At 36.7% G+C, this 72,089-nt stretch overlaps 1 protein-coding gene across 1 annotated transcript; it reads left to right on the forward strand.

The window, feature by feature from the left end:
- Positions 1 to 14,955: 14,955 nt before the first annotated feature.
- On the forward strand, positions 14,956 to 38,687 carry DAOA (D-amino acid oxidase activator; the record flags this gene model as incomplete). The annotated part of the gene is given in 5 exon segments (XM_012506914.1): positions 14,956 to 14,990; positions 15,711 to 15,799; positions 21,141 to 21,288; positions 38,520 to 38,572; positions 38,575 to 38,687. Coding segments are annotated over 5 exon segments (438 nt in total), but the record flags the coding sequence as incomplete, so codon positions are not given.
- Positions 38,688 to 72,089: the final 33,402 nt, after the last annotated feature.

A 72,089-nucleotide genomic window follows, 5' to 3' on the forward strand; every position in this document is an offset into this window, starting at 1 on the left:
TGCATAGAAAAGATGAGTAGAGAAAACGGACCCTTTTTACCCACACACATACTGTGCAACAACAATCTCTGATGATTCACCCCCTCCAAACCAGAGGAAGTCAGAGAGTAGGTAGATAAAATATAGGCAGTTAAATTATTCCTATACTATTCTTAAGCAAACAAGGGATATGAAAAAGTGCTAATAGTCTGTTTTGTTGTTGTTGTTGTTGTTGTTTTGTGTGTTTTTTTTTTTTTTGAGACAGAGTTTCCCTCTTATCGCCCAGGCTGGAGTGCAGTGGCACAATCTTGGCTCACTGCAACCTGCGCCTCCTGGCCTCCTGAGTTCAAGTGATCCTCCTGCCTCAGTCCCCCAAGTAGCTGGGATTACAGACACTCACCACCACACCAGGCTAATTTTTGTATTTTTAGTAGAGATGGGGTTTCACCACATTGACCAGGCTGGTCTTGAACTCCCGACCTCAGGTGATCCACACTCCTCAGCCTCCTGAAGTGCTGGGATTATAGGCATGAGCCACCGCACCAGCCTTAATAGTCTGTTATTGTAACAGGCTCTGCAGTAGTCACTATCTCCTTTCATAGTTCCCTGGGAATCTTCCTCTGCCAGATGTTTTCTCCCTGTATCTGAACAGGGAACAGGTTGGGAAATGGGCTATCTCCATATGGGCCAGAAGAAGGAGGAGTAGTTGTAGACTGAAATAAGAAAGGAAAAATAAAGAGAAAGAGAGGAAGACAACCAAAATGATTCTTTTATTTATAAAAGTGGGCATAAACTTCAAATGAACAATCTTGTTAAATGATCATTCGATGAATCAATTCCAGCAATATATAAAGTATACACTGTGCATGTTTATATTAAAAACTCACATTCATAAACATAAAATTCTGGTATTTTTGCTTTGAGTAACTGGAAAAAAAAAGGAATTATGGAACAGTGGTTTAGTGTGTTTCCACAAACCGTAGTGTTAATGAAAGTTACATGGACTTTTTGCACTGGAATAATCTTCTCAATATTGGCATTGGTAAGGTACATCCTGGGGGCCTTGGGCCATTTCCAATTGTGTACTTACTTTGTCTGGCAGCTTAAAATTATAAAAATATCTAGAATTAGTTGCATCTTCAACAATGTTATAAGTTTTATCTAAAACAATTAAAAAATGTTTTAAATGGGACTGCATTTCGAGGAGGCGTCTGTCAGATGAAACAGGTTGCCGCCGCCATTTATGCAGGAAGAGGGATTCTTTCTTTCCTGTGCTCCACTCTGCGTCCTGTTGTCTCTCTAGGGTCTTCCAGAAGGCCACATTTATTCATTTATATTAGAGCTTGGCCACTGGGCTTTTGTATTTAAAACTGTTGGTATAGTGTTTAAAGCAGTTTTGTTAAAAATTCGTGCAGTCATACCTACTAAACAATGGATTCTTAGATGGATGTTTACTTGTATTATTGCAGCACAACACATTACCTTGTTGACTATAACTAATGTGTGTTAAATAAATAGACTGTAATTTCTTTTTAAATATTTTTATTGATAGCTCATCTAAAATTGCTTTGGTGTTAATACATGTGCTATGCAACATAGCAGATAATTATGAATATTCTTATTTGTTACTTTCTAAATGCACATGTATCCCTCAAAACTTGTATGCTCAATGATTCAGCAAAACTGTCCAATGATTCAGCAAAACCCAGTTCCGGGAATGGTAGCCACACACCTTTCCTGCTGGATCTTATTCCATCAGGTCCAATCCAGCCAGTCATAGATGATGATTCATTTTTACCTTTTCCTGTCAGTCTCTTTCAAACATGACTGTGAGTTCAGCAGGCAATTTACTTTGCCCTCTTAAACTCCAAAATCACAATCTGAATATCCACAGCTTATCTCTTAAGACAGCAGAATAATCTATAGCAATCACATGTCCCTCACAATATCTGATTGGATATACCATCTTGACAGCACTTGCTACTTGATTGAAACTTAAATGCTTATAATCACAGCCTCTTCATACTTTCACATTTAACCAGGATAATTTGAGATGTACCTTCCCAATGGTCAATGACATATTTTAATCAAATGACATAGACAAATAGATATATATAAACAGATCAGTATGGAACTATCCGTATTGATAAGAATATAAATTATAGGCACCTAAATACATTGCCTAATATTAATGCTTTTCTTTTATTTATTTTTCTTTTTTTTTTTTTTGACCCATTATTGGAAGCTTACTATGTCCTTCATCAGCATCACAATTGATATCATGGCGTACAACCTGGCTTGTCCTGTGAACGTTTTTGGTACACTGTGTTGTCCATTACTGGTGATTCCACCATTTTAAAGTCCAGCTCTTTCCTTGAATCTCAACCCAACCCAACTTCTTCCCTAGCTCATACACAAATTTCATTGCAATTTTATAGTCAGCTATGTTTAAGAAATAGAAAAATAGAATTAGAAAGAGTCACTGTACTCTTCCTAAAGGGGGCAACCTGCACATACCCTGACAAGCTCAACATGTCCAAATCATTTAATTATCATAATAGATGTGTTGGTCAAGATCCAAAACTTTTTAAGAACCAGTAAGGATGAAGAAAATACTTTCCTTTGCTGTGCAGCTTTGTAGTTTAATACAGCCCCATTTATCTATTTTCGTTTTTGTCATCTGTGCTTTTGAGGTCTTCCCCATAAAATGTTTGCCTAGAACAAAGTCCTGAAGTGTCTTCCCTGTTTTTTTCGAGTGGTTTTATAGCTTCAGGTCTTAGATTTAAGTCTTTAGTCCATCTTGAGTTGAATTGTGTGTACGGCGAGAGGTAGGGGTCCAGTTTCATTTTTCTGCATATGGAAATCCAATTTTCATGCACACATTTTTTAAAGAAGATATCCTTTCCCCAATGTATGTTCTTGGCATTTTTGTCAAAAATCAGCTAGCTGTAAATATGGGGGTTTATTTCTAGATTCTCTATTTTGTTCCATTGGTCTCTATGTGTCTTTTTATACCAACACCATGCTATTTTTGTTACTATAGCCTTGTATTTTGAAGTTAGGTAATGTGATGCCTAAAGCTTTGTCCTTTTTGCTCGGGATAGTTTTGGCTATTTGGGCTCTTTTTTGGTTCTATACAAACTTTAAGTTTTTTTTAATGTTTTTTTCTGTGAAAAAATAACATTGCTATTTCGATAGGGATTACACTGAATGTGTGGATTGCTTCGGATGAATCATATTAATCATATTAAGTCATTAATATGATCATTTTAATCATATTAAGTCTTTTCATCCATGAGCCTGGGATATGTTTCCATTTGTTTGTGTGTGCCCTTTTCAATTTCTTTTGTCAGTGTGTTTTAGTGTACCTTGTAGGTATATTTTACCTCCTTAGTTACATGTATTCCTAGGTTTTTTGTTGTTGTTGTTGTTGTTTTTTTTGGACGGAGTCTGTCTCTGTTGCCCAGGCTGTGGCGTGATCTCAGCTCACTGCAAGCTCCACCTCCCGGGTTCACACCATCCTCCTGCCTCAGCTTCCCTAGTAGCTGTGACTACAGGTGCCCGCCACCACTCTCGGCTAATTTTTTTTGTATTTTTAGTAGAGACGGGCTTTCACCATGTTAGCCAGGATGGTCTCAATCTCCTGACCTCCTGATCCGCCAGCCTGGTCCTCCCAAAGTGCTGGGATTACAGGCGTGAGCCACCGCACTGGGACGAGTATTTTTTTTTCTTTTTTTTTTTTTTTGGTAGCTATTTTGAAGAGAATCTCCAAACAACCTGTTGAATGGGAGAAAATATTTGCAAACTATTCATCTGACAGGTGACTAATATCCAGAAAATACAAGGGACTCAAACAGCTTAACTGTAAAAAAAAAAAAAAAAAAACTCACAAATCTCACAAATAATCCTATTAAAAAGTAGGCAAAGGACATGAGTGGACATGAGTAGACATTTCTCAAAAAAAGGCATACAAAAAACATAACCACCAAGTATATAAAAAAGATGCTCAACATCACTAATTACCAGGGAATTGTGAATCAAAACCACTATGTGATACCACCTTACCCCAGTAGAATGGCTATTACTAAAAAGACAAAAAAATGACAGATACTGGTGAGGGTACAGAGAAAAAAGAGCTTTTATACACTGTTGGTGGAAATGTGAATTAGTACAGCCATTATGAAAAAATACTATGGAGATTTCTGAACAAAATTAAAAATAGAAGTACCATATGATCCAGAAATTCGACTACCAGGTATTTATCCAAAGGAAAATAAATCAGTGTTCCAAAGGGAGATCAGCACTGGCATGCTGACTGTAGCACTATTCACCACTGCAAAGATATAGCATCAACCTGTGTCTCCATCAATTAACAAATAGATAAGCAAAATGGAATACTATTTGTGCACAAAAACATTGAAATTATGTCATTTGCAGCAACATAAGTGGAACTAGAGGTCACTATGTTAAGTGAAATAAGCTAGACACAGAAAGACAACCACCACATGTTGTCACTCATATGTGGGGACTAAAAATGTTGATCTCATGTAGGTAGACAGTAGTATGATAGATGCCAGAGGCTGGGAAGTGTGTATGGCTGACAGTGGGGAATGAAGAAAAGATGATCAATGGGTACAAACATAGAGTTAGTTGGAAGCTATAAGTTCTTTTTTTTTTTTCTTTGAGACAGAGTTTCGCTCTTGTCACCCAGGCTGGAGTGCAATGGCACAATCTGGGCTCACTACAACCTCCACCTCCCAGGTTCAAGCAATTCTCCTGCCTCAGCCTCCTGAGTAGTTAGGATTACAGGTGCCCACCACCACGCCCAGCTAATTTTTGTAGTTTTACAAATACAAACATTTCACCATGTTGGCCAGGCTGGTCTTGAGCGCCTGACCTCAGGTGACCTGCCCACCTCAGCCTCCCAAAGTGCTGGGATTACAGGTGTGAGCTACCACGCCTGGCTGGAAGGTATTTTAAGTTCTAATGTTCAACAGCAGAATAGAGTGACTATAGTTAACAGCAATGTATTGTATATTTCAAAGTAGTGAGAAGAGAGAATGTGAAATGTTCTTAAAACATAAAAATGCTAAATGCTGAAGGGGATATATATCCCCAAAACCCTGATGATAATTACACCTTCTATGCATGTAACAAAATACCACATGTACTCCATAAATATGTAAATTATTCTGTATCAATAAAAAAATGAAATGATGTAGATAAAAGAAAGAAAATAGGCTGGGCGTGGTGGCTCACGTTCCAGCACTTTGGGAAGCCAAGACGGGCAGATCACGAGGTCAAGAGATCAAGACCATCCTGGCTAACACAGTGAAACCCTATCTCTACTAAAAAAATTACAAAAAGCTAGCCGGGCGTGGTGGCACACGCCTGTAGTCCCAGCTACTCGGGAGGCTGAGGCAGGAGAATCACTTGAACCTAGGAGGCGGAGGTTGCCGTGAGCTGAGACTGTGCCACTGCACTCCAGCCTGGGTGACAGAGTGAGACTCCATCTCAAAAAAATAAAAGAAAGAAAGAAAGAAAGAAAGAAAATAAATGTATAAACTCGATGCTCAAAAAGTTGTGTAATCTCAGTTTCTTCATTTCAAATATTGTATTAAAATATTTTCACATACAAATATATTATTTACCACTTATCTCCTGAATTTGATACTTTAAACTCTCCAATTTTAGTCCTTTTTTTTCTTTTTTTTGAGATAAAGTCTCGCTCTTGTTCCCCAGGCTGGAGTGCAATGGCGCAATCTTGGCTCACTGCAACCTCTGCCTCCCAGGTTCAAGGGTTTCTCCTGCCTCAGCCTCCTGAGTAGCTGGGATTACAGGCACCTGCAATCATGCCTGGCTAATTTTTGTATTTTTAGTAGAGACGGGGGTTTCACCATGTTGGCCAGGCTGGTATTGAACTCCTGATCCACCCGCCTCGGCCTCCCAAAGTGCTGGGATTACAGACATGAGCCACTGTGCCCGGCCTCCAACCGTAGCGTTTAAAGACCTACTTGTAATATGCTTCCCAGCTGAATAACAGGGAAAGTTTAAAACAAATTCTTACCAGTAAATATTTTTCTAATATATAAAAATGGCATAACATTTCTTAACTAAAATATAAACGGATCCTATTCGAGCACAAAAGAGGAGAGCATATCATTCAGTATATTGATTAGATATTGCAGAGATTTTAGCAAAATTGAAGTTTATTAAAAATATATACAAAATATCAACTTGAAATACATTTAAATGAGGTGTACTTTCTCTTAGATACAAACGATGTTTCTTGCACCCCAAACAGCATTTACTCTGTTTTAGTGGTTATTGATTTCATCATCGGTGGTGGTCAGTTACATTACGACTATAGCTGAGTTATGGCAACTCATAAAATAACCATAATTGAAAGGCAATGAGCTTTCCAGATATTCAGTGAGATGCTTCCTCTTGGCAAAACAGAAAATATTTTCCGGGTTTGGCTGCACTATTCTTTGTGTTGAGGTATTGACTTTCTGATAATCCTAACTTGGCCTTGCTTACTAACAAGGAAAAGTATCATTTGCCATTTTAATGTAATGAGGTTAGGGGGAAGAAGAGAAAACTACTATTAAAAGCAGACCTCATCAGACTACAATAAAATATAAACTACTAAAAGTCTGACTATCTGATAACCAAAGGGGTAAAATAATCTTTTAACATTTTTACTTTGTTTACATAGACATGAAAGTGTTTTAAAACCATACTACCACGCAGAGCTGATGCTCATACACGTGCTGGAGTATGTTCTGATTCGTCAGTCTCCCATGATATTCGGTTGGTACTTATTCCTGTTCCAGGTGTTAAATGCCTGGAATAGCTTTCCTGCTTTGAAATATTTTTCGAAGTGTAAGAAACAAAACAACAAATAGGGTGTTGTTATCCCACTTCTTCCCCCCAGCTCCCCCTTCCTCACGCAGTTCATACCACATGCCACTCTCCTGGACTACTGGAAATGCCTGGGACCTTGCCTCCCCACCCCACCCTGGGCTCATCCCATCATCCCCCATGCTGCAACCTGAGAGAGAGTTGCAAGTTGCAAATCTCATCTTGTCACCACCACTCTCCACACTAAATCCCTCTAATGCTTCCCCCATTCTTTTTGGATAAATTCCATCTGGTTGCATTGTCACGTGGTTGGCTTCTTTAGCATCACTTCACACTGTTGTCACCTGCCTTCTACTCACTCAGGAACTTCCCTCCCTCGAAGAAGTTCTTCTCCCCCGGCTCCAGGGCTTTCCCACTGAGGGTTGTATCTCCCCCATATGCCCAGGTGGTCATCTCATCCCAAGATGTCTTTCAGCCCCATCAACAATTATTTGGAAAGGCTTCCTCGATCTCCCAATTTAAACCAGTTCTCTTGATGTAGGTGTCTTTCCTTCAGAATAATTATTTACATTTGAATCAAGTATATATTAATTAATGTAATTATTTCACTATTATCATTTTCCCACATAGGATTGTAAGCTCTATGCGAGCAGGGTTCTTGAAACCTGTAAGTAGTTTTGATCATCACCGTAAACTCAAAGCCTAGGACAGTGATTGCATAGGATAAATACTTAATAGGTTGTGTCAAATAACAAATGGTTGCCCTTCTGTAAGCAGAGTAACCTCTGCTTATAAGTTTTGTAACCTCTTAATTAATTATATTTTTCATTATAAGTGCTGACTCTTGTTACAAACACATTTTAAGTTGTGACATTGTTGGTTGATTTATTCAGTTAAATGTATTAATTCTGAAATTTATTTAAAAATCAGAAAAATGATGATAATATTTATAAATAACCAATGAGTCATAAAGACAGAGTGGTATCAAGGGAATATCCCTCCCTGCAAAAAAAACAAGCAAACAAATAAAGCCATATTTATCAGGTTTTCTATAAAGAGGTTTGTATTTAAATCTAATTTTAAATTATGATAATGATACATTTTGAAGTGTTAAACAGAAATCCCAATATAGGTGGTATTTTCAATGGCCCTCAACTACAAAATTTAATTTTAGAGATGGCTAACCATCTATGAAGTGTTATTGGATGAGCATGGTAACAATATTATGAAATAGAGTTTTTCTCACTTAAAATCCCAAAAGGAGCCCTGAACAAGTCATTTTAGAAAACAAAACAAAACAAAATACTGAATAATATTTTCACAAGTTAAATTCGATATTAAGTATAAATGAAAATCTTCAAACATGTAATATATTAAAGTAACTGTTATTTAAGCATTACCAGTAAAATTTCAAAATTATTCTTACTTTAGGTTTTAGAAGAATTAAGTAAAAGAGATCAGCCAGGAGTTCTGTGTAACTTTGTGTAAGTTAAATTTCATCTGTGGTTTCCGTGTCCAAAATAGAAATTTGAAAGATCCAACAGACCTGAAGACACACACCTTTAAATGGAAAAATTGCTGCTATTTGTTTAATATTTGGTAAGATTTCAAAGTATTGTTTTTATTACTTCTAAGTAGGAAAGATTCCAACCAAACTTTGAAATGTCCTTTGCCCTCATATATGAAAATGTTCATGCATGTGCATTCATGAAGGGGAGAGAAATGCTCGATGCTCTAATTAGAGCTGGCACCAAACCTGGTGTAGGCAGCTGCTGTGAGCTTTGTCATTACAATTTTGAGATGACATATGATTTGGGAAATATTGGGAGCGTTAGAAGGCTGCCCCATCTAGGCCCCATCATGCTCAGCTCCAGACACTACCCCCACCAAAATAACATCACATAATACCACATAAAATTATTCAGATGTGTCCAACCTCTTCCATCAGTTGGTTACTCCATACAACCTCTATAGATTCTCTGGCACCTGATCAATTTTGAGACACTATTTGTCAATCTAAAGTGGTCAAGAACATTATAGCTACAATCCTTGCTGTTCAGTTACTTTTCTTGTATTCAGACAATTTTTCAAAAGAATGAACGCTCTTAAAAGGTTATGTTTTATAAAAAGTCACTTGAAAGTGGGATAAAATTTTCTATCTCAAAACGTTCCTCTGCAATTATAAGTAGCAAAACACGAAGAGACACAGGTCTTTATACTGACCTTAGACTCATTCTGTTTAGATAACTGTATCACAGAAGTATTCGATCAACAAAGGTTCAAATCATTTCTTCACGAAGTTTCACCCTTCCATCAAAATCCAACACTCAGCTCTCAAAGTCAGCAGGAGATTTCAGTGTAAGCAGAGCAATGATTTCTGTGCCTACAGGTTTTCTTTCCTAAGAGAAGAAAAAAAATGGTAACTATTAATCAACAGAAAATCCAACACCAGTGGAACAAATGTGTGCTTGCTAAAGCAGTATTTTCAGAACCCACATTGAATCTTCAGCATGGAAACAAAGTGCCTGTGCCTAGAGGCTCCTCCAGACCTTTTGCATTCCTAGAATCTTATGGAGCTATAATCTCTTTTCCATAAATCTCAATTCCAGAAGGTCTTTATTCTTGAAATTATGTTACAATCTCTTTAAAACCAGATTTGGAGAGATGGTATGTGGAAATGTTTCAATGAATCCTTGGCTATCTTTACGTTTGTTATGAATGTTCCCTATCTTTGATATTTAATACACAAATGGAATTTATTTCTACACACTTGGCTGGCTTAAGTCTGGGCAGAAATATTACAAGTGTGAGCTTAAGGGAACTATTGCGTTAAAAATGTTATTTGTAACATTTTTGTGTAGACTCTCATGAAGAGGATGTGTAGTCTATTTGTGGGAGAAGAAGATGGTGAATATATGCATAAATCAATAAGTAGAGAGATACAGAAATGGCTAGATGCTCACTAAGGCACTGCTCATCTTGGGAGGAAGTAGCAACAAATTAAATTACTAGCCACTTACAAATGATTTATACAATGAAATATTATATACCCATTTAAAGAAATGAATGAATCTGTATACAACGATATGAAACAAATACATATAGGCCCAGAGAGAGACCTGCCCATATGTGGCATCAGCATAGACAAGCATTTAACACAATATACATCACTACTTAATTTCAGACAGTAAGATAATATTAGAATCTATTAGTAATATTCAAATTTGTTTTTAAGAGTATATTATAACCATTTAAAATAATGAAGGAAAAAAGAGGAACGTGCTATGTCAAGGACAGCTTGTATATTATACAAGCACAGACCAGGGGAACAGAGCATCTAAAAAGTCAAGGTAGCAGGTGGGAGGGAGTGCCCTAGACACAAGAAAAGAAAGAGACTCGTCCACTGAAGTTTCACTTGACCTGATCTTGCTGCATTTATAATGTACAATTGGACAATGTAGTTAAAATATTCCCTTAAAATGAGAAGATACAACCTTCATAATACATAAAAGATCAAGTCTACTACCATGTGTTAGCTGATTGGCAAACGACACTGCCAAAAGTAAAAATAAAAATAATGGATAATAACAGTAATAATAGTGTGGTTTTTTTTCCTCACTCAAACTGGCTTCCAGTCATTGAAAAATATTCTGTTTGTCTTTGGTGTTGGTAACAAAATACTCATATTTTCTGAATAATTATCTTTTTTATAATATTTCTTATGTTTTTCTTTAACATTTAATGTTTTTATTCTTTTCTTAAGGGAAAATGACGTGGACTTTAAAAGTCAAGAACTTCAGATAAATATCTATTTTTTAAATCTCAGTTTTAATCATATCTTTTCACTATTTTTTTGACTGCTGGCATTTATATTTGCTTTTTGCCTAGAATAATTGCTTCTTATTTAAAACCCTCTGAATTTCTATATTGAAATATTGGATTACTGCTCACAGTGAGGGTTTGGAATTTTCTTCAAGATGCACATTTTTCTTTCTTTAACCTTTAAGGAAACGAGTTGAAGCACGTCATGGTATGTATTTCTACAGCAACCACTTTGCTTCTGCAATTTCAGACACTTTACACTGTCTTTCAAGAATAAATATCATTTGAGAAAGAGTGGCGGGGGTAGCACATCTCTCCAGCCTCAAACTATTCCTTCCTCAGGGCAGAATTTCCCCTTGACGCTCTCTCGTCAGCGTCACCTTCTTCTTGTCTGAACTCATCAACATTTCAGCCAAATTACTGTGCTGCCAAGTCACTGGGAAGATCAGGACCCCACACCAAGATGATCATCTTAGAAATGCACAAAACCCTAGAATGGGTAAAGAGAGATCAAATATTTCAGATATTTCAGATAGAAAAGTGGGATGTTTGTCTAGATAGGTGGCCTAAATGTCTACTCTGATCAGGAAAACTACCTTAAGCAGAATGAGTCAAAATAATGCCTTAATAATGAATCAAAAAGTGAATGCCAAAGTATCTGCCTTTAGTCAATTTGAGTGTAGCAAATGAAATATGACTTAAAACAAGGTCAATCTTGAATACAAAATATGGACTTTCTGAACACATACAAATGTTTCCATAAATATATAAAATGTATTTGTATTTCATAGAAAACTAAGATACAATTTAAACTACACTTGTTTTTGCAAACTCCTAAATTTCATTATCTGCCATTCATTAAGAAAAGGAGGCGAAAGAAAAAACAACTTTAAACACTAATGTATAATTTCAATTTTGTTTTAGGCAACTGTGGAAATGGCATTTGTTTTTTGCATATTTGTGTAACACAATAAATGTGTAGCCCACAGCCAAGGGGATTGCATAAATTTTCCCCTTGCATAGCTACTATTTCCAATCCAATCATGCTCAAGAGAATATTTTATCTGCTTTGTATATATATATACATACACACACACACACACACACACACACACACACATCTTCAACATTTGTTAACATTAACATTCATTTTGTTTCCTGTTATGAATGTGTATATGTGCTTTTATTTAATAATGTTAGTTAACATTTCCTTTTTCTGTAAATAATGATAGTATAATTTGAAAAGTCTGGCTCAATTCCCAGACTTAGGTCAAGCTAATATACGAATATATTTAGTCCAGTTTACTGTTTTATTGGACTTTGATGTTGAGTTATATTTTTTGAAAGAGTATTTTTATATTGCAAGTTCCAAAAAAGATCCTAAAAAAGACAAAGCCTTGTTTTCTTTTTATCTTTAACTGTAATAAGAAGTTGAATCTAATTTCGAAACTCCCACGATTTGCAGCACATATATTTTGGATTATGTGGGAGGCTAAAATTATATTGAGCATGAGGAATTGTTTCTATCTTATTTTCTGGCATAAAGTCATGTTTTTCTTTATTGTTTTTGTATGTCTCAGAACTTCAGAAAAAGGAAAAGCATGCATCCAAAATTAAAGAAAAAGTAATTATAAATTCACAACATCACAAGTGAACCCAACCTACTTCTTGTAATAGTTTTGGTTTGGATATATTGCTAAATAGCATCATCATTCTCTTAGACATGAGGTTGAAAATTTCTGGGTTACTGCTGACTTCTTTCTTGTTCTTACTTTTTAAGTCCTTTTGTTTATTTTTATTATTTCTGCTATCACAGACCCTACTCATTTTTGTCCTTCTGTAACTATTATCTAAATACATTTAAGAGATTCCTAATTGTCTTTTATAATTTACTTTCTTTCCTCTCCAAGCTGTCGTTAATTTTGAAGCCAAAACAATCTCAATCAAAATATTTACTTCATTTTAATGATTTCTCATTGTCTAGTGTGTTGAGTTTCAGGAAGAATGCTGGTGTCCTATCTGTTCTGGCTATACCTTAAAATTACTTCAGTGATTTTTAAATATACCAGTCTCTGGACCATAACTTCGAGACTCTGATTCATTATGCAAGGGTGGACATGGGTCTTTGAATTTCTAACAAATGTTATTGTGTTTTAATTGTGCTAATAAAACGCTGCACTGGCAACCTAATAAAGTAGCCTGCTAATAACTGGTACTCAATAAATATTTGTGGAACAAATGAATTATTGATCCTTTGTATGAATAGCTCATTCTTAAGCAAACACCTGAACATCAACCTCTCCCACCCCACACCCTTTTTGAAATATTTTCATAAAACTTCCTACTGTGTGAAAGTATCTTGTGTGTGTGGATTTTTACTGTCTGCATCACTACATGGAATGTGAGATCCCTGAGAGTGGAGACTTTGTTTATTTTGTTCACCACAGTGTCTCAGTGCCTGCAATAGCACCTGGTAAATCATAGAGTCTTCTGAAATACTTTCTGAATGGATAAATGAGTGCTAGGAAAAGTGTGAACGTGGTAGATAAAGGAGAAGTCACCACTAGAACACTAAGTTCCTGACATACAGTTTCAAGGTCCAGCAACATAGTTTCTATGAACTAGCTGTGTTTAAAGTTATCTAGATCAACCACACAGATTAGCAAGTCTTGTAACTAAGCATTGGGCAGAGTAGTGCTCTGAGATTTAGCACCTCAGTCTTTTAGGTCCCTAAAGACGCCAGATTGGTTCCAGAGATGGACTGTGAAATAGGAGGACTTTCTGCAGTAATGGAAATGGTCTATGTCTGTGAGTCCAACATGGTAGCCAAGTGTGTGTGGTTATTGAGTACTTGAAATATGGCTAGTGGCACTGAGGAACTAAAGTTTTAATTTTAATTAATTTAAATAGCCTTAGGTTGCTAGGGGTTACCATATTGGACAGTGCAGTTCTAGAATTATTCTTCTCTCCTCATATTCAAAATTATCTTGTGTGCTATCATAACCGAAAGATTAGCCAGGGACCTATCATGGCTATGGCAGTCATGTCCTGTGAAAAACTCCATTAATGATCTCCACGTTTTGTGACGTGTATAGCAAAATCTCAGTCTCCCTGAGTAAGGCCCGCTCCATGTGAATACCTGGCTTTCTCCCTTGTCTACCTCCCTCAGTAGAGAGTCCACCTGCTGACAGTGCACTCCTTAGGTGTCTGTCTCTGGCTGCCCTGTGCCATCTGCACAGAATCATGCATGAGCTCCACTGTGGGAAGTCTCTAGAGATGAACTGAGCTTACCCCACACCAACTGAAAGAGTCTATCTTAGTCCTGATGGTCTCAAGTCATCCTCATGTCCCCATGAATGTGAATGGAAGCTGGGCCTGCTCAGAGAATCATTAGGGCTCTTTACTGTGGCCTGGAGCCAACTGCCAAGGAATGCCTAGGAACACACTTAGTAAGAGTGTTGCCCTCAGGCCAGATCAGACTTGAACCTGTGGAGAAATCCCCTAGGTATGTCTGCAATTGCTCATTTGGATGCTATAAACTTGAAGTTATGAAAAATACAAAGACTTACATTAGCCAGTCTCTCCTGAGAAAATATGTAGGTTTAATCATTCCTGAATTTTCCTTAGTTCACACAGATATATATCCTAAAAATTTCATTGGTAGGTGTGTCAAGTTATCATTTTAAAAACATAGAAATCTGAATAAGATATATCACTCCAGTCTAGAATGTCTATATGCAGAGTATCCACAAAAGAACCAAACTTCAACATTCTTTCATGTCTATATGCCTTCCACATTCTTTGTCTTCAACATTCTTTCATGTCTAGAATGTCTATATGCAAAATATCCACAAAAGACCCAAACTTCTTTCATTTAAAGAACCAAACTTCTTTAAATAAAAATGATTAGCAATAATTTAATATTTTACCATTTACAAAGAGTTCAACTACAACAATATACATCCTGAGTTAATTTCCCATGAATAACATTTTCATTTCTTAAAACTTGCTGAATGGAAAGCCAGAAAGTAGAGTGAAGCAAGAAATGTGTGTGTGAGTAGTTATTGGATATACACATAATAGTAAGCAAGTTTATCAGCTCCTGCATGGCAGTGTTCTGATTATCTTTTGCTGCATAAGAACTACATCCCAAATTAGTGGCTTAAAGTAAAAGCTTCCTATTGTATATGATGATTCTGTTGGTCCAGGATTTGGAAAGGGCATGGCAGGAGGTCTCATCTCTGCTTCACAATGCCTATGATTTAGCCGGGAGGACCCAAAAGGCTGGAAAAGCTGATGGGTGCTGATTCTCTCCAGCTTTTCAGGTAGGTAGCTTGAGGTTTCTTACAGCATGGTGGCCTCAGTGCAATCTGACATTTGCATGGCAGCACAGAGCTCCCAGAGTGAATGTTCCTAGAGACAGGAAGTGGAACATGTCAGAGTTGGAAGCCCGAGCCCAGTATATGGTTCAGCTTTACTTCTGCCATATTCTGTCAGTCAAAGGAGAACCTAGCCAAGGATCACTGATGTTAATGAGGAGGAGACATAGGCCCTCACCTCTCCCTGGGAGGAGGATCAAAGAGTTTGAATCTTTAATCCACAGCAGGCAGACAGCTTTCCATTGTTATAAACCACCTCCCCCTCACTCCATCTGCCTGTGCTAATTGTTTGCTCACAGGAATTTGTTTAGCACTGTGTAGAACTGGGATAACTTTGTGCTTGTTTTGCAGTTAAAAGGGAGAGGCGCTAGGTTGGAAATTTTTAAAAAGCAAAGGTTTGAGAGCCAGTAAGACCTGGAGTGAACTCTCCTGTCAGCTATTTACCAACTGCATAACTGAGCAATTTATAAAAAAAATGCAAACCTCAATATCCTCATCTATAAACATAAAAAAAAATTAAGACGTATTTGGCTGAATAGTTAAGATTAAAAATATGAAAGTGCTAAACGATACATGTTATGTGCTCCACTGATGTTGCTTATTCTTTCTCCCTTCTGCAGGGTATAAAGGAATCTGAACACGACTGATATTTTCTTTAATTTTTAGATCCAGATATATATTGGGTAAAATCTACTTCATAGGTTTTCAAAGGAACATTCTTCTGAGCAAATCTGAAAACTCTCTAAACTCCATTGGTATGTTACTCTTTATATGAATTTAAATTCTTCTAGAAGTTAGATAAAACTGTGGTAAAGCTACATAATACTTTTGACATATTTTCAAGAGTAGACAAACTTCAATTAATTTGTAAGATATAGGAATAAATTTTTTCCAGTTAAAATGTACCTCTTGGTTTCTGGAGTGTTAATAACCATTCACACTTACAGTTCAAACAATGCAACCTTGTAAAACATATATAACTTATGAAGAGATAGATATCTCTTTTTATAAAGCAAACAAGTAAATTATTTCCCTCAATCCATGATTTATTTTTGTAAAGTGGGAATTTAAGGCAGTAGTTTTGCTTTCAAGTGAAAACCTGGATCAACTTTTAAATATCTATAGGCGCAAACCCAAGCTAGGTCTCACACAGCTCCTCACTTAATAATCTGTTAACGTTTAATTCTTTTCCTTTTTTTTTTTTTTCTGGAGACAGGGTCTCACTATGCTGCCCAGGCTGGAGTGCAGTAGCGCCTCGGCCTCCCAAAGTGTTAGGATTACAGGTGTCAGCCACCATACCCAGCCCGTTAATGTTTAATCCCCTAGAAGGTGATCTTTTTTTTTAAAGAGACAAATTGCAGCTCCTTCTCTGGGCTTTTCTAAACTATAGCAGATAACTTAAAATCTGACATGCCAAGATATAGCCTTGTCTTAGTTTTCTATCACTGCTATAACAAATTAGCACAAATTTAGTGGTGAAAAAACACACACATTCATTATTTCATAGTTCTCATCAGGCTGACAGACATCTTACATGGCTAAAAGCAAGGAACGGGCAGGGCTGCATGCCTTCTGGAGGCTCCAGGGCCGAGTCCATTCTCTTGCCTGCCACAGCTTCTGGAGGCCTCCTGCATGCCTTGGCTCGTGGCCTGTCCTCTCTCTTTAGAGCCAGCAATGTTGCTTCTCTGACCACTCTTCTTCCAGCACCCCCCTCTCTGAGCACAGCAGGGAGAACTTCACTAATTATAAAGATGCCTGTGATTACCTTGGACCCACCAGGATAACCGAGGTCACTCTCCACCTCCAGGTCCTTAACATTAATCAAATCTATGAAGTCCCTTTGTTACACAAGACTCCACAGGTTTTCAGGATGAAGAACTGGACATCTTTGCGGGGGTGGAGCAAAGAAGTTTCTGCCTACCACAGCCCTTGATAGCATAATTAAAACATTGATTTTCATAAGGTTTTCCTAAACTGAATTTTATTTTGCCTCAAAGGTGCAGATGATCAGTCTTTGAGTGCCAAGTTTAGATGCTCATCTTACTTTTAATTTCTGACCAAGATTGATGATTGCTTGAATATGTTGGCTACCCAAGTATTTTTATTTACTTTTATTAAAGAAGATAATTGTATTTCGATTAATAGATTCTCTTTAACAACAATACAAAAATTACAAATGTTAGCTGAGAGTGACACATATGAAATAAATTTAAAAAGTCTAATCAATGCCTGGTGGAATAATTTGAGAAGCAAAATAATTAGAAACAATTTTCATTGAAAGGCATGCAGTATGTTAATTTCTTCCACTTAGCCTTCAACAAAGCTAAGGATGTTGGAATGAAAACAAGCTTATTGTCTTCTAATGATGGCCATGCCTTGGAACACTATTCCCTTCAGAGATTTGTCCCTGGTTTGTGGAATCACAATAAAATATTATGAAAATAATTGTGGGTAAACAGGGAGAAGCCAGACATGAAAAGAAGCGAGATCTTGGAGCATATATCTATTTGCGTGCTAGTCTTGTTAGCTGTAAATAGACATGAACATGAAATGTGGGAATAGCAGAATAATTTTTCCAAGTGCATATTTTTTATCAAATCAATCCTTACTTTAAAAATTAGTGTAAAATTAAGAAGACAGCAGACATCAGTATGTTTCAGCATATATATAAGCAGAAGTAGGGAAGGCATCTACATTTTCTACAGGTAGGAGAGAGTTACCATCTCATTAGATAGTCAAGCACTATACCATAGGGTTCAATAATACTTGTGCTAGGCAAAACACTAAATTCAAAGTAGCTGGAGGGCAGAATTTTCCTTATGTTCTTATCATCATCCACGCTTTCTTAACCATCTAGGTGTGTACCATTAGTTCCTGGCCGCATTTTCTCCTCTTCAACTTACAAATTTTTCCTGTATTAAAACTAATTCTGCTCTGTCATATTTTAAATTTTATGTATTTCAAGTATTCACCAAATCCACAAAAATGTAAGGCCCAAAAATAATGTACCAGTGGTGAAAATTTTAAACATTTCTGACACATAGATGAAGGAGATATATATTTTATGAAGTAATGAGCTTATTATAGGGGACCAAGTTTGATACTTTCTCTGCCTTCACATCATTGTGAGAGTCTACAGATTTTACAAACTCAAGGTTATAAACTACTTTCCAATTATGGTTTCCCTACTCTGAAATAATTAAAGTAGATTCAAATGGTCTTTTTGGTAGCATTCCTTCTTTCTGTCATAGCACTAATAAAAGCCCAAAATTTGTCAAGAAAAAGAAAATGGTATCAAGCTGAATTTTGTGATGTGTGGGGAACCAACTGAAGGATATTTTTCTAGCAATTGTTTAATTTACTTTCATCATATTTCTAAACATTCCGAAGCAATATTTAATCTTCTGACAGTTGTGTTTTCTCAGTGTCTATTGAATGCAAAGAGAATCACTCTATGTCTTTTTTTATTCCATATTGAGGGCTATTTTTAGTTTTTTGATTTCTTGTATGATTTCTTATTGGCTCTTACAATAAGTTCCAGCTACTGGATTTTTACTTGGTTAATCTTCCTAACCAAAATTTGATCTACTTTTTTTTGTCCCCAGGCTGGACATGTTTCTTTACTGGATTAATCATCTTGCTCATTGGAATTTTTTTTTTTTTTTGCAAGAAGAGACTAGAGTTATATTCTTGTTATATCTCTAATCAGAATAAACTATCAAGATTAAAAATAATTGCTTAAAGAATAACAAACATAATTTCTAATATATAGCATAGCAGGTATCTTTGTTATATGTTAAGCACTGTCCTCATGTAAAATGCTATTATTTTCCACTTTTGGGGAAACTGGAATTTCTCTGTGTAGCCATGCTGGCAACTTGTCTCGGTTTCCTTTTTTTTTTTTTTTTTTTTTTTACCCACATGGCTAATAATTTTAAAATGCCTTTGATACCATGCCTTTTTTATCATTCTCATTTTTAAGCCAACTAACAAAATGCCAAACAACACATTCATTAATATTATCTACTATTTATTACATATTTATAAATTATAGAAGCTAGACTGGTAAAAGCACAATTATTTTAGAAATCCTACACATATAAAATAAAGCAGCTCACCCATGTACACTCAACCAAAATATTCTATTTTTATTTATTTGTTTATTTTAAATTATTTTGAGACAGAGTCTTGCTCTGTTGTCCAGGCGGGAGTGCAGTGGTGCCATCTGGGCTCACTGCAACCTCTGCCTCCTGGGTTCAAGCGATTCTCCTGCCTCAGCCTCCCAAGCAGCTGAGACTACAGGCACGCACCACCACGACTAGCTAATTTTTTTTTTTTTTTTTTTTTTTTTTTTTTTTTGACGGAGTCATGCTCTGTGGCCCAGGCTGGAGTGCAGTGACAGGATCTCTGCTCACTGCAAGCTCCGCCTCCTGGGTTCACGCCATTCTCCTGCCTCAGCCTCCCAAGTAGCTGGGACTACAGGTGCCCGCAACCAAGCCTGGCTAATTTTTTGTGTTTTTAGTAGAGACGGGGTTTCATCATGTTAGCCAGGATGGTCTTGATCTCCTGACCTTGTGATCCACCCGCCTCTACCTCCCAAAATGCTGGGATTACAGGCGTGAGCCACTGTGCCCCACCAATTTTTTTGTATTCTTAGTAGAGACAGGGTTTCACCATGTTTGCCTGGCTGGTCTCCAACTCCTGACCTCAGGTGATCCGTCCCCCTCAGCCTTCCGAAGTGCTGAGATTACAGATGTGAGCCACTGCACCTGGCCATTCAATTTTTAAAATACTGTTTGATAATTGAGTTAAAGCCATTATACAGAGAATAATATTGGTCAAACCAAATGTGTGGCAAATGCACTTTATATTGATCAAAGTGAAGGATATAAGAGTGGAATAAATGGTATAAAATTTGGACTAAGAACCAGTTCCAGGAAAAATAACATATTAGCACAGATTTGATATGAAATTTACCTAGATGGTACCAAGAGGGCTTCTAGGAAATGTTCATCGTTTCATATAAAAAAATAAATTGATGGGCTGAGAATTTCAAATAAGTGTTTGCTACTTATTTGAAAATAAGAAAGGGAGTGCTATTTGTCTAGAAAGTAGGTTATATTACACAATAAGTCATTTAAAAACATTTAATGGTAGGCTCGTACAGATGTATCATGAACATGAATCAAAGATTTTTCTTGATTAATAAGAGAAACAATAAGATGTTACAACAGATTCAAAGGCAAAGTTAAAATCATCTATAGGTAAAACTGGTCGATTCACAGAGCAATAATCCATAGCATTTTCACTGGACACAATCCCTTTGCATTTTTCTAGAAGAAAGTCAATTGCATTTATATCATATTTTTAAAATTTCACAAAGTTGCAAAATAGCTCAAAGATGATGAAAGGCAGAGAAATCTTGGAAGACTCTGCTAGTCAGGTGATTTAGTAATCTTTACAGCTCATTTCATAGCCTTTCACAACTTTTTCCGGCATTCACTATCACACTCCATTCTCTTTCCACACCAAAGTAAGTGGAATTATTTAACCCTATCTAAGATCTCATAAAATACTAATATAACTTAAGATCCCCTCAAAAAAATACCTTGTGGTCAGCACAGGGGGAAAGGCCCCTTGATAGGGAAAAGGAATCTTCCCAACACTCACACAGGGAAGGAACAAGAAGACCATTTCATCGTGAGGTTTAGAGCTTTGGAAAGGCTATGCACGGGTTATTTAAGTATGGTATAGGCAATCCATTTCATGAGGAATAAAGAATGAGGCACCACAGTTAATTTTTTCTTGCCATTTTGATATTTTTGTTTTTACTGTAACTAAATGACTCAAAGTATAGTCCGATCCAGAGAGAGAAGCCACCGTTCATTTGGGCTTAATCTCAAAACACAGATGTGTATATTTCAATCAACAGATGACATTTGAGTCTCTGATGGAATTGTCTTAATCAAAAACCTCTGAAAAATTAAGTAAAATGGACAATTCCTACAATCGCTCCACAATCATTAAACCAACATGTATGTTAAAAGATGTGACAGAGTTAATATGTATTATATATGCACTTAAATACTGTTGCAGCAAAGGAGACAGAAGAAGGAAGAGAGAAGGTAACAAGGAAAGAAGGATGGAAGAGAAGGCATGAGGACAGCTATTTGGAAATGGCACAGAGGCATTTACAGAGATCATTATGTCCTTGCGTCTCTTACCTTCCTCAGCCCTACGCAGAGTATGTATCTTCTTCATTTTAAACTTTTAACCAGGAGAAAGCTAAATGCTAATCTTGGAACTTATGAAAGCAACTTCTCTGGGCTTTTTAATATTAGATTATACTTCATGTTGAACTTTTCTCTAGCTCAGAAATCGTTTGTCTATTATATAGTAACCATTTTAAAACTTTTTTAAAATATCCACTGGCTTCTTCGTATTTTCTCATGCAGTAGTTTTTCTTGAATTTTGTTTTTGTAAAAATTACTAGGAAAGTTTGTTAAATTTTCAGATTTCCAGGCCTCATATCAGTAAATCTGCATCACCCTCAAAATACCCATCTTTGTCAAGCATCTTGGGTGATAATGCTGTGTCTCTCTTTAGAACCCCAAGGCTATTGAGAGGGAAATATGTGAAAAATAAGCCTGCCCATACACAACAATAGCATGGGAAAGGAACAATGTAAATTTCACACTGCCTACATGTGTGTGTAGGTGTTTTAAATATAAACACTTAAAACTGTTTCCCGGATTATTTTCAACTGTTCGACCACCTAGTGCTGAAGCTCTACCAAGCTACAATATCTGATGCTATCTGTCTTTCTTTTGCCTCTTATGATAATTATTTAATTATGTATTCACTTAGGTAATGGGACTTTTTCCCCTAAATAATGCTTTTATTTTCTTTATGTTAGGCTTAACGAGAATAAGCAACATTGCATTTTTTTACCTTTTTAGAATAGTATAAACATTAAGTTAAAATCAATTGCAAAATATTCTTTAAATTGTTCTGAAAATAATTTTTAACAAAATAATTTAATGTTGACTTTCATGTTTTATCTGAGGCTATTTAAATTTGTCATTTACCATATTCCTAAAGCCCTTTAGTTTGCCACGCAAAAAAAGTATAGCCAAGCAGCTAGAAAATGGAAAAGTCACTCACTGAAATTATATTTATAGGCATAGCAACGGAACTATTACAGAGTAATTCCACAGTGATTTTTAGTCATACTGATGAGCTATAATCTGTCTATAAAGTAGTAGAGGCTATAGTTTATTGGTGTGAAGCAAAGTTAAATTTAGATGTGTTCTATAAGAGGTTATTTCTACTCATTTTCAATCTAGAGTTCCAATCAGAGCTGCCTAATCTTTGTACTACAGGAAAGCTACTTAAATAAGCTCTACCATCTCTAAAAGGAAGCTAAATTATTCAACTTTCTTATCAAACTTTCCTTTGGAACAAGGAATTAGGCAAGAATATATTGTAGGAATGATTGTGTGAAGCTTCATGCTAGAAACTTACCTGGCCAGAGAGTTAGACTGTACAATTCTATAACAGATGGTCTAGTTTAAACTATGTATATATTTTATTTATCCGTGTTGAATATTTCTATGACATCCTATTTATTAGGTTATAAAATTTTCCATGATAACTTTTATTATTACAAGTAATGAAATTACTTATTTATACTGAATGAATCTTTGATATGTTGAGAATAATGCCAATGGGACTATGATGTTTCCTAAGTCCTTCAATAAATATCTAAACCATATAATTGCAGGCATCACATAGCAAGGCAGAAATTGTTTTGATTTGCTAAACATCTTTCAAAATATTTTACTTAAAACATTGCTTGTTACTAGAAAGTGTCTGTGTGAGCAGGCGTGTGTGTGCGTGTGCGTGTGTGTGTGCGTGTGTATTTTAAGAACATGATCATTTGTAATACATAGATATTGTCTTACTAATGGCACTATTCTGCTTCTTCAAGATTATCTCAAGGCAAAGGAAAATAGATTAATCAATAAATGACAATGTTCTATCAACTTGCATTTTAAAATAAAGTCAGATAATGCTACAAATTCATAATCAATTATTTCACAGTGAAATTAATCAGTTTAAGGGTTTGGGGATTGACCGACTAAAGCCAGCAATCATGTGTATCTAAAACAAAATCTGACATGCATAAATTTACAATTATATGAAACAAATCAGCTGCAAGAAAATACTCCAGAATGGAAAAAGTTAAGATTGCAATTACTCTTTTCAAGTTGGAATTGGGAATTGGGAAAGAGAGGAAGTTGGAGAAAAGCCAGAGTCAAAATTTTGGTGAGAAATAAAGAATAGTTGAAGGAGTGTTTTCACAAGTGTCCTTAAGGCTTTGAAAATGTCATTCCTCTTCTGGAAATCCCATGACTTTTAAAAAGTAAAAGACAAACTTGATGATAAATCTGAAATTAAGCAGAAGATTGCATTTCCCTTTTTAAGCGAACAGTCACCTCATTTTTTTCTAGACATTCCAAGGTGATTCTAAATGGCAATTTGCACTGTCATTTTAAAAGAATTTCTCAGATATTTGCGGGCACTTTATGGAAGGAGACACTGAGGTAAAGATGTTAAGCTGCATACTCCTAGTGAGATAAGAAAGCAGAAGTTAAGTCAGCCTTAGAAACCAGATCCCCAGACCCCTGGGCCTTCATTCTTAACCCACACTCTCATTTAATATATCCACTGTGGCTTTTACCATGACAAAAAACGTAACTTGATCCATGAATGCAGAGCCTTGGAGGGCACTATCAGCATTACACATTATCTTTCATCTTGAAATCTCACAAAGCTTTATTAAACTGTTCAAAAAGGAAGTGTCATTGTTCCCAGGTACCTTTCTCTCCCCAAAAGATAGCTCAAGTGGATTTATCAGGTGGCTAAATGGGAGTACTAAAGAGGTTAAATTTAATTCAGGAAAGGATCTTTCCCTCAGGAACACAGAAGCTTTTGTAGTGTTGGTGCTAAAATGGTTCCCTTGTCAGAGGAGTTACGTCTTATGAGATCCTCTAAGCAAATTTAGAAAAGGAGAGGAACTTGACCACAGAAACTGTGTTTGATACATTTGAGCAGCAAAATAAGTTTTCATTACATGGTATGCTGTAATGTGGGAAAGTAAAAATATCTCAGATTGATCAATTCCACTAAATTAGATTAATCAAAGGCTGTATTTATGAAGGCAAAATAAAGAAAAAATTAGAAATAATGTGGGTGATTTAGGGTGAAGAATATTACATTATGAATCTTTAAGGCAATTTGAAATCCAATCATTTTTATTTAAAAGGTTTAATACGTAAATACTCTCAATTATATTTAAGACAGAAAGTAAGGTGTTGGTAGTGTCTTTATTGGAATATCTATTCACAGAACTTAGGAGGAAAAATGTATGTGTAATGGCTTCAATTATTCACATTTATTTTGTGTGTTTTGCATAAAGAAAAACTAAGAACTGCACACTAAATTTTTATGAATGCACACACAAACACACACACACACACACACACACACACACATATATATATATATATTATTTATATATATATATACACCCACATTTTTAAATGGGTTATGATAGGGAGAGGACTATTAAAATAACTCTAAATAATATTTATTGGAGGGTCTCAGTCTCATACTAGTTTATTAAAATTTTATGTAAATAACTCTCCACATTAATATATATTTTTTCAGACTCTTTCAGAGACATTTTTACTCACGATTTGGGAAAACCAACGAGAGAAGGAAAAAGAAATTCTTATCTGAAACTTGAACTTATCAAAACTCACTTGTCTAGAAATTAGCCTGGGAATATCCAGGCACTGGAATTTCTCACTTTTTTTCCTTCTCCCTCTCAACTTCAGTACTGAAAGGTTTTTTTCCTTTCCAAATGTCCATGTTTTGACTTTTTAAATAGACCAAATTTAGAGTCATGTAAAGATACAATAATTAGCCTTCTTAACAATTTTCACTCAGAGGTATTTTTATAGAGAATAAAAACAACAACAACAAAAAAGCCTTTTCGTTATAAAACATTCACTTGTACCAAAAAACATGACTCTGTAAAAAAAAAATTACATATGAGGTATTACAAAAAGGGAGGTCCACAGGCCTAATTCTCCCTCTCGGTGATTTATGATGTGGGTGTAAAAAATGAGGTGGGTATTTTAAAAAATAATAAAAAGAATCCTTCCTTTACCTCATTCTAAATCTGGTGAATGGCTATAAATAGGGCATGAAATTTGGGGCCAGCCACATTTCCAATTATTCCTAATTTCCTTATACCCAAGGCATATGATTGAGTTGGAGTACCTGGTGAGTACTCTAACTCAAAACGTTTGAGTCTCAGCACGATTCCAGTCCCTGCCTCAGTTTCTCCAGGCTCCCACTGATTGGTGTCAAGCACAGTTCCTTCACCCCCTACAGAGCCCCTGTATTCCCAACCCACCACCCACCAGGAGCTCCTGTCAGCACCCATGAGCGTTTTCATAGCCCTCTGCTGCTTACAGTTATCTCTGTAAATTGTTCTGAGGAATCCTCAGCAACTTTCTAATGAAATTTGTTAGTAGCCACAAGCTAGTGGAAGAACACCACTCTTCCCTTACTTTCTCCTGTCTGCCTCCTATAGTTCTCCCTCTAACCTGGTGGCTTACATCTTTCAATCAGGCTCATTTTGTATAAAGCAGGCCTTTATGTCAGAAGCTGAGACCTCCAACAGATGGAAATGAAAACCATCCTGCTACCAGACCTTGGATCTGGAAGGTCGGTCTTGGTGCTTGTTTTTCCCAAAGTCACTGAGGCTCTTCAAGGCTGTGACACCTTACCTTTGGTGCAGTCTATCAAATAGAATTTCTACTCTCCCTAAATTATACTTCCTCCAGTGCAGATTAATTAGTGATTTACTTCTGGGTTACATACCTATAACATATTGGTTATAAAAATAATCCTATGCAAATGCCAGTCACATAAAAATGAACTGAATGTAAAAATTAGAAACTAACCAGGCATAGTGGCTCATGCTTGTAATCCCCCACTTTGGAAGGCCAAAGTAGGAGGATTGCTTGAGCCCAGGAGTTCAAGACCAACCAGGGAAACCTAGATGCCATCTCTACAAAGAATTTAAAAATTAGCCAGACATACTGGTGCATGCCTGTAGTCCCAGCTTCTTGGGAAGCTGAGGAGGGAGGATCCCTTGAACCCAGAAAGGAGAGTATTCAGTTAGCCGAGATCATAGCACTGCACTCCAGCCTGGGTGACAGAGCCAAACAACCTATAAACTAAAACATTTAAAAAATTTACTTATGACAGAATAACATGATTTGTGAGATAGATATTTATCAGGTATCTACCAGAGCAATTTAATCCCTAAAAATAGGCATATAGTTTTTAAAATAACACAATATCATGATCATTTCCAAAAGGCATGATTCTATGTCTTGAACGTTAATTATTTTGCTTGTAAAATTTCATTAAAATTTATTTAACTTGTTATGGTTAAGACTTTGCCTCAAACCAAAATGGAATCTATCATTTAAAATATTTTTCAAAAGATCTCTACTGTGCAGTATTATTTAACAGTCTGTAATGATAGTTAATACTATGAAATACATTTGGTTTTTTGGTCATTTGCGACCACCTAGTTAGGCAATTATTTTAAGCCAAAGCAGCCCATAAGAAATTTTAAGCTGAGTTTTCTTAGAACAACATCTAAGAATACAGCTGCACTTCAGTGAAAAAGGATTGTTTTTTACACAAATGTACCTTATACAGATGTACTTTTCTAAAAAACCTTCAGATTCACCAGGAAGATTATGGTGTGTTTCTTTAATTAGAGGATTTCTGCAATTGTGTGGTTTACTGGTCTGTACAGAAGCTTCCCGTAGTACATGTTCAATAGTCAATTGGTAGGGAGGAGTGCTGAAACCTGTGCTAATTTTCCAACTGAACAGACCAGATGCATACTCACCCATTTGTACTTTTACAAACTAGGACAATAGCAGCTTTTCTTAGGGGCTTATATAAAATTCCAAAGAGAAAGGGCACTGTGTTCTTTTCTGTTAAAGAATAGACTTGATTACATGTTTTGGGGCATAGGGTTTAAAGGAATATAGGAAAAGGGAGTCTCCAGTTGCCTACATTTAGAGACTAGACCCTTCTCTGCACTTTCCATGGAAGGGTAGTGTGAAAGATATTTTAAACCAATTGGTTTATCTTGCTTTATTTCTGAGCATCTTGACTCCAACTATATTGCAATTAAAAATCATTTTTTTGGAATGGCAGAGACTCTGATTTGTCCTATGCTGCTTCTTCTAAATTCCAAGAGTCTATGTTCCTTGACAGTAGGACTTTGCTTTGCTATTTCATTATGCCAAACACCAATACCCATGCCTAGCAAATAGCAGATGCTCACCTACTTGTTGGTTGAAAAAATGGGTGATCTTCAAATTTTAGTCAAACTAACCCACTCTTGTCTACTCATATGCGTTGCTTTTTGTCTCGGATTGATTATCTCATCAATTCATTTATTTGTTGATTCATCCATTCATTCAACAACTATTCACTGGGCACTAACATATACTTAGGTTTTGTTCAGAGTTCTCAGAATTCAGTGGTGCACAGGACCATTTATCTTTATCTCTTTATCTTCGCTGTAAATTTCTCCTCACCTTTTAGAACACAGCCCCCATCTTTCCATTTGAGGTTGCTTCCCAAAACAAGTACATAGCTTTGTTTCTGTTCGTATTGTTTCTTGTTTTTTTCAAGGAATTTTTGCCAATCACAATAAAAGAAAATAGGAAAGACCGAAAGAGCGACAAACATTACAGAAGTGTAAGAATGCTAGAAGGTCCTATCAGTATTGTCTGTGATCTATATTTCCTGACACCTCTATTGAAATTCTTGAGGGCTTTGTATTAGCTTTTTAGGGCTGACACAATACACTACTGCAAACCAAGTGGCTTAAACCAGTTTTAGGCAATTTATTGTCTCACAGTTCTGGAGGGTAGAAGTCTGAAATTAACACACAGGCTGCTTCCCACTGGATGGAGAATCTGTGCCAGGCTTCTCTCCGACCTCCAGGTGGTGGCCAGCAATGTGCCACCTTCCTTGGCTGGCAGGCACATCAGTCAATCTCTACCTCTGTCTTCACATGGTCACCATTCCCTGTGGCTCTGCTCCTCTTTCTAGAAAGACATCAGCAATATTGGATGTATAGCCCACTCTACTCTAGTATTATCTCATCCTAACTAAGTACATCCACAATGACCCTATTTCCAAATAAGGGCATATTCTGGGGTTCTGGAAATGACATAACTTTTGAGGGGACATCATTTAAACCAGTAGAGACTACTTTCGTGAATTTTAAGAAACTCATAGAAAGAGTTCATATAGACTCTTGGAATTTAGAAGAAGGGGCATAGGACAAATCAGAGTCTCTGCCACTTAAAAAAATTATTTTTAATTGCAATACAGTTGGAGTCAAGATGCTCAGAAATAAAGCAAGATAAATCAGTTGGAAGACATTTTCTCTGATGTCTTCTTTAGCAGAAGCCTTTATAAACTCCTTTATTTATAAGTACCCCGAAAATAAAATAAGTCAGAATAGGTCATTTTTCAATGACAAAATATTTAATAACACATAGTATTTCTCATTTTAGTACATAACAATTTTCAGCCAGTCACATTTATAAATTGAAATAGTAAGATTAAAATTCCCTGTCATTAAAATTTCATTTCTTTTCCTTCTAAATAAAAATGGATGATTTTAGTCTTTTGGAGGCTGTCATTTTCTAAATCAGTATTTGAATAATGGTAGATTGTGGTAGTGAAATGAGCTATGTGAACTAGCAGATACAATATTTTACCTTTTCTGGCTTGTGTATTACATGGAATTTTACATGTGTTTTTGGTTCCTAAGAGTCATTAAGGAAGGAGAGGAATGTCAATGGTAGACATTTGCCACTTGGTTTTGGTTCGCTGGCATTTGTATTAGGGTTCTTCAGAGAGATAGAACCAATAGGATAGATATAGATGATAGATACATGGATGGATGGATAGGTAGATTAGATAGATAGATAGATAGATAGATAGATAGATAGATAGATAGATAGATAGACAGACAGACAGGTAGATACATAGCATTTGTTAGGAGAATTGGCTCATGTGATTATAGAGATTGAAAAGCCTCCAGACAAGCCATCTGCAAGCTGGAGATCCTGGCATGGAGTAGTGTGGCCCTGGAAGCCAATGGTGTAACTCTCAGACCAACATCTAAGGAGTAAGAACTCAGCTATGGGAAGTGGGGTGCTAGCGTAAGTCCTAGAGTCCAAAAAGTAGAGTTCTGTTGTCCAAGGGCAGGGAATGAACAGTAAGTTCCAGCCCTAAGAAGGAGAAACACACACATTCCTTCCTCTACTTTATTCCATCTGGGCCATCAGCTGATGAGACGGCACCTGCCCACGGTAAGGAGGGATCTTCCTCACTCAGTCCACTGACGCAGATGGCAAAGTCTTCTGGAAACATCCTCACAGAAACACCAAAAATCATGCTTTACCAGTTCTCTAGGTATTTCCATAATCCAGTCCATTTGACATCTAAAATTATCACAGCATCTAAACCAGCCTCCTCTTTGAGCAAGATCTCCACATGTTAACCTAGTAATGTGGATCTCCATTTCGAACAATACTCTTCTTAGTATTGAACTCCTTGGAAACATATTAATAGGGCCATTGTGTTTTTTCATTTTGCTTTATAATAGCAATAGTCTTGGGCACAATTTATTCAAAACCCAGTGTCAGGACCTGTGAAAATAGTTGAACTAATGTATTTCATTTATTACTCCCAAGAAGTCTATGGTGAACATGGCATTATCATCCCACTTTAAAGAAGATTTGGGGTCTTAACTTGGTTCTGTTGGTTGTTCACGGTACCACAGGTGAATGGAGGAGCTAGAATTTGAATTCAAACCCCTGTAACTCCAGGGACTCTGGTCTAAACTAAAACACATACTGTCTGTCCCACTCTCTGAAGTGGCTATTTCATATATGTTTTTATTCATTACAACTCTGATCCTCCTGTCCAAACCCTTAAATCTTGGCAGACATCGTTTCTGCCAAGATCGAAGAGAAAATAAAAGCCATAAAAAACAGACTCCCTTAATATCCCACCCTTAGGATCCAGCATTCAACCCCATCTGCTCTTATCTCTCCAATGAGGAAAACTCATTCCTCTACCAAATCTCTGGATCTCATCCTTTTCTGTGTTAGTGGTAACAAACTACTGATTCAAATTTTCTCTCTCTCTTGTATCCTTCTCATCAGTATTTAAATATGTTCTAGGCTCTGACACCTTAATGACAAGAATCCTTCACCCTTCAGCTAACAATCTCTCTCTCTACTCTCCTCTCTTCCTTTAGAAGAGAAACCTTTAATACTTTTTATACTTGCTGTATTAGTCTGTTCTCACGCTGCTATTAAAGACATACCTGAGACAAAGGAAAGAGATTTAATTGACTCACATTTCCACATGGCTGGGAAGGCCTTACAATTATGGCAGAAGATGAAGGAAGAGCAAAGGGACTTATATGGCAGTGGTCAAGAGAGAGAGCCTGCAGAGAAAAATTCCCCTTTATAAAACCATCAGATCTCATGAGACTTATTCACTATCATGAGAACAGCACAGGAAAGACCTGCCTCCATGATTCAATTACCTCCCACTGGTTCCCTCCCATGACACGTGGGGATTGTGGAAACTACAATTCAAGATGAGATATGGGTAGGGACTCAGCCAAACCATATTACTTGCTACCTCTATTTCATCATTTCTCAGTCAACCTACTTTCTTTTGTCTCATGCCTTATTTAACTAAATTCTTTTTCATTAGTCCATAATGTTACTTCTGAATTGAATGGCATTTTTTAATTCTCATTTTTTTTTTAACTTCTAAGTAGCATGAGGAAGGACTGTGTGGTTCCTACTCTTAGCTTCTGTGGGAGCTCTCATTTCTTATTCTCTATCACTCTGCTATTTTTCTCAGTCTCTTTTGCCAGCTCCTCTGCTTTGATCTTGGTGTACTTTTTTTTTTTTTTTTGAGATGGAGTCTCACTCTGTCACCCAGGCTGCAGTGCAGTGGCGTGATCATGGCTCACTGCAATCTCCGCCTCCCAGGTACAAGAGATTCTCCTGCCTCAGCCTCCTCAGTAATTGGAATTACAGGTGCCCACCACCAAATCTGGCTACTTTTTGTATTTTTAGTAGAGACAGGGTTTCACCGTGTTGTTCAGGCTGGTGTCAAACTCCTAACCTCGTGATCTGCCTGCTTCGGCCCCTCAAAGTGTTGGGATTACAGGCATGAGCCACTGCGCCCGGCCAGTTTTTAAGAGTTCAAATGAAATTGTGAAATTGGAAATAGGAATTTTTTTTTAAATCAACTTTACAGAGGCATAACTGACACACTAAACTGTACATATTTAAAATGTATAATTGGATAAGTTTTTACATGTGAATATACCCTAAAAACATTACCACAGTAATGTTTACCACAAACCTATTACTCTCTGAAGTTTTCTTATGCTCCTTTTAATCTCTCCTCTTTTCTTTAGCTACCCCTTTCCCTCTCCTTCCTCTCCCCGGTTCTCAAATAAGTAATTTTTGTCATTGTGTATTAGTTTGCATCTACTGGAGTAAGGTATAAACAGGATGGCACAGTGTTTGCTCTATTTTGTTTGGATTCTTTTACACAGTATAATCATTTTTAGGCTCATCTTTGTTGAGTCATATTCCACTGCATCACAGTTTCTTTATCCGTCCATTCCTCTGTTGACGGGCATTAAAGTTGTTTCCAGGTTCCAGCTGCTGTAAGTAAAGATGTGATAATTTGTGTAGAAGTCTTATAATGAACATATGCTTTTACTTCCATGGGTAAATACCTAGATCCATTGAATAGATCTAATAGTAGTTGGATAGATCACCCTTTATTTAAGGAATCTGCTTCATCATTGTTTTTCAAAGTAATTTGACCATTTTCCATTCCTACAGACAGGATATGAGTGTTCTAGTTTCTCCATATTCTCACCAACACTTGGTATGGTCAGCATTTTTAGTTTTAGAATTTTAAAAAAGTGTGCAGTGCTATCTCATTATGCTTTCATTTGCATTTTCCTAATGACTAATGATATTGAGCGTCTTTTCGTATGCATATTCTCTACCCACTTTTTTTCAGTAGTCTGCTGAAGCTTTTGCTCATTTTTTATTTCATTTTTTTCTCTTATTGAGTATTGAGGTTTCTTTATACTTCCTGGATACAAATCTTACATTAGATATATCCTTTGTAAATCTTTTCTTGTGTACCATGGAGAATTGTCTTTTAATTCTCTTAATAATGACTTTTAAAGAGCAGAAGCTCTTTTTCATTTCTTTGTTATTTTTTGTTGTTGTGATTGTTTAATTTTGATGAAGTCCAATTTATCACATTTATTCTTGCATGGATCATGTTTTGTTCTGTCGCATCTAATACATCTTTACTTAACGGTAATTGACATAGATAGTCTCATATGTTTTCTTCCATGAGTTTTATAGTTTAAGATTTTACACTAACATCTATAATCCAACTTGAGTTAAATTTTAAATATGGATCAAGGATTAACTGTTTTGTAATGAATACCCAGATGTTCCAACATCATTTGTTGAAAATATGATATTACTATTCTCCAAACAAGTTTCCTTTGCCCCTTGGCCAAAATCAGTTGTCCATATATGTATGAGTCTATTTTTTTTTTACTTTCTATTTTATCCTATTGATTTGTCTATCTTAATACTAACACCTGTCTTAAAAATATACTTACTCCCAGTTTTGTTCTTTTAGAAAAGTGTTAACAGCTATAATAATTCTTTTGCATTTACATAGGAATTTTAAATTCAGCTTGTCAATTTCTACAATGTAGCTTGCTGGGATTACATGGAAGCTATAGATGAATTTGGGGACAGCTGACATCTTAAGAATACTGTCTTCCAACCCATTAAAAATGTTATCTTTCTGCATTTATTTAGGTAATCATTAATTTTTCCTTAGTGTTTTCTATTTTTAACTGTGTGAAACTTTCACAAATTTTGTCAGATTTATCTAGAAGTATTTTATATTTTTTTGCTATTATAAGTACCATTTTTTAAAATTCAATTTCATATTGTTCTTTGCTCTTGTATCAAGTGATTTTAATGTTATATATTAAATTTGAATTTTGAAACGTCACCAAAATCATACATTAGCTCTTATACCTTTTTATATGTTTCATAGTTATTTATATAGTTTATGATATTGTCTACAGATAAAACCAGTTTATTTCTTCCTATCCAATTTGGATGTCTTTTATTTATTCCTGCCTTACTACTATGAATGAAAATTTCAATATCAAGCTAAATAGAAATATTGAAAGCAGACAATCTTGTCTTTTACCTGAACTTAGGTGATCTCGGGCAATTGTTGGGCTCAATGTATTTGCTTATTTTTCTGTCCTTGGCTGCCTGACGGTTTTGTCTCTAAAACCATCGTTTCAAATGTCCTGTCTGTTTCTTGATGGTTTGTTTTTTCTTATGGCAGGGTTAGCCTGGTCCTTTTTGTTCATATTAGTCTGAAATAGTCCACATTGTCCTTTAAAATGTTTAATGTTGATGTCAGGATTTCTGCTTTTCTGACTAAACATCATCTGGTTGAGGAAAGTTATCTACTTGCATAGCTTTGATTATAATTTGAATAGAAATGACTCCCACACTTACCTCTCCAACTCAAATCTCTCATTTGAATTCCAAAGGCATTTTTAACCACCAAATCTACAGCTCCACATAAAAATTTCACAGACAGATCAAACTTGGCATGTCAAAAAATGAACCCATGCTCAACCCACCACTTGCTTGATCCGTTGGATTTTGTGTCTCAACAAATAGCATCATCACCTGGAAGAAACCTGGAAATCAACCACGACTCTGCTTCCATCCCTAAACTCAGACTTAATCATGAAGTCCTGTTGAGTCTACCACCAAAAATATATTTTAAAACCTTTACATGGTTTCTTTCCACTACCCCTCATCTCACTTCCTTTCAATAATCCCCTGTTTGGGGTTAAACTATATCCCCAAGAAAGATATATTTCAGTCCTAATCTGCAATACCTATGAATATGACCTTATTTAGAAATAGGATATTTGCAGATGTAATCAGTTAAAATGAGGTCATTAGAGTGGCTCTATTCCATTATGACTGGGGTCCTTGTTAGAAGAGGAGAAGAGGCACAGAGGCAGACATACACGGAGAAGAGAAGATGAAGACATACAGGAAGAACACCATGATGATGTAGTGATATGTCCAACAAGCAAGGAGCTCCATGGATTGCAAGCAACACTGGAAGCTAAGAGAAGGACATTGAACAGATTTTCCCCTAAAGCCTTTAGAGAGAGCATGTCCTGCTGAAACCTCCATCCCAAACTGGGAGAGAATAGATTTCTCCATTCACAGTACTCTGTTGTAGCGGCCTAGGAAACAAATCCACTCCCATCCCCATCGCCTGATTTCAACAAGAGCCACTTAAGCTCCTATGTGCCACCTGGTATCGTGCTTAGTCCCTTTACATGCTACTCCAGGCAGAAGTCAGAGTGGTCTAGTAAAAACACAAATTGGAACATTTCATTGCCGTTCTTCAAACTTTTAGTGGCTCCTTATTATTTTAAGGATGCTGTCCAGGATCTAAAACATGATCTAAATGGACCTCAATAATCTGCTCTCCACCCTTTTCTTCACATGCACTCACTCATTGGAGTGTTTTTTTCACTTCATCAAAGTATTCTAGTCACCCTTGCTCCTTAGTTGTCCCACACGCTGTCACCTCTCCTTGGAATACTTTTTTCCCCAAACCCACCTGCTTCATTTGGTTAACATCTGTATATTCTTCAGATGCCACTGCCTCAGAGAAACCTCTCCAGAATATCTGATAACAAAATTGCATGTCTATTTCTGGGTGGCTCTCTCACCCCATTGACCTATATAGTGTCATATGTGAACAACAGAGTGTGCTTATTTGCTTGATTTGTATAATGAATAAGACATAGTCCAAAATATTCTTTGGACGCAGCATTCATGAATGCTCTCAGTTTCCAAGTCTCAGTATCGACTATTTTCTTTCTTTCTTTTTTTTTTTCTTTTGAGACAGAGTTTCACTCTTGTTGCCCGGGCTGGAGTGCAATGGCACGATCTCGGCTCACTGCAAACTCTACCTCCCAGGTTCAAGCGATTCTCCTGCCCCAGCCTCCCGAGTAGCTGGGATTACAGGCACCCACAACCAAGCCTGGATAATTTTTGTATTTTTAGTAAAGACGAGGTATCACCATGTTGGCCCAGCTGGTCTCAAACTCGTGACCTCCAGTGATCTGCCTACTTCAGCATCCCATAGTGCTGAGATTACAGGCATGAGCCACAGTACCTGCCCTCGGTATTGTCTATTTTCATTCAGCTTCTATGTCTTCATTGTCTCCCCTCTCCATTACAGTTCTACATTTCCAAATAATTCCATGGGTAACCTTAATCGTCCAAATCCTAAAACCTTAGAGTATTGGATGACAGTGGTCAGGAATTAGGGTAAGAGGAGAATGGAGGAGAAGGAGAGAGAACAGAGAACCCGTGAAAGCCAGCAGAGGGTAGGGAGTAACACAATTTTGCCAGCTGATTTTGAAAATACCCGGAGTCTCACATATATGCAATTATTTACCAATTATTTTGCACACGAACCACATCAGTAAATGGACTGGCTTCTGCTCCTCATGGTGACTCCTCTCCTTCCCCAGGCTTTTGCTGTTGTTCTGTACTAAGGCCATGTTCTTTTTTAAAAAAGTGATCTAATTCATATAATAATATTCTGATGATGGAGAGGAAATGATGTGATTTATCCTGTATCTTTATAAGAGCATCTGAGTTCTGTGCTCTGTAAGCGACAGGACTGGCAAACACTTTTAACATTCCCTGTCTTTGGAATTTACATTTTAGAAATCATTTTCTCTCCCTGATACCTTTTCCCTTTGTTCTTACAAAATATACCTAAATGTGTTAAGGCAGAAACTCTAAAACTATTACAGGAAAAAGAAAAAAAGAAAAAAAACAGTTTGCAAGAAAATAATCAAATGCTAGAGGGAATAAAGTAAATAATCATTACTTGAAGTGAAAACTAGAAAATTAATTAACCAATTTTGAACATATACTACATACTATTTTAAAATAAAAGTCTTATATAAAATAGTGAATTCCAAATACCTTCTTTTGTTTGGGCTAAATGTAAAATATTTATAGAAAATTGATCATCAAAGTCCTGTTTCTATAATTGCCTGATATTTATTTCAACATTTCTGATACAGCAAATGGAGTGACCAATGTCAACAGGCAACATTTAAAAAGCCATTTCTTTGAGATTTAGAATACTTTTGCCACCCCTGGGGACATGCTTTGAATCTGGCAGGAACATTAGCTGATCATGCTACTTCAATCTGACAGCTTCAGATTTTTAACAGTGGAAAAAGGCAGAACTAATGGATGTGAATAAGCTTAAAAGCACGGGAACTTATCAATCACTATAAACAGCTGTATTTTGGGAAGCTGACAGAGGTACTTCTAAAAACGTAAAAAGTCAATAGATACATTTCTGGCAACTAATAATTTCAATCTGGTCTTCTTCATTTGTCTCTCCTCCAACCCCCAACCTGCCTGCCTTCTGTTTTTTTTTTAAGCGTAATATTCTTGTCAGCATTGATTAACATGAAAACATTCTCCTCACATGCACCATTCTACTTTCCAGAAGGAAATAACACAGTATCTAATTTTATGAAAAGATAACTCAAAAGACGAATGAAGCAAATCAAATTATTGACGTGATTATAATCTTTTTCATCCCGTTCTGATTTTATAATAGAGGACGTGTACACACGATGCTATTTATAATTGGTACATTATTGGGTAATGACTATAACTATTTATCTTTTCGTTCAACCTCAGGCACATAACATCTTACGTATATATTTCAAAGAGCTTGAAAACACAATTATCTGTTTTGCTTTACAATTATTTCAAAATATTCCACTATTGTATTCCTCCACAGAGGCCTCTAACCCATTATTTTCCAGAACAAATTCGCTTTTGAAGAGATTACTAGTGTGACAATGATTCAAGAAGCACAATAAAACCCTGCTTTACTCCAATGGAAAAGTGAAAAACATATTTAATTTTATTCTCTAGCCTTCTAAAGGATTAGGTTAGGATCAGGCCAAGTCATTAGGCCTTAGAACCCTATGAAGAAAATGTCCTCAATATGGAGTCCCCAAGGATACAAGCTCGTTTCAAATACTGTGATGATAATCTCTCAAACTGAGAAGCTACTTTTCAATCAACATGGCTTGACTGTTTGGGGTAGAACTTGAAAGGCATCAAGATTAATTTCTTTCTATGCACAAGGCACTACATCATTTACTAAGGATAATGGGACACACAGCACAGTCATGCTCTGATGAATTAACTATTCACCAGGAGAGACAAACAGTGTGAACACACCTATTGCATTACAATGTGGTAGAGCCCGGATACTGTGGGTAGTACTTACAAGACGGTGTGATTAACTCTATTACTTAGTGTGTCCAGGAAATTTGTTGGTTGGAAGTAGTATCCGAGCTGGGTTTTATAAATGCTTATTTTCCTGGTAGAGAGAGTAACATGTGCATGTAAGACGGATGTCAAGTTTAGTGTCAGGTTTAATAGCATGAGGTCTGAAGCCAGCTGCCTGAATTTGAATTCCTGCTCCAAAATTCTTTAGCTGTGTGACTCTGCAAAAAATACTTAACCCCAGTGTTTCAGTTTCCTCATCTGAAAAATTAGGTTTAATAATTAAATTTACTCATTTCAAAGCATTCTGTGTTCACATCAGGTTTGAATCAGGTCTGCTGGGCTTTTCTGTTAGATCATATTCCAGGAATTGTTTTGCAGAGAGAGTATTTTATATCTGTATTTTCTTATTATTTTTCCCCTCAAAGACAAGTCAGATAGCTTTTCCCAATAAGTAAAGTCATATAAACCCATTTTTTAAAACTTTCTCAGTAAGCTAGACTTGTTTAATGTAAGCCTTAATATTGTGGATAAACATCCTCAATTCTCAGGCAATTCCCACAATTCTGTATGCTTTTTCACAGTCTTTCTTTGAAATTATATCCAAATATGTAGTTGTGGCAGATAGACCCTAAGTGACCCACATAATCTTGACTTCTTGGTGGTCACACATTTGTATAACCCCTTTCCCTTGAATGTGGGCAGGAGCTGGGACTTCTAACCAATGGAACTTGGGAAAGGTGATGAGACGTGACTCCGGTGATGAGGTTACCTTACACAAGACTTGGCCAACTGAGACCAGATCTCCTTACAGGCTTGAAGAAGTAAGCAGCCATGTTGGAAAAGTCCTCATGGCAAGGAAGTATCAGTGGCCTCTAAGGACTGCAGGCAGCCTCTAGAACGAATGTGGACCTGCAACTACAACCAGCAAAAAGACCAGTCATGCAACCACAAGGAAATAACTTCTACCAAAGCTGAATGAGTTTGGAGGCAGATTCTTCCCAGCCAATCCTTCTGACGACAATGTAGTCTGGCCAACATCTTCACTGGACTCTGACGGACTCTGTGCCTGGGACCCAGCTGATAACACATGGTAATATGTTTTATAAAATTATATTTTTATGAAGATTTGTTACACAGTGATAGAAACTAATACCATAGGTAATCAAAATCCTCTCCTCTTGTTTGGTAATATTTCATCACTAAATTATTATTGAAAGTTACACATACTGCTCTGTGAGCTATCATAATCAGTAAAACAAACAATGGAAATTCAAAAGTCCTGTGAAGTTTTTTGAATAGTTAGTGAATTTAGGTGGGAAAATATTCAAGTATATTAATTTATTTCAAATAGTAATGATATCTCCCTTTGCCATTGTTATGGATTTATGGATTTACGTATCTGTGATACATGTAACATTACATTTTCAATCAATACTATTGATTGACCCTTCCCTACTTTTATGATTTCCAACTGTAGTTTTAGGGAGAATACTAATAATTGAAGTATTACTTTTATTTTTTTTATAAATTCCTCTGGAAATATGTATTTCTTATGTCCTTTCTAAGGTTATTAACACAAAGAGAAAATAATTTCTGATTTATAATTCACTTTCCTTCAAAAAATAGTAACTCAGTGTCTAGTAAGGTAAAGCAAAAAAGTTAAAAGAACTCATAAGTTTATTTTAAAGTACCTACTCAGAAGCAAAACTGACTTTCTATTAAAAATTAAAAAAAGTTTTCTTATTATTGTTTTGTTTCCTTGTTTTTAGGTGATAGGATTGTATTTGCAACTATCTGGTCAGTAAGTGATAAAATGCCATTTGGGAGAATCTCTCTTTTTATTAAATGTGCTTCAAGTTTTAACAACTGACTTTTGTTAGTGATATGATTAATCTGCCTGTGACTGTCAAACAACACAGATGATTTGCATATCTCACGTCAGCAAAGATGCCTCATCTTGGGATGAATTTCAATTAATTCTTCTAGAAAAAACAAATAGAAAGAAAAGAATGAAATGTCGTGTAGATAAGAAATGAAGTCTTCTGCCTTAATGGAATTGTATCATTATAGATAGCTTACTTAGTACTAAGAATGTAATGCTATAAATGAGAGCATTTATTTTTATTTGGATGTATCTGAGACTCAAGTTAAATAAGTTACTTGCATTTCATTTATCCTGATAGGAATAAATTCACATGCTGCTAGCTCAAAATCAACACGTTAGAGACCATGGTCAAATGTTGAGTCTTTACAGGTGACTTCCTGTGATCAAGTTCCACTTCTATCTCTTACTTTCTCATTGTGTAATCTTGGACAACTGTCATAATCTCTCTTAGCTTTGTAGAGTCTAAGGTGGCGTTTAAATGAAATGAAGAATTCACAGTGCTTAACACAAAGCCCTCCACATACAAACCCTCCGAACATATTCATTATCATTAGTTTACATAAGACTCTCTCCTATGTAATTTAAAGCAGATTCACTATAATGCCTTTCTTCCTCATATTTGTTATTTAAATAACTAACCAAGAAAATACATTTTACAAGTTTGGGTCATCAGGTTTTCGTTTTGTTTTGTATCGTTTTTGAGTTTTTGTTTGCTTGTTTTTTTCTGTTGTTGTTAAGCAGCTTTAACAAAGCAAGTATTCAATATGTAGGTATATTCTTAGGAAATCTTTAGGTTGATCTACGATTCCATATAAGGTTTGAGTCGACAAATTCACCTTTAACTTACAATTATCCCCTATGAAAGGAAAATATGAAATATGGATACAAGAATAATGGGCTAAATGTCCAGGAATGAAATGGAGTACCGAACTCCAGATTCTCTGTCAACACTAGAGGAATCGGAGAGCAGTTTCATGAGCTTTAGAAGAAGAGACGCTCACATACCATACTGGGCTATCTTTGCATGAGATTTTGCAGTAACAGAGTAAAATTCTGAGATGGTTCTTTATAATTCCTTAAGATAATTTCTATTCATTCTCTTAGGAGTTTTTGTTTTCTAAAACTGGAACATTAATGGTCGATATTAGGTTTCTGAATAAACAATAATTTTATCAGAAATATAATTATATATGTAAAAAATAAAGTGGTAGTTTTTTTGTGTGCATTAGCAATGGTGGAATCATAATATTGGACACATATATATATCAGTACTTAAGAGCTATTCAACCTTAAGTTTAAAATTACTCTGTGCTGTCAGAGTCTATCTACATAGCTGTATGCAATATGGATACGCATATGCACAGTTTGTACAGTAAGAATAATAAGAATATATTATACTCAGACATGTATATTATACTTAAACATATGTACATATGTACTGGTATACAAGTATGTAAATCCATATAATCCAGAGATATAGAAAGAACGTAACATACATACAGAGCCTTACCTATGTTGAAAGTTTTATTGGAACATAGATCAATTCACACACAAAAATAACACCACCTTTTAGATAAAGCATAAAGTTGCCATTAAATCAAAATGTAATATATCATTTGTCATATTAAATGGTTGTAAAGAGAGTCATTCCTCCTATAATAAATATAAGGTAGGCTAATAACAGAAATAATAAATGTGAGTTCAGCCTAATGTGGCAACTTCTGGATTTTTAGTAAACTTTAACTATTGACGTTGTGTAGTCTGTTAGGGAACAAAATAATATCCTTAAAACCTTTAAATCTTGTGATACTGGGCCGGGCGCGGTGGCTCACGCTTGTAATCCCAGCACTTTGGGAGGCCGAGGCGGGCGGATCACGAGGTCAGGAGATCGAGACCGCAGTGAAACCTCGTCTCTACTAAAAAATACAAAAAAAAAAATTAGCCGGGTGTGGTGGCGGGCGCCTGTAGTCCCAGCTACTCGGAGAGGCTGAGGCAGGAGAATGGCGTGAACCCGGGAGGCGGAGCTTGCAGTGAGCCGAGATTGCGCCACTGCACACTCCAGCCTGGGCGACAGAGCGAGACTCCGTCTCAAGAAAAAAAAAAAAAAAAAAAAAAAAAATCTTGTGATACTGCTTCTTAATTGCTTTTGTAAGTTTAAAACATTTGGGGAAAGGAACTATAACCATATCTGTTCTTTTTATTTCCAAAGCTAATTTTATTAGCTAATATCTCTCCACTCTTAAAATTAAATAAAAATATACAGAATTAATCTGTACCAAAACTTTTGCATTTAGACTGAACACATTTAGAATAAGAGGGTGTGAATCACTTTATAATTCTGTATGACTACTCAAAAAAAAAAAAGATACCCAAAATACAAGAATAGGCCGGGCACCTTGGCTCATGCCTGTAATCTCAGCACTTTGAGAGGCCAAGGAGGGCGGATCACTTGATGTCCCTAGTTCAAGACTAGCATGGCCAACATGTTGAAACCCCGTCTCTACTAAAAATACAAAAAATTAGCCTGGTGTGGTGTTAGATGCCTGTAATCTGAGGTACTGGGGCGGCTGAGGCAGAAGAATTGCTTGAACCCAGGAGGGGGAGGTTTCAGTGAGCCAAGGTTGTGCCACTGTACTCCAGCCTGGGCAACAAAGCTAGATCCTGTCTCTCTCTCTCTCTCTCTCTTGCTCTCTCTCTCTCTCTCTCTAGATATATATATATATATATATATATGAATAATTTAATGAGTGGAGTACTTTCAAGGCGAGAGTTAGGAAAGATAATTGAAGTAAACTAATATTACTACATGTAATGCATTTGCAAGTTGATCCAGTTTTCATATGATCAGCATTATTAGGCTATAGATGACATATCAGAGTGCTTTTCAATATTTGCTGAAGTAGAAATTATACAGATTTCATCCTCAAGATACGTATTCCCTATGTTTCTAATATTCTTCATGTAAGACTTTCAAATAAGTCCTCAGGCTCAAATATATGACACTTTTTATTTTTAGTAATGTATAAATTTAGCAGTAAGAGTATATTAATATCATTATTCTTTATATACATGGATATAATATAATCTAAATGACAAGACCAAGCACATTTTGAAGATAAGCTAATATACTCAAAAATGTTATTCATACAACTATTCCATCTAAACATTATAGACTTCACCCCAAGAATACAATTCCCTGTTGTCTATTATTTCTAGGAATACACTAATTTTTATTGTAAGTCATTTATATACATAGATAAATTACATAAATGGACATAAAAATAAATGATTATATATAATCTTTTTTTCTCCACCTCTCCTTAATATATATGTTAGTTTTCTCTTTATGTATATATTTTATAAATGCTGGCTCCCACCTTATTTTAAGGAAGTATAATGTGTTAGTCACAGATTTAAGGAGAGGGGATAAAGAAAAACTATCAAAAGATTGTTATGTAGGAAATTACAGTCATTTTCTGCTGCTGGATTTTGGTGTCACTACTAAACACTTCTAAACCAAACTTTACTTAGTTATTTAATCAAGATAGTAAAATAATTTATCTCAGGAATCAGTAAATGAGTTAAAACCTGAAAAATATTTTGGCACAGCCTAGTCAATAGAAAAACTCAATAAATGTTAGTGCCTGCGGCAGGGTTGCTATATTCTATTTATTATGAGTTAAGAGGCATGGTGCTTAATAGATTGTATATGCTACTTTGCATTGTGCTTAGAAGGTTGAATTGTCCTGTGCAAAAATTTATATAAATATAAACCAGGTGTCTCACACTTTTTCAGCCTTCAGGGGTGGGTCATGCTTCCCTTTAATGCCTAAATACCAATGGCCCGTGTCCCTTTGTGTATTATGGCAGCAAGTCTAGCCTTTTATGGGGTTTGTCTCCCTAGGTATTTCTGAGAATCCCTATAAAATGCTAATATATCCCACAACTTTTTCATGGCTGCTGCTTGGCCTTCAGTGAGCCAACTGATTCCAGAAGCCTGTAGCACTTTTCCACACTCAAACTTTGTGGGTTTTTTTGTTCTGACTTTTTTTGGGGGCACATGCTGTCCCTTCCCATGGTACAGCACCACTGCTAGGCTGCATACAGCCTTGGCCCTTACCTCCCAAAATTCAGCTAAAATCAGACTTTCACTCTACATGCCTTTAATTAAAACTTGCAGGGCACAGAATAGAAATTCATGCAGAAAGTTTTGTATTTATGAAGTTTTTAGTGAATAATGCTGCTTTATACATAACCAGGAAACCCAAAGGCTTGCAACAACAGCCATTCTCTGCTCTTGAAACTGCTGGGAAGCTTTCAGCTCACTCTGGGTCTGTTGGGATGGGCTGGATGTGATTCTAGGCTATGGCTTAAGTCTAGATCAGCTGCATGCATCTTCTCATTTGGGGACCTGTGGTGGCATGAATAATGTTGCTCCGACAAATGGCAGAAGCACAGGAGGCCAATCCAAATCACACGTGTTTACTTAGAGCCTCTGCTCATATTATGTCTGCAACATTTCTGTTGACTAATGCAAGTCAATGGCCAAGACCAGAGCCACTGGCCAAGGAAAATGTGCAATTGACATAAATTCCTGAAGGCTCTGCAAGGTCACATGACAAACAGGAGACGTGTCAGTCATCCTGTTACAGGAGGAAGTAAAAATGAGCATAGTAAGCTGGTCATCGAGTAGAACTGCTCAAAAACTTCCTAAGCTAAGCCCTCTCCAAAGGAGTTTCAGTAATGGTCATTTCCCCATTGCCTGCAGTTGTATTGCATTTTGTAAGAGCCAGATTCCTGGTGAAGTGCCTTTGACAGATTTCTTACCAGAGATGGAATTCTACTAACAATAAGGAAAATATTTTATAATATTTAACAAATTATAAGACATGTTTTATTCTTGATTTTCTCAAACTGCCATGTTTCTGGAGGGTGGGGGGGGGGAAGGATCTTTCTTTTCCTTCCTTCCTTCCTTCCTTCCTTCCTTCCTTCCTTCCTTCCTTCCTTCCTTCTTCCCTTCCTTTTCTATATAACCAAATAACCATTTTGGTTTTTTTCCTCTAAACCAAAGTCACAGTTAATTCCTAATCATGTATTCAAGCTGCCTCTATGGAAAAAGGTAGTATTTCCATAGGTGTGAAGTGGCAGTCTTTCTTTACTTCCAGTCCTCAATATATCCAAATATTGGGAGATCTAGTCTCAGCCAAGGCCCTACAATGCAAATACTAGAGCTGCAAAAGTGTTTGGCTAATCTAAGAAGCCTCAGAGGTAAATAGATAGATAGAATCTAGGAATGGTAGGTGAGAACCTAATGATACATGTGTAACTGCAGAAATTTTCCAGTAGTAACTGGAAAGATTTTTGTTGCTTTTCTGGATTTCTTAAGAAACGAGTCCATCCTTAGTCCAGTTACTCCAATGGACAGGCTACCTACACAAAAACATTTAATGGAGCCACGGGCAAAAGAATGAAGAAAGACTGCATTAGAATGGACAATTCCGCAAAGATTAGGAGAGGCTGGTTAAAGATGAGATGGATGGTACTATGCCAATTTGCATTACCCGAGGGTTTGTCGCTCCTTACGCCCTCAGTGATACCTCAACTACATGAGATAGTCATGACTATGATAAGGAGAGTTTGACAGTAGCACACTGAGTCTTAAGTCAAATTTTCAGTAAAACACAATGAAATATATACTAAAAGATGCTCAACCCAGGCAAGTAAACTTAAAAAAAATACACAAAATTGAAATAAATTAAAGACATTTTATTTACATTTTGCTAAATAGATAGGAGTAGAAAGATTTGTGTTTATGCATATAGACACTGGGGATAAAGTCAGGAGTGAAAATAGCAATGATTAAGATTTTTAAAAATCAATGTCTAAGAATTAAAAAGTAACAAAAATTAAACACTTTTTACAAATATGATTATCAAAGTTAATTTTAGTAAAGATTAAATCGCATTAAGAAAAAAAGTACATTGCTTATGCAGTTATATTTTTTCCCACTCATAGCAAAAAAATGAAAGGAGAAGAGTGAGTCCTGATGTCATTCAGTATCAGTAAATTCAGTAATCTCCAAGCTAGTTTTGCCAGAATCTGACACACTTGCAGGGAAATCAGAAAATCAATAGTCTTTGGACCCAAAGCATAGGAAGTGTCACAAGACTTGTTCTTAAAATCTCCTCCATGTGTGGTTCAGATCTACCTGAGAATGGGCTCTGGTGGAAGCTAGCCGGGTAGAAAAGGCAGAGACTCAGCAGGAGGCACAGATGGTCTCTGAAGGATGCTGCTTGTGGCACTTAGAAGGAGAAACAGTAAAATAAATCACATATCACTTGTTTCACAAAGACGGCACAGCTCAAAGTCAGAGAAAGGTGCGGTTGAGGGAAGATCATGTTCTGAGTAAGGTAGAAAAAATGACAACGGGCAGTGAGGAAAAACCAAGAGTTCCTATGTAGGAAAAAAAATCCATTTTGTTCTACTGTCTCCAAAGACATCTTCTTCAAAACTAATATTCATTTATATAATAGGCCAGATGTTCTCCTTTGACTATATTAGTGGAACACTCTAATGGCTGATGAGAGAAATAGGTACACAGCTGAGTCCAAGTAGAAGAAATACGTAGTTTCTTGGGAAACTTTCTTGGAAGGGGCTGCTTGGTGGAGCCAAGCCACTAACAAGGTAATTTGGTGAAAATCAACAGTTAGTTGTGCCTGACCTCATGAAAAAATAAAATTGCATAAAACAATGAAAAGGCATAAACAGAAATTCTAAAACACAGAAGTGAAGAGGTTGTTTTCCCGTTAATTTGCCAAGGGGATAAGTAAAGTGTATTTCTAGATGACAGAATCCAGACTTTCCAGTCGCCCGTGGAGAATGTGCTGCATTCCTCTCCTTACAGAGGCAGTGCCAGCCCAGCTATGTGCGATCTGACACCTGCGCAGCAATGTACATGTAATTTGCATCAGACAGGACCGATGAGAGCTTTCACTTGTGTGCAAGAGCAGTCTTCTCCAAATTGTGGCATTGTACTTTAATTACTATTCTCCCTTGTCAAAATACCCATGTTCAACAAATATGTTCTTTGGTCATTTTCACTTCTTGTTCCACTTGCTTTTATACTTGTGTACTCTCTCTGTCTCTCTTTTTAAGTTTCTTCAAGCATAACTTACAATTATGTTGGTGCAAAAGTAATTAGTTGGTGCAATAACTTTTGCACCAACTTAGTAGTTTCTTAAGTGGACTTGTCAAGATGTTTTCTGTATCTTTTTTCCCATTCCTACACACTTTCACATCAAAGTTGGTCTCAAATGATCCTCCTTTTTGTAATCACGTTGTTTTTTCTCTCCTACTCTAGCTAATATTCCTAATAGAGAATATCAGTTTTCACAATTGGTCACCCGTTGACTATGGACTGATGGGTCCCTGCATTGTCCATTGTGATATTCCACGGCAAATTTTGAAAGTGACAATTTTATTCAAAACCATGAGAATAATATTTGTTTTCTATGTATGAAAATATCATAAATGCAGGTAATGCTGTACTTCAGAAAGTCTTTCCTCATGCTTTTTTTTCATTTGTTTTTTCCATAGATGGGATGTGATAGCACATCTCTCTGCATGGTGATTCATTTCTTATCTTTAAACTCCATATGACAGAAAATATTCCTGTTATAGATCAGCTAGGACCAGGGACATTCTCAAGTGTGACATTTAATGCCCACAGTGTGTGGGCACACTTAACAGTTCTTTCCCAAAATTTCGTACAGTTTCTTATCATCATATTAAACATGCTTTCTCATATAAATGTCTAAATTAAAATGAATGTACAATCAAACTCAATTATGAATAAGAGAATTAGTATGTAGGATCACTATTTGAAATTAGAAATGTAGTGGATATATATATATATATATATATACATATATATTTTTTTAATCACACATCGATGCTTTCTTCTCTGGTCACCAAACCTCAATTTTTCTCTGGAGGAAAATATAACAATATTAATATATATAGATTACACTAATTATTTGTTTATTTGGCTGTGTACATATATTTGTGCATAAATAGATATGTTCATATCCACATACCCTAGTACATAATATTTAAAAATGACTCTAGTCATTCGAAGTAAGAATTTGTTAGCCCTAGAAAGCATTGAAGATATACAAAATTTGTTTTAAACTGCAAAAAGTGGTAATCCATACTTAAATGTCTTGAATATTTGAAGACAAAAACGGTCATATAAGGATCCTGCGTTTGCTCTAAAAATGTCTATAACAGAGTTTGGTACCTCTTGTGTAATACTGTATGCACTGCATTTTGTTACACTTATTATACAAATTGAAATGAATAATAATTTGCAGTTTTACATCCCATGAATATTTTCTGTATTCTCCAGCAGTAGTTAATATGCTAACCAACTTTACTGAAAGGCATACAGATGTGGAAGAAATCTATCTGGGGACTTTAATTATCACCTTGTCAAATTCAAGTTATTATCTTGTGAGTTCATTTCCATAAAGTATCCCCTTTGCTGTTCCATGATTTAACATGTGTCTACTTTAAAAAAATCATATTTGTATCTATCTGGAGGCTTTAATCCTTTCAAAGATAGTTCCCTTTCAGACTGTGATGTTTACCATAAAGTATTTGGTCAAATACATTTTTGTAAACACTTCATTTTGGCAGAAGAAAGGTATGTGCAATGTATCAAGTAGACTTACTATCAATAATGCCCCATAAATCAGACTGAAAACTACCTTTTTAATAAATAATGTCAACCTAAAGGGGATACTAAAATGAAGACATTATGATCAACCCTAAGCTCTAATTTGAACAATCATCCTTGCTGCATGGTAGTTTATTTCAAGAGTTAGAAGATCAGACTGGCTCCAAGAGTAAGAAATTGGTAGGCTTGCTAATTTGTGCTGATATATATATCCCATATATGTATGGGAAATAGGAGTAGAGGCAAAATAAATAACAAAATTGATGTATCTCTTCTCAGGTCAAAGTCAATACATTTTTGCTTGGGGTTAATTGGGGGAAGGGAAAAGTAAAGGCTAATAGAATAGAAACAACTTGAGTTCATTCCCTTATTCATTATAAAGGGATAGAATTCAATAACGTGATTTAATCAGTTTACAAAAACGTAAAAATACTTATTTTGAATTGAAATTAAATGTTAGTACATATTTGAAATCACTGGACAGCTTTTATATAAAGTTGAATAACAAATAATGCTTTGTTTTGACTTACATGCAATTTTAAAAGCTTTCATTTAGAAGAGCTACTGTTATTAAGGGATATTCTCAATAATTATTAAAATGTGTTAAAGTATATCTTCAAATATTTTAATAAGCATTGCAGCTAATAACCTCTATTATCACCTGTCATGTGTCCCAACCAAAATTTACTGATGAAGGAATGAGCACATAGTATGTTTAGCTAACGAGGTGGTGGCAGTGACTTAGTAGCTGAACAAATGCTCAAACTCTCAACAGAACCTCATCCAGAAATGCATCTCACCTCCAGGGGTCCATCACAAGGCCAATTTCCTTAGGTAAGTAAATGTATTAGGACTAGAGTTTAATATTATTTATTAGAGGAGAGTAAATGTCAGGCAAATACTGTTGTATAAAGGAAAATAAAATGTCCCTTTGAACAGGGTCTCTTAGAACAAATAGAAGAAAAGACCAAAAAGACTTAAGAAAAGGCAAATCAATCAACAATAACATTACTATAAAGCAGACATAACCAATATGATTATCTTCCTACAACAGAACATTGCTGTTAACACTTCCATTTCATGGGTGCTCTTTAGTGGTCATAATTAAATATACCTTTCAGAAACATATCTTGATATTACCTATGTTTAAAGTGATAACTCAAAGTAATGGAGAAAATATTTTTTAATTCATGATAATTTTTTAAAATCATGTTAATCAATTAAAAAAACAAACCCAGTATTCTAGAGCACTCACGTTAAAATTATAATATTTCTCTTTTCATGGTCTTTACTGAACAGAAAAAAATCAATTTCTATTATTTTTTACCTGCCTATTCATGATTTTTACATTGTGTAAGCTTGTTGACTTACATTTTCTTTCCTACATTTTTGAGAGGTTGCCTAATTCTCTCAAATATTGGTAGATTAGTTGCTATGCATATTTTCCCCCAGCATTAATGAACTTACGAAGACGTCAAGAGGATCCACAGTTAATGTTGTCACCATGGTTGTAAAAGCCACTATTCTGACTAAAAAGTCAACCAACTCCCCTACAATATTGCATATCAGCTCTTATTTCAAATTAAAAAAAAACAAAACTGTGTTTTTCCAATTTAAAAGCAAATCAACCCCAGACCACTCTGCAACCAAATTTGTTATATTTTCCAAAAGGAATCTTTATATAAATGTTAAAGAAAAATTTGTTTTTCTTACAATTTTGTGTGCCATGTTCTGTGTACCTTGCAAATCAAATTCCCTCTTAAAAATCCTGCTAATCTTCTTGATCCCTCTCCTCATTAATTATGTCTCTTTTCCTCTCTCCCAAATTTCCTAGACCCTTACTTAGTTCCTCCATGTTTCTTCTTACATTACCGGTGGGAAAGCCATTATTCCATTGATTTGCAACACATCAAATACCGTGAATGGACCACAGGTGGAACAACAAACAGAAATAAGCAAAACAAAGTGAGATCTACAATCCAAAACTGTCACTGAGACAGAGTTCAAACGGGTCATGCCACAATTCTTTTGTGTATACATAATTTTTCATACTTCCTGAAATCAAAAATAGCTGAAAATATTGTGTATAGAAGAAACTTGAAATTATTTTTATATGAAAAAAGCTGTACATGCATTTTTAAGAGCAAAAAGGCGATTTTTAGAAAGCAGAGGGCAGACTGAATTCACTTTTTTATTCTTCAAAGGCCTAAAAATGTTTAATCAGTAGTAGCAGGAGATCAACCAATAATTGTGTTTTTTTTATTTTTAAATTCATAATTGCCACATGGTAATTGCTTGTAGTGTGTTAAATATACAGGGAAAAAATGTCAGTAACTATTAAATTGGAATAGATCAGGAATCTAGGACAACTTTGGAAATCACTTCTAGTTGGGGGGAGATGAAATGAGGCTCAAAGTTTTAGGTTGTGGCAATTTCCTGCAGCAAAGCAGGACCAAAGGGGGCGAAGGTGAAAAGTACGATTTCCTTAATTTAATTTAGCCTCGATAGGCATTCGAGATATGTATCTTCAGCTACATCAGAAACTAATAATTACAACAAATGGGTGTGTATGCAGCTGAGATACATAAAAACAGCTGTGGCTGCATCTGAACGTGCAAAAATAATAGAGCTGTCACCTGTGACTATTTTAAATAAAGGCAGCACTTTTTAATTCCCAGCCAAGTGGTACTTTGAGGGCACATGTTGGAGGACAACAGTGACGTGTTGAATCCACATTCAGAGAAGTCTTAACTTGCAGTTTTCCCCCCACTTCCACTGCTCTTGTGGTGTAAAGAGAACCATTGATTTCTGCCAAATGACAAGCAATCATGCATAAAAAACTAGTAGCAGCGGCACCCGTTGAGAAATTCCTGCTAATTCTTACCCCAGGCTTCTCTCTATAAGGAAACCACTGATTTTGTCTTGTTTTGGTAGGTTTTCCAAACAGATCTCTTAAAAAAAAAAAAAAAAAAAAGTTTATATTCTAGACTACCAATAAGAAGGGGCCCAAATTAAAGTGCATGAAAGTAGGTGGAACTAATCAAACTTCACGTTTTCCAGGCAAAAATTTTGCCTTGGGTTTTGTTTGGTTTAAGGGGATTTAGGACAAATGGAGGATAGAAAAAATACAAATTTTTTTTTATATCTAAGTTATGTACTAAGAATAATATTAAATTAAGTGAATGATGAAAATAAGACTAAATATAACTAATTCTATTTTTATGTGAGTTTAAATTAAGTGTATGGTGATAAAACCTCTAGGTAAATATAACCCATTGTAGTTTTACATTTGCTTTAAAGAAACAAATTAAAAGCAAATATTTTGGGGCAATTCAGTATTTGTGCAATTCCGCAGTAGCCTGATAAAGGACGTTTACCAAAAAAAAAAAGCAAGGCTGTGGCGCAAAAGCAAAACTAAAATATTAACTGAGAAAAACAATATCTTCATCCATATGTGCCATGGGATATGAATACATGTTTTGATTTTTAAAATTTAAAAGGAGATTTGAGCCTTGTAGTTTGTCATAATTTCTTGAAATTTCCTCTTTGCACCTATGTTAGAAGTGCCGAAAGAGTGCTTTAGGCAGTAAATGTGGTTGGGTTCCCTCAGGAAAGGAAGAGCACTGGATAAACCAGTGTAAGGTACGGCTAGTGATGGGTAGAGAGAACAGGCCATTAAACTGCTATAGAATTCACAATATTTGTCTCTCATCTATAATTTACACATGTGCTTTGACAATTGACATAACTTATTGAGTGATTACTATGCACCAGGCATTGTAAGAAATTTCTTGTTTAATAAATTCTCAAAATAATCTTATTTAAAAGGGTAGAATTATTTTCCTCATTGTACAAAGAAATCAAGCTACAGAGACATCATATAACTTAATCATTATAACACAGCTGTTAAGTGGCAGAACTTGGAATTAAAAGCCCCAGGTAAAACTAACTCATGCTACCACATGTAAGCATTAAAACAGCAGTTTCCAAAGTGTGGTACCTGAACCAGAAGCTTCAGCATCACCTGGGAACGTGTTAGAAATGGAAATTCTGGGACTCATCCCCAAATCTACGGAGTTAGAAACTCTGAGGGAGAACCTAGGAAATCCTATAAGGGATTATGTTTAAGACTTCACCCTAGGCTGCATTGCCATCAATCATAGCGCAAGAAAACTGTTTAATTTAAAAGTATTCACTTGACCAGGTAAATGGCTCCACATTAAATGACATGCCAAGCAGATTGGGACTGTGTGCCAATTAGTGTGATTCTTATTCCAGTGAATTAATTGTCATTCCTTTGTAGGGACATAGAGCATTAGAAAGAAAAGGAAGTGGCCCTTCAGAGAATACCAATAACAAATACCAAAAAATTCAGAAACATATATTTGGAAATACAATTTATTTTCTGAGCTTCCATTATACTAGATTAGTCATATACTTCAGAATATTTATGGGTACTCTCTCTCTCTCTTCTTTTATCCCCCTTTACTTTTCTTGCAACTACTGGAACATAGTCAATCAGTGAACGATGGGTGCCGTGATTTGCTGTAGCTCAAACGTGATTGAGCCTTGAAAGGATCAATTGAGCAAAAGCAGGAAACCCTGAAGTTGGAAAAAGTCCCTATAAGCAGACAGACCTGGGTTTCCATCCAGAATTCACCTTAGCATCATGAGCCTCAATGAGTTGGAGGCGATGAACATAGGTAACAGTGTATAGAACACTAGAACTGTGAAGCAAATTTTAATTCTCGACACCAGGTTTACACATTGTCATAATATTAACTCTAAAAACACCAAAGATCAGGAAACACATGCGAGGCTCCTTATACACAGTGTTGCAAATCCTACTAACTACTTAATTCAGTACGTATATTATTAGTTATTAAATGACGCACAAAATATTCAGCAGGATTAATGTTTCCAAATTTTCCCAGTTGTCCGCTGGGATGAGATTTAAGTCCAGGCTATTTAATTCCAAATATTCTGTTGCTCTGCCTTTAAGAGACAGGACAATCATTTTGCCACTGCTTGGACCCTTTAGTGAGTAGCCATTCATGGGCTGTCAAGCTGGCTGGTTTAACCAGTGAAATTGTTTCAACTGCTAAGATTAGGAAGAGAGATGCGTTTGAAATAATACTCAAGTTCTAATGATGGTTGTAGCTAAGAGTTCGTCTTCTAATTAACCTCTCTAATTTGGTTAACATGAGAAATTAGACTTCTGGAGATTCGTTTTTAAAATTGTGTTTAAAACATATAAATGATCTTTCAAAGGCAAGGTTCAAAATGGAAAAATAAAGTATAACCTTCAGGATTGATTTTTAGATAATTTATACCGATCACTGCTAAAAAAGGCAAGACTCAATATGAAATTAAATGTATGTACATGAATAGATAGGACACATCTTTGAATGTGATCAACTTAAAAGCATCGTAAACAAGAAGTATAATTATTTTGATGTCTTTAGAGCAATAACAAAATAATTCTCTACAGCATAGGAGTTTCTTTGGTATTTTTCTTGAGGGGCTATGACTATATCAGTTTATTAATAGATTTTCTCTTCTTTTCAATGGAGACATTGTATTAGTCAGGGTTCTCTAGAGGGACAGAACTAATAGGATGTATATATAAAGGAGAGCTTATTAAGTATTAACTCACATGATCACAAGACCCCACAATAGGGCATCTGCAAGCTGAGGAGCAAGGAAGCCAGTCTGAGTCCCAAAACTGAAGAATTGGAGTCTGATATTCAAGAGCAGGAAGCATCCAGCATGGGAGAAAGATGCAGGCTGGAAGGCTAAGCCAGTCTAGTCTTTTCATTGATAAAAGAAAAACTTCAGCTGAATTAATTTAAAGGAGTTTAATTGAGAAATGAACGATTCGCGAATCAAGCAGTCCCCAGAACCACAGCAGATTCACAGAGGCTCCAAGGGTGCCTTGTGGTCAGAATAAATTTATAGACAAAAAAAGTAAAGTGGCGTACAGGAATCAGAAGTGAGGTACAGAAACAGTGAGATGGGTTCCAGCTCGGCGTTTGCCTTATTTGAACGCACTTTGGACAAAAGCAGTCTATGAGTGGTTGAATCTCACTGGGATTGGACAACATTCAGCCATTGTTACAGTGCATACTACTAAGTTAGGTTTTAAATTTTGTCTGACTATTAAGCTAGGTTACAGTTCATCCACAAAGACTCAACTATGGAAGTACTGAGTCCTTCTCAGGCCATATTTAGTTTGCTTTACCATCATGATTTTCTGCCTGCTTTATATCCTGGCAGAGCTGGTAGCTGATTTAGGTGCTGCCCACCTAGATAAAGTGTGTGTCTGCCTTTCCAGCGCACTGACTAAAATCTCCTTTGGCAACACCTTCAAAGACACGACAGCATCAATACTTTGCATCCTTCAATCCAATCAAGTGGACACTCAGTATTATCCATCACAGGCATATTCTGGGAAAAATATATTTAAATGATACTAATGTATTAAACATAGCAATATAGAACTCTCCTGTAAAATAATAAACAGCACAGACCAGTTTTGAGAAGAAGTGAGTTAGGGGTCTAAGCTTAAGTCTGGCTCTACCACTCACAAATTGGATTTCCTTATAACTTCTCAGTTCCCACATCTGTAATATGGTGAAGAATAATTAGCTCATGGCTTAACTTAAAGCAGGTGTTCCCAAACATTGCCATTCATAAAACCCACCAGGGGCAATTTAAAAATGTTAATGCCAGATTACACCCTACACCAATCAAAACAGAATCTCTATGGATGGGATCCAAACATCACTATTTATTAAATCTCCTGTTTCTCAAACTTGAGTACATGGTGGAATATCCTGAGAATTTACTAAAACCTGTATCCCATAACAATATTTTAAGAACGCTAATTAGAACAGTGTTTCTAAAGCTTTAAGGTGCATGAGAATCACTCGGGAATTTTGGAAACAGCAGATTCTGATTCAGCAGGTCTGCGTAGGCCTGAGAGGTGTATTTCTAACCAGCACCCAGGGAACGCTGATGCTGCCGGTTCACAGATCACACAGCTAAGCATCCAGGGCTTAGACGTCCAGCACAGCCATCCAGCTGGTGGCAGGTGTGTAGAAATACGGACCCGCTCATCCTTAATTGGTCTCCTTCTGTCACACTGTCCATGTGTGCCGTGCCAGCATTGTCACCTTCTATCTGTTTCATCATAAGAAGTCTGGAAAACCCTGGTTTCGATGTTTAAGTGTACAACATACCTAAGAGGGTTACTACTATATAGTGGCTGTTCAATAAAGTTCATTGACATACATTGAAAAGTGTTTGTCTTCAAACTAGAACTGTCATAATCCTCTAATTCTTTTCAACCCTGGACCTGGTACAGCCCCAGCTTGCCTTCCCCCACTCCAATCACTTTCACACTTAGTGTGTAGTTAGGTTTTTTTGTTTGTTTGTTTGTTTTTTGGAAAAATAACACAGGGCAGGAGGAGGGAAGGAACTTTGTTTTTCTTTACTGTTCTTATAAAAGGTGTGATGCTGGGAGCTCTGAGGATATAGAGGCTGTCTGGTAATATCCCCGACTTATTTTGTTTATTAAAACCTCTCTTTACAAGAGATTTTCTATAATCAGGAAAAACTCCCAAATAAAGCCTCAGAGTTCCAACTGCAATAGTAGTTCCTAGTGAGGAGTGTAAATTCTAACACTTCCCAGAGGATTTCAGAATTGGAAAGGGATAACTCTAAGAATCATGAGATTTCTGATGATAGCTCTACCATGAACCAGCTCTGTGTCTTGAGATAAATTATATAATTTATTGAGTTCTCAGTTGTCCCATTTGTAAAGTGAAAGTAATAATATCTTCCCTGAATATTTCATAAGAATAGAATAGAGAAAAAAATAGCTATGCAGAGTCTGAAAAGTAACAATAAATTGTCACTTTTATTATTTATACTATTTATATTTAAATCAGCATGATATTTAAATTGGCTTCTTCTTGTTACTAAATAGAGCGCTAGGATTATTCTCCATTAAAACGAGTTCCAAAATAAATAAAGGTTGTATTTCAGGATATTTCTCAGCCATAATTGTAAGCAGTATCTTTAAATCTAAGTTTTTGTGATCAACTTTTGCTCATCCTAAATAATAACCATTATTGAGTGATTCAACAGAATGCCAGTTTCTTAACATAAACTTTACTTGATAATTCCTGAGCATTTGAGGGTCTTGCATTCAAACTGCAAGACACAGGCAGCCGTTCCTGTTTAAAATAGAGTTAAACATATTGAATCCTTTATTGAAAGGATAAAAAGAATACAAATTCTCAGAAAATTCCTAATTTTAATGTAGATGGTAAAAGTTAATTTTATAATAATTAGCCTGATCAATTAAATTCTTACTCTTTTGAGAAGTAGCACAGATGCAATTTCTTTATTTCCTTGTATTGAAATCTTTTTATATTACTACATCTTTCCAAGTTGAAATAGTTTGGCCACAGGATCTCCCCCAAGATAAAGCGTTTATTTTAATGTTGCAGTGACTGCATTCTAGCACTTTTTCTCTTTTTTATACCACACTTTACTCTTCTTATCTCTGAAGTGCCTATTCAACACCTGTGCACACACTACGGCTTCAGCAATATGCCATCTTGGGGAGTTTCTGGTAGCTTATAATTTTGATCAACTAAAGCAAATCTCTCTCAATTTTTTTTTAAAAGAGCAAATGTTTTCCCCAGTAAAAATCCCACTGTCTGCTTCTATGAGCGTTATTATTTTAGATAATTCACATAAGTGGAATCATGCAATATATGTCCTTCTGTAACTGACTTATTTTATTTAGCATAATGCTCTCCAGGTTCGTCATTCTGTTGCAGAGGTGAAGGGAGGGAGAAATGGCAAGTTGCTGTTCAACAGTAATGGTACAGAGTTTTATTATGGAAGATGAATAAGCTCTTGAAGTCTGCTGTGCAACACTGCACCTATAGTTAACAACACAACAGTGCGCGTGTAAAAATGTGCTAACAGGATAGATCTCACATTAAGTGGTCTTACCTCAATAATATTAACAATAATCATCATTCTGTTGAAACTTTTCTCTTTCAATAATGGCTCTCTGAAAGTAGACTTAACTGGAAAATAAACACAACTGACAATTCTCAGGAGACCTGCCTCTAGAGACTCAGTTAACACACATTTGAATATTGTATTATCAGAAGCACATCATCAAATATAGTATAGAAACCCCCTCTCAAGCAAGGCACATCAGAGATAAGTGATGGCTCAAATTTCCAAGAATATGGAAGAGACAGGAGAATACATTTAATATATTTCCCAAACTCACTTCTTTTCCTGAGAAATCATCTCCTTTGGGATGGGTGATTACAGTGCTTCTTCAGCTCTCAGATGTGGTACTGAGAGGTGACAGCATGCTGGCAGTCCTCACAGCCCTCACTCGCTCTCGGTGCCTCCTCTGCCTGGGCTCCCACTTTGGCGGCACTTGGGGAGCCCTTCAGCCCAGCACTGCACTGTGGGGCCCCTTTCTGGGCAGGCCAAGGCGGGAGCCGGCTCCCTCAGCTTGCGGGGAGGTGTGGAGGGAGAGGCGCAAGCGGGAGCCGGGGCTGCGTGTGGCGCTTGTGGGCCGGCTGGAGTTCCGGGCCGGCTGCAGTTCCGGGCCGGCTGGCGTTCCGGGCCGGCTGCAGTTCCGGGCCGGCTGGCGTTCCGGGCCGGCTGGCGTTCCGGGCCGGCTGGCGTTCCGGGTGGGCGTGGGCTCGGCGGGCCCTGCACTCAGAGCACCTGGCCGGCCCTGCCGGCCCCGGGAAATAAGGGACTTAGTATCCGGGCCTGTGGCCGCGGAGGGTGTACTGGGTCCCCCAGCAGTGCCAGCCCACTGGCGCTGCGCTGGATTTCTCGCCGGGCCTTGGCTGCCTTCCTGCGGGGCAGGGCTCGGGACCTGCAGCCCACCATGCCTGAGCCTCCCACCCCTCCATGGGCTCCTGTGCCGCCCAAGCCTCTCCGACGAGCTCCACCCCCTGCTCCACGGCGCCCAGTCCCATCGACCACCCAAGGGCTGAGGAGTGCGAGCGCACAGCAAGGGACTGGCAGGCAGCTCCGCCTGCAGCCCCGGTGTACGATCCACTGGGTGAAGCCAGCTGGGCTCCTGAGTCTGGTGGAGATGTGGGGAACCTTTATGTCTAGCCCAGGGATTGTAAACATGCCAATCAGCACCCTGTGTCTAGCTTGAGGTTTGTGGATGCACCAATTGACACTCTGTGTCTAGCTGCTCTGGTGGAGATGTGGGGAATCTTTATGTCTAGCTCACCGATTGTAAACACACCAATTGGCACTCTGTATCTAGCTCAAGGTGTGTGAACACACCAATCAGCGCCCTGTCAAAACAGACCACTGGGCTCTACCAATCAGCAGGATGTGGGTGGGGCCAGATAAGAGAATAAAAGCAGGCTGCGCGAGCCAGCAGCGGCAACCCGCTTGGGTCCCTTTCCATACTGTGAAAGCTTTGTTCTTTTGCTCTTTGCAATAAATCTTGCTATTGCTCACTCTTTGGGTCCACACTGCTTTTATGAGCTGTAACACTCACCGCCAAGGTCTGCAGCTTCACTCCTGAGTCAGCGAGACCACGAACCCACCAGAAGGAAGAAACTCAGAACACATCTGAACATCAGAAGGAACGAACAACGGCAGACGCGCCACCTTAAGAGCTGTAACACTCACCGCGAGGGTCCCCGGCTTCATTCTTGAAGTCAGTGAGATCAAGAACCCACCAATTCCGGACACAGTACTTCTTACTTCCATCTGAGCCTATGCATACATTTGTTATATAAATTGAGAAAACCCAAGATACAACACAGTAATTTCCCGCATCAAAACCCACTACGCCCCACTGTGGATGCCGCCATAAAGAGAGCCCCAGATGCACCCCTGGCTCTGTTAATTAGCTGCCTCTGAAGCTGGCAATGCCAGGAAATAGGAACAATCAAGCACCCAGTACCAGCAACTTCCAGGCGGTCGTGCCTGGTGTTATTCCCTAGAAGCTGTTCTGGTACCTCACTGTTCTGAAGTTTAAATCGTGCCTGGTTCGTGCTCTTGGTTTTCTAGTCTCTCTGCCCATCTGCAGAATCCCTGAAGATAAATGAACTCCCAACATCCTTTCATTAAAATCCTTTCTCACTAGCCGGTGATAGTTCTTTACGTTTGTAATTAAGAATCCACTTTCATAGAACTAAGATCATTTCTTAACAAACTACACCAGGGCGGGGGGCAGGGTGCCATCCGCTTTCATCTTGGTGTCCTTAAGCAGGAGTAAAATTCAAATCAAAGTATTACATTTCAAAAATGTGAGAAATAAAATTTCTGCACCCCAGCAAGATCCCACATAGGTGGCAATTCTGTCTCTGATTCCTCTTCCCATGCTGTTTCAGACAGAATACCTGGCACATAGTAATAGATCATTAAGTGTGAGCAAGGATTATTTGCAAACCATCTACAATTTTGCAGAGTTATACCTGATATCGTAGCTTCCAGTGAAGGGTGTAAATCCTGACGCTCTAATTATACACCTTTTTATTGTTTCCCAACCTAATCTCCCACAATTACAATTCTTGTGTATTGGATAAAGATTTGAATTTACGTCTCAAATATCAATGTATTTTTTTTTCTTAATACTGGATGTGTTGATTGAAGAGCTAAAGTTCCTCTACTTGGCTCTATTTTCTATTGACAATTGGTACCTGGCAGAGAGAGCAGAGCATAATCTTTCCATCCCTACGGAAATAAATGTTTGTAATTACAACAAAGCAAGAATGCTGTTCATAAAGCTAAATAGTAACTAAAACAATAAAAATGCTTGTCTTCCAGTTAGACTAGGGATGGATAACATAAGAAGTTACTGTAAAGCACTTTTGAAATATAAAGTTGAAAAGAATGTTAAATAATTTCACTTGCATTACTTAGATTACAGGGGGAAATACTTTATTTTTGTTTCAATAATTTCAGGAACTTCCTGCAGCTTCTTTTAATCACGTCACATTAACACAGGTAGCAAGTGGTTAATTCCTAACCCCATAATGACATTTCTTTTTCTAGAATTCCATATTTCCATTTCCAATAATAGAACTATTAGCAAGTGATGTTTCAGTGTGCAAATTTTCCTTTATTTTCAGGTTCCTGATATATTGGGCTTCTCTTAAAAGCTAACCTGGGAGGTGGCAATTTTCAAAGAGATTTGCACAGAATGGTCCAATCCTTTTCAAGTTTCTCTTTTTTAGCAGTTTCCCAGTGGTCAGAGAGATAAGTACTCTGTCAGAAGCAAAGTTGTGGGAGCACGAGGCTGGAGCAAAGGGCATCCAGGTATTTTATCTCATGCTCCGATCTCTGCTTATGTGGGAGGAGAGGATGCTGACCCGCTAAGCTGGCGGTATTTGACTTCCTGCAGCACCAGTTCTTCTTTCTCATACAAGCTGTTCGAAAATAAAGACATAGTGCAATGGTTAATGCATATTAAAGATTTATCCATTTATGTTAACAGTGCAAAGTTTTTTTTCCCATCACTTTATGGTTCATTTATTTAGCTTAATGTCCTCATTTGCAGAAAAAAACGCAGAGATGTGTATTTAATCACGGAGAAGATTAAAGTCAAAACTTAAATTAAAAATGTAATTTTTTGATAATCTGTTTTATTGTTAAAAGTACCCTCAGTGTTCCTGTATGTGTAGGGATAATTATGCATGGTACAATGCTGTGTGTGGACACCCTGCAGTCTCAATTAAATATTTTAACTACTTAATGAAAGGCAATAGGATTTTTGCAGTTAGTAATTATAACCATAAACTGGAATTGAAACTCTCTATTCACCCTCAGACTGCTTAGTAAGTCAGAAGATAAAATGGTTGTGGCTATCATGTCCTTAAAAGAATTTTTCATGATCAAAGAATAATTGTAGCATGACAAAAATTTCTTACAATTGTTTCAGGAAAGGCATGAAAAGCTGTTTTTTTCTTCCTTTGTCCATTTCCTTAGTACTGAAGCAAGATATTATTTGAGAGTTTGGAATTATCAATAGAATAAATTATTGTATTATTTTATATAAAATTAAAAGCCCTTCTTTTGCAGTTATCCACTGGCTTTTAACATTTTTAAAGTGGCATACTAGTAGATAGGTTGGATTGTTTTCTTCATAGAAAATAAAACAATAAAGATAATGTTTAAAGTAAGTTTAAGCTTAAATTCAAGATTAAGTTTCTTGGAAATTAAGGAGAAGTGAGTGAACAGTAAATTTTTATATCTTTTGTTTCCATAGGTAATGATATTACAAATCCATAGTACATCATCCTTATATTTGAGAAAGCAAAAAGTACTTTAAAATAGGGTTTAAACAGCAATTCTCTTTATTAATAAGAGGTAGTTGCTCACAAAATCTCATAGAATGTTATTGTTTGAAGTACACTTCAAGTATGCATGGTCCAGTCCTATAACCCATGCCTGAAACTCTTTGAAGCTAATCACAGAATAAAACGTTGCCTCCCAAAACTTCCACAAACAGAAAAGAAAATCAAAAATAGTAGAAGTTTGGAGAAACAAATCTAATTTCCAATTAGCTGTTTAATTAGTATAGCCTTTAAACTCTTTTTTGATTTACAATTATCTTTTTTATCATAAGGCAGAAGTCTCTATACTCATCCAAATAGCTCTACAATTTTGATAACTGAATAAAGAATGGCTCTGACCAAACATTTGACTTGATGGATCTGTGTAAACAATACAGAATAATCATGATGCTAATTTTTTATGCTAGCACTTTATCACTTCTCTGCTGTTTGGTAAGTTTATACTGGAACTTCATATTTCTTGCTTAGAAAAAAAAGTTTCTTTTAATTTTTCAAAGAATCTAGATATCTTTTTGTATGTCTAATCAATTCAGAACACATGCACATGTATTTATTCTACCACTCTAATCAATTCCCACTCTTGAACTTGCAGCCATGCACAACCTTTTGTTGTGTGTGCCTTATTTTCTTAGTTATTAATCTATTGAATTCTGTTAGCAAGATTTTCCCACCAACCACGTTTATTACACATTTTCTGGGAGCCCTTGTATACACAACAACAAAAATTCAAACGATTATATTGTGATCCAGGAGATTTAAAAAAAAAAAAAAAAAAAAACAAAAATCAGAGAAACAAATTAAAATAAGAGACCAGGTAGTGTAGTAGAAAAACTCTAAACTAGATGTTGGAGCATGACCCCTCTTCAGGAATCAACTCCCTAGAACTAAAAGGAGGGGAGCAGGGGCCCCTGGCCATCTAGGAGAAATGTGATCTGGAGTGACCTGTGTTCCTCAAGAGGATGTGAAATGACCTCTCCTTGTCCCATGCACCTTTTGAATATTCTTTTTTGTTTGTTTTTGTTCTGATACAGAGTCTCACTCTGTCACCCAGGCTGGAGTGCTGTGGCTCAATGCCGGCTTGCTGCAACCTCCGCCTCCCGGGTTAAAGCAATTCTCCTGCCTCAGCCTCCCTAGTAGCTGGAATTACAGGCACCCACCACAATTCCTAGCTAATTTTTTTTTTTTGTATTTTTAGTACAGACAAGGTTTCTCCATTTTGGCTAGGCTGGTCTTGAACTCCTGACCTCAGATGATTCACCTGTCTCGGCCTCCCAAAGTGCTGGGATTACAGGCATGAGCCACTGTGCCCGGGGCCTTTGGAATATTCTTAAAAGTAATCTTGGCCGGGCGCGGTGGCTCAAGTCTGTAATCCCAGCACTTTGGGAGGCCAAGGAGGGCGGATCATGAGGTCAGGAGATCAAGACCACAGTGAAACCCCGTCTCTACTAAAAATACAAAAAAATTAGCCGGGCACGGTGGCAGGCGCCTGTAGTCCCAGCTACTCAGGAGGCTGAGGCAGGAGAATGGCGTGAACCTGGGAGGCGGAGCCTGCAGTGAGCCGAGATTGCGCCACTGCACTCCAGCCTGGGCAACAGAGTGAGACTCCGTCCAAAAAAAAAAAGAGTAATCTTATAGAGCTGGCTTTACCATGGACTGATTAATTTGGGGGCAAATCCCTTAAATGAGACAGAAGAATCTGTCTCCAATTCTGATGTCAGAATGCTAATGTCTATCAACCCTACCTCTTAGGATTATTATGAGAAATATATAAGATGACTTTGGTGAAATTTTCTTGTGAGCTATCCATGCACTCTATGTGCAAAGAATCATTAATAATAAGTGTCCAATAATTGAGGTTTAGGTCTAATCTTCCATTAATTTAATAGAAATATGGCATATTAAAACATAAGTGAAAGATGACTTATTTCCTTCAAGTTCCAGATGAATGTGGATGCATTCCAGATTGAATGGTTTATTTCACAAAGAGAATAAGCCTCATGTCAAGCTTTGTGTGCAATCACATTTCAATGGAACATACTACTTTACAGTGGAGAAGTACATTTTTAAGGCTTAGTGCGATGCAACTTACAATAACTACAACTCTTTATTATAGAAACAGCTAAAACCCAATAATAAACATTTATATATTTTGTACGAACGTCATAGTAACTTAAAATTAAAATCAGTGAAAAAACTGATACAGCATGGTAAATGTAGAAACAGGAATAGAATTACCTGCAAATGAAACAAACGTGGAGGATAAATAAAAGATTTCAGCCAAAGTAGACAGGACAATAGGAGCCCTGTCCAGTTTCCAGCCAAGGAAATGACCTGGTCTAATAGGATTTGATATACCTCAGTGAGATGCCCTTGCCTTTAATTTCTTCATTTCCTGCCCTATCCCCATCCCCAAGTTTCAGAGTGTGTTCTGTCACTTAAAGTGGCTGGAGCTGGCTTATTTTTATTTAGCTTTCGTTATTTGCAAAGCATTCTTTTTATAGTAAGGCTAGAGGGCATTCAGTAAAATTAATGTATTTCCAAAAGTATCATTTAATCAACTTTTAATATTGGACTATTTATAAACTTCTTTATTAAAGTAAATTAATAATGTTCTTAATATTTATGTAACCTGGAAAATGAGCAAAGATAAAATCAGAAATCGACTTTCTTACCTTCCCCCACAGACTGCCTACTTAAAAGCACCCCCACTCTGAGGGGCAAACCCCTGTTACTTAATGAAATATAGAGCAGTTCTCATAATGTATCTGTTCACTCCCAGGTAACAAAATGTCCTGTAATCACCTTTCCTCTCAAGAATTGTCTCCTTCATTAGTTGCAATTCTGTATACTCCATAAGAATCAAGATGCCACCCTTTGATCCAAGTTCTCTTCACAAGTTTGGGCCCACTTTAATGAGCAGGCCACTTGTAGTGAACTTTCTTCCTATTTCCAGGCCTGAGTCTTCCATCGCTTCATCACACACCCTTGAAACACTATGACTCACAGAGGACTGAAGTGAGAGGTGTTACAGAGAAAGGGAGAGCATGGCACTAGTAAAGTTATTGGCATGCCCCCTTGGAAACCTTTGTTTGATTCCTTTGAAAGTAATAGGAGGTTGGGTGCTGAATTCTTCGGGGCATACTTGGGGATTCTTTGAGATCCCTGCCCACAAATGGTTATCTGTCATGTGCAGTTTTCCCAGGTAGAATGAATCCCTCAACCTCAGCTGTTCTCCTGAGGCTGGTCTCTCAACCTGGGATCTGGGATGATGCACTTCCAGCTGCTTCCTGCAGAGATCGCCTCATTGGCCAGGGCCTTCTTTGACAAGATCTAAGATAATCCCAGGCTAAGCTGTCTCACAATGCTCACCAGAGAGTGATAAGAAAGATGCAATCTGGCCTGCTATCAGGGGAATAAAATTATTTCCAGGCTATAGCCTTCTTTGTTTTTGCTCTGGGTTTTGCTCTGGGCCTCTTTGCAAGCCTCTCATCCTTTAAATATTTTCTGGAATAAATCAGACACTTCTTTGTCCCTGTAAGTCCAGGGATGCACATCAAGTTGTCTGTCAGGCAAAGGGAAGAAGATGAGCACTCAGCAGCCATCCAATCTCTCCAAGGGGAGACCACAGCTTTTCCTTCATAACTTTCAGGAGGGCTGAGCCTAAGGCCAGGAAAACATTTTGGACACCTCTTTGCAAGTCCTGCAAAGCAAGTCTGTGCCTCCCTTTGGAATGTGGAGTGGTTGGCACCTGTTGTATATCCCCATAAAGTTACTCAAAAAGAGCCCTGTTGTAGACACTTAATCTAGTTATAAAGAATATAAGCAAATCTGTGGGATTCACTTTATTTTTTTATTTTTTTATTTTTATTTTTATTTTTTGACACAGAGTCTTGCTTTGTTGTCCAGGCTGAATGAAGTGCAGTGGCATGATCTCAGCTCACTGCAACCTCCACCTCCCAGGTTTAAGTGATTCTCCTGCCTCAGCCTCCTGAGTAGCTGGTATTACAGGTGCCCACCACCACACCCGGCTACTTTTGTATTTTTAGTAGAGACAGAGTTTCGTCGTGGTGGCCAGGCTGGTCTCAAACTCCTGATCTCAGGTGATCCGCCTGCCTCGGCCTCCCAAAGTGCTGTGAATACAGGTGTGAGCCACCGTGCCTGGCCTTCACTTTAAATTTTTAATGATTTACTCTTTCATATTCATTATCTAAAGTTATTAAATTTTCTGATAAGATGAGCAAAAAATGCAATAGAAACAAAGAAAACTACCATTTAAAAATCTACATGGTCAAGCTGATCTTACCACAGTGGCATTTATATTTAGTTGGTGTTATGAATTGAATTGTGCCCACTTCCTTCCTTTCTCCCTCCACCAAAAACAAAACAAAACAAAACAAAACAAAACAAACAAACAAAAAAAAATCCTAACCCTAGGAACGTGACCTTATTTGAAAATGGGGTGTTTGCAGATACAATCAAGTTATAATGAGATCGTACTTAATTAGGGTGAGTGCATATAGCTGATGTCCTTATTAGAAGAAAAAGCAGACACTGGACGAAGACACTGGACAGACACAGTGGGCAACACCTTGTCCAGGCAGAGATTGAAGCGATGCATCCACAAGTCAAGGGTTGCCGGCAATGCCCTAAAGCTAAGGCAGGAGCACAGAACAGATTCTCCAGAGGGAACCAACCCCACCAACACATTGACTCCAGACTTCTAATTTCCAGAACTGTGAGAGAACAAATTTCTGTAGTACTTCACCAAACTCATGCACTTAAGAGGGAGGGATAACAGGGAAAAGGTTTTGCTTGAGATCAAAGTCCAGGGGTTTACACATATTCCTACATAGTATCATTCTGGTAAAAATATATCTTAGAGACACAATTCATTATTGTAAAAAAACTATCTACTTATTTAAACAATATGTTGCCTCTACCCCATCCCAATATCCCACTGAAATATTAGGAAGCCAACAAGCCTGTCTGCCTGAAGATCTGTAGAAAGATCTCTTATTCTTCTCTCATCTTTCACCTGCTGGCTCAGAAATTTAGGGTTGCACCATCCTAAACCTGTGAGCAATCATACATAAACTGCAAGTAGCTTGTTGGAATTTCTTAGCAATAGTTTTGTAATCCTATATTGCTGCCCTTTTTTCTACAACCAACAAATCATTGCCTCTACCAAAATCATGACAAAAATGTAAGGGGAACTAGCCATGGCACACTGCATGCAGAAGGTGAAGGTGCAAATCCCATAAATAAAGCCCCACGGCCTGAGGCAAAAAAAAAAAAAAAAGAGAGAGAGAGCGAGCCTGGGAGCTGTGCTCACTGGAAATTACAGGTGTTTGTATACTCCATTGACTCAAAGTGTTGGAGAGCTAAAAAATATGAGTGGTTAAATATATGCTGCTCAATTTTGCAAAGCAACAGTTTACAGCCTAGTAATGACTTTGTCTTAAACCGATTCAGGCAACAGCATGGAAAGAATGTAGTATCAAGAACCATCTCACACCCTGACAGCTGACAATAACATTCACAGAAGAAAAGTTTGTGAAAATATAGATATGAAATATCATCTTGAAAATTCACCTTTAGAAACACACCATAGAATACAATTTTGGGGGCAACTAGGAGAAATCATTAGAATAAAGTCTGACATCCTAAAAATGTATGCAGGAAAAGGTGATTTCTGTGTGTCAGGAAAACAAGTTAACATGAAGAAAACGGCAGGGTGGTGGGAGATGAAAATGGGGATGACGAATATGTCTAGGAATTCAATGGCAGAATCGAAATCTGCATTGTTGTAGTCAAGAGAAAAAATGGCCTTGAGGAAAAGTAAGATAATGATGTGAAATAAATTTGGAAGACATGGGAAACTGCAAGAGAAGAAAGATATGAAAGTTATTTGCATTTATCTGATAAAAACAGGACAAAAATTGAGAACTCGTGAAATAATTTTTGTTTTGTATTATTTTTTCCAGAAAAAAAAGCATGAGAATAGCATCCCAATATATATAAAAGTCTCCAAAATATTTACATTTTAGTTTTGACATTAAGAATATATATTTTTTATTATATTTGTCTCCTCCTTTCACTTTTATGTTTTGTAGGACATTTCACATGTGAACCACTGCACCCAAGCATGCATATCTATCTTTCAGATGCTCTGGTTTCAATGAATGGCACCAGCCTCCACCCCTAAACCTTCTGAAACATGGCCTCATCAATGACTCCTTTCTTCCTTTCTTATCCCAACACTAATCTATCCACTTGTCTTTTCGATCTAACTCTCAACAGCCTCTTCAGTCTTTACACATTTCTCCATCTCTACCTTCATTCAAGCCTGGGATATTTTAATATTCCTAAAATTGTTTCCTCTCCATTATTACCCACTATATCAAATTCCTTCTCTATTACATTTAACCAAAAATAACTTTATAAACAAATTCAATCACATTACCTCCCTAATTAAAATATTCCACCCACTTCCTATTCCAGGAAGACAAACTTCAACACGACTTTTAAGGCATCCCTTATTTTAGAAAGCACCCCTAGTTTTCATTTTCAGCCTCATCTCGGATGCTGGCGCCACTCCATGTCTTTTCCATCTTACACACAAAGACCATTCAGAGGTAATTTTAGGTCAAAACATGCTGTTCTTTCCTCAAGTCCAGGGCCTGACAGGTCAAGGTAAGAATATTGACTTTCATTCCCAACGGGAGGAAAAGCTAAGGAGCGTTTCTAGCTGAGTAAGTGGCACACTCCATTTTGTATGGTCACTCTTGTGGCTGGTCTAGAACAAAAGGTAATTTGTAATCCAGAAAGTATCTGAGACAAACCTCAATCAATTTAGAAAGTTTATTTTTCGAAGGTTAAGGATGTACCCACCTATTTATATAAATAAAATGAATGCCTTGAAAAATACATTGAACTTTATTATATGTATATAATCCTACTTATATAGTTTGGATATTTCCAAACTTCGTGTTTCCAAACTCCAAATTTCACGTTGAAACGTGACCCCCAATATTGGAAGTGGAGCCTAAAGGGAGGTATTTGGATCATGGGATCGATTCCTCATGAATAGCTTGTTGCCCTTCCCGTGGTAATGGCTGTGACAAGTGGTTCTCCCCCTCTTAGTTCATGTGAGAGCTGGCTGTTTAATAAAACATCATAACTCCCCCTTCTTTCTCTTTTGCTTCCTCTCTCACCATATGACATGCTGGCTTCTCCTTCCATTATGAGTGGAAGACAGATGAGTGGAAGATCAGAATCAGATGTTGACACCATGCTTCTTTTGTAGCCTGCAGAATTGTGAGTCAAACAAACCTGTTTTCATTATAAATTACCAAACCTCAGGTATTAATTTATGAATACAAATACGCTTGCTAATACAATCTGCTAATTGTTATGCTGTAACTTTAATCATATTTTTGATGTTTAAATTACCAAAAGAAATATGTTAAAATTTTCTCAATATAGTCATTAATTTTGTCAAATTCAGCCTTCTACATTTTGAAGCTATATAATAAGGTACATATAGGCTTAAACTTATGTTTTTTATCTTGGTTTATCTCATTTTTTATGAAGTCTATTATGTAGTATACGTCTTTATTAATATTAATTTTTGCCTTAAGTTTCATTTTGTCTAATTTAAATATAGTACAATTAAAGAAATATATTAAATATAACAATAAAATTTTCCTTCATTAGAGTTTATGTAATTTACCTCTTCATTCTTTTTAATTTTAACTTATTATATTTATATTTCATCTCTAGCTTAGAGATTATTAAATCCAATGGAATGACTTGTGTGTCATCTCCTATTTGGATTCCAGAGTCCTACTTTTCCCTGTTCTGACCTCATGAGGCTGACTATATGGCTAATGAACAGTTTTCACTCTCAACATAGGAGCAGATGACAGGAGATGAGGTACTGATTCCTAAAGTTTTCTCCACTAACAGCTCTCCTTTCAGTGTCAGATAAAGACAAGGAAAGGTAAAGAGGCATGCCTCAGGATATCCCATTGTCCTTGTTGGTTTTCCTGTTTTTCTTCAGTCAACCCATACTGAATCAACCCATGCTTTTTTTTTCTCTTTAGCCTCAGACAGCTTGTGATTAAACAGATCTATATATCTGATATATATATATATATATATATATATATATCCCATATATATATATATATCCCAGATATATATATATATATATATTCCAAACTTGTGATAGCATATAAGCAATTTTGCTCCTTTTTATCTCACTTGTACCCAAAACAGTATCTGTGACACAGCTCAATCAATTTAGAGGTTTATTTTGCCAAGGTTAAGAACCATGGCCCATGAGGCAGCCTCAGAAAGTCCTGAGAACCTGTGCCCAAGGTGGCTGGGTTACAGCTTGGTTTTATATATTTTAGGGAGACAGAAGTGACAGGAAAAAGCATAAATCAATACATGGAAGGTATACATTGGTTCATCCTGGAAAGGTGAGACATTCCAAACATCTTCTGGAGGGGAAAGGGAAGAGTTTCAGGTCATGGGTGGATCCAAGAATTTCCTGATTGGCAATTCATTGAAAGGGTCAAACTCTGCCTGAAGAGTTTTAAGTCAGTATAAAGAAATCATAGATGACACAAATGGAAACATATCCCATGCTCATTGATGGGTAGAATCTGTATGTGAAAATGACCATACTGCCAAAAGCAACCTATAAATTCAATGCAATTCCCATCAAAATACCACTATCATTCTTCACAGAACTAGAAAAAAAATCCTAAAACTCATATGAAACCAAACAAGAGCCCATGTAGCCAAAGCAAGACTAAGAAAAAAGAACAAATCTGGAGGCATCATATTACCCAACCTCAAACTATATTACAAGGCCACAGTCACCAAAACAGCATGGTACTGGTATAAAAGTAGGCACATAGACCAATGGAACAGAATAGAGAACCTAGAAATACAGTCAAATACTTACAGCCAACTGATCTTTGACAAGGCAAACAAAAACATAAATTGGGAAAAGATACCCTATTCAACAAATAGTGCTGGGATAATTGACAAGCCATAAGTACAAAAATAAATGGATCTTCGTCTCTCACCTTATACAAAAAATAACTCAAGGTAGATCAAAGACTTAAATCTAAGACCTGAAACCATGACAATTCGAGGGGATAACATCAGAAAAACCCTTTTAGACATTGGCTTAGGCAAAGACTTCATGGCCAACGACCCAAAAGTAAATGCAACAAAAACAAAGATAAATAGAGGGGACTTAATTAAACTAGGAAGATTCTGCACAGCAAAAGAAATAATCAGCAGATTTAACAGACAACCCACAAAGTGGGAGAAAATCTTCACAATCTATACATCTGACAAATGACTAATATCCAGAATCTACAAAGAACTCAAACAAATCAGCAAGAAACAAACAAACAATCCCACCAAAAAGTGGATTAAGGACATGAATAGACAATTCTCTAAAGAAAATATACAAATGGCCCACAAGCAAATGGAAAAATGCTCAACATCTAATTATCAGGGAGCTGTAAATCAAACCCACAATGTGATACCACCTCACTCCTGCAAGAATGGCCATAACCAAAAAATTGAAATATAATAGATGTTGGTGTGGATGCAGTGAAAAGGGAACAGTGTTGGTGGGAATGTAAACTAGTACAACAATTATGGAGATTCCTCACACAACTAAAAGTAGAACTACTATTTGATCCAGCAATCCCACTACTAGGTATCTACCAAGAGGAAAATAAGTCATTGTACAAAAAAGATACTTGCACATGCATCTTTCTAGCAGCACAATGCACAATTGCAAAAATATGGAACCAGTCCAAATGCCCATCAATGAACAAGTGGATAAAGAAAATGTGGTGTGTGTGTATATATATCTATGTATGTGGGTATATCTATGTATATATAGTATATATGTACTATATATATTTATATACTGTATTTATATATTTATATACTATATATTTATATACATATATATAGTATATTTAGTATATATATATTTGCAATATATATACTGCTCAGCCATAAAAAGGAATGAAATAATGGCATTCACAACAACTTGGATGGAATTTGAGACTATTATTCTAAGTGAAGTAATTCAGTCATAGAAAACCAAACAAACATCATATGTTCTCACTCATGTGTCAGAGCTAAGCTATCAGGATGCAAAAGCATAAGAATGATACACTGGACTTTGGGGACTCAGGGGAAAGAATAGGGAGTGGCGAGAGATAAAAGACTACACATTGGGCACAGTGTATACTGCTCGGGTGATAGGTGTACCAAAATCTCAGAAATCACCTCTAAAGAACTTATTCATGTAACCAAACACCACCTGTTTCCCAAAAA

Source organism: Nomascus leucogenys, chromosome 5 (assembly GCF_006542625.1).
Source record: "Nomascus leucogenys isolate Asia chromosome 5, Asia_NLE_v1, whole genome shotgun sequence".
In the NCBI taxonomy this organism is placed as follows: domain Eukaryota; kingdom Metazoa; phylum Chordata; class Mammalia; order Primates; family Hylobatidae; genus Nomascus; species Nomascus leucogenys.